We start from the raw sequence: 72089 nt of genomic DNA, 5'->3' as shown, positions 1-72089 counted from the left end.
GTTTTCTAAGTGAATTTTCAGTGTTATTTACAAACGCATGCATGATAACCTAAAGATAACTCTAAGAGAAATCATGAATGACATCAATCACAAGAAAGTGTGAAGGTTACTAACAAACAATCATGGCGTGGATGAGCACACTAAGACTGCATTATATGGTTCATTCGAACAATCCTTCAAGATGCTTCTCACCTATTTGGATCATCTAATGAATGCTAATCGATGATCGCTAGGATATATTAAGACCGATCAAAAAGAATTATTTAAGTACATGTTTTTATTCTTCCAACCAAACATTGATGCATTTTTTAAAGGACGCCCTCCAGTTCTTATAAAAGATGACACATTCTTAAAAGACAGATCTACATGTATATTGTTGTCAGCCCATAGTATTAATTCTTCTAGTGAGATATTTTCCGTAGCATTTGCCGTTGTTGATAAGGAATCTAAAGATTCATGGTCATGGTTTTTAAAAGTATTAAAGTACAAATTTATACACTTTGATAAATTTAAAGAGATAAAAATATTGACAGTTATCTCAAATAAGTATACAGGTTTAAAATATATTGTCTCCTACACACGGCCTACATGTCATATTGAATTTTATATGAAAAATTTGATGAAAAAAAAATGGTTAACCACTAAGTGCACTTTAGTGGAATGAAGTTTGAGCAGCCCCAAAACAACAATGCAATTATTTTCTTGACAAAGTTAAGAATCAAAGCACAAACACATACAATTATATTATCACTGACGTAGATCTTAAACATTGGGCTAACTGTCACTTTCAAGTGAAAATACATGATTGCTTAATATCTAATATAACGGATAACTTTAATTCATGGATTCTCGTCATGCATGACAAACTCTTAATTCTATTTATTGAAAAGCTTTATTTTATACTGATGAAACTTTTTAAGAAAAGAAAGATTGCAGGGCAGCATGTGACAAGCATTATGGTACTGAAGGTTAAAGAAAAGTTAGAGAATCTAAAGAAAAAGGCACAATAAATACGTGTTTTAGTAGTGCATTCCTTCAATAACAGTATGAAGCCCAGGATCGATCTCACGATTATAATGTTTATCTTAAGAGACACTTAATGACAGGTTAACAGGATTCTTTGCAAACATGTAATCACATGCATTTTCTATGAGGGCAACATACCAGAGGATTGTTGCGATAAGTGATTCAAAGTTGAATCCTATCAAGTTGCATATAATCAATATTCATTCTTAATGATGACGGATAATGTTCTACACATCGCTCTACCTACTCATATAGTTGTTTATCTATCAAAAGTGGTTTGCAAAGCAGGGTGACCTAAGGTTAATAAACGAAAAACAAAACACAGGGATGTTATGTGATACAAGTACAATGTATGTAAAGAGGTTGGCCACGACAGGCGGCACCACAAATAACAATACGCAAATATAACCAATGTTTTTTAATTAATTGCTTCTTTGTGTGCTTATCCGATATTTTTTTATTAATTGTTTTTTTGTGTACATATCTAGTATTTTTTAATTAAGTATTTTTTATGTGTATATTCAGTGTTTTTTAATTAATTATTTTCTATGTATATATCCAATGTTTTTTAATTAGTTACTTCCTTATGTGTATATCTAAATAGTTCGAGATGTATGATTGTACATGTTCTTACAAAAGAAAGATATTCAAAGAGCCTCAAGTTTCGAAGAGAAAAGAATAATCAGTCGTACATGAGGTATAAGCAATATCCTGAATCATGTGTGTATATTTGATATTAATCGTATATAATTTATTTTTTGTTAAAAATATGTTAATGAAAAAGAAAAAGCTATACAAGAGAACATTTCAGAGCCAAAAGAATACGCGTTTGGCAAAAAAACTCGCTTAGCAGGTGATGTAAGTCTTAGCTTTGCATGTTTATTTGTTTACTTTTTTGTTATATTTGCACAAAATTTTGTTTATTCTTTTGTTACTACACTTGATTTACTATGTAGCATCTAGCAAGATTCGTAAAAAGAATCCAAGTTGCTCATAACGAGGATAGATAAAAAGACATCTTGCCGAAGACCCTTTACCTTACCTCATATTTCTCTAAGTTATAAACGCAATGTTTATATTGTTTTACTATCGATTAACAAAAAATTAACTGGTAAACCTTATTTGTTCACAACAAATGGTTGTAACTAAAAGGCAGCGATATGGGGTAACTGACTGTTTAGAGAGTAAAGACTTACCATATCATTTTCTTGAGCTGACAAGGTATGTTTTTACACAACTTTGCATACTTACAAATAAATTTTCTTATGTACAATGACGTTACAATGAATTTATGTTGCAACTTTTAATTCTTTTCAATTGGGGCAATGAGCACTGGGTTCTTTGGAAAATGAACATGAAGAAAAATGACTTCAAGTTATACAATTTCATGTCAAACACATATTTAGTAGATAAAAACCTCAAACAAATAGTATAATAATATAACTTAATAATGTATTCAATTTTTTATATATATTTGTTATCTCTTTTTTTGTGTATCTATTATCTCCTTTTTGTGCATGTGTTGCAGGTTCATTTTTTAAGGTAATTTGGGTTATGTTATAAAGATTGGATAACACAGAGGAGGGAGGGTATTCCTCAACAAGAGAATGAATAATTACTTTACAGTTGTTTATTAATTCATTTCATACATGTATTTCTTCGTTTTACAAGTATGATTGTAGTATATTTTGTAATAAATTTACATGGGGGGAAGAGGATGAAATTATTACTAAAAGTCTAAAAGAGATTTTCCGTATACAAAGACACGCTGATAATTCTGTCACCTTTTTTAGTCTTAAGAATGTACTAAATGCCCCTTGCTGACAGTAGTAATACCCCAAAATAACTTCTTGTTGTCAGAACCTATCCTTATGGACAAGCAAAACTTCTAGTCTTATTACTAAATGGTTTTATTTTTGTTTTAAAATATGTATCCTTCCCTGGAAAATTTAATGTAGAGGACCAAGGTAGCACTAACAATTACCTACTTGGGCTCCCAAGAGATGGTTCCCAATTACGTGCATTCCTTTTATAAATAGAGAAATAAATACAAATACAAATATATATATATATATATATATATATATATATATATATATATATATATATATATATATATATATATATATATATAGAGAGAGAGAGAGAGAGAGAGAGAGAGAGAGAGAGAGATGTGTTGGTGCTTGATCCATTATGTCCTTGAAAAAACTTGATCACGGTGACTGTCATCGCGTGCATTATGGACAGTCAACATGCAAAAAACAGTAAAAAATATGCAAAATGTACAAAAAAAGACCTTTAACGAGTTTTGAAGCATCACTAAAGGTCCCATTTCTGTTGCGACATTTAGCGATGCTCAAAATTGCTGCTGAAGGTCATCCAGGGATGCACCCAGTATTTTTATTTTTACTGGTGGTTTTGAGAGCTGCTAAATATCATTTTTGCAAAAAAAGAAAAATGTCCAACAAGATCATGTTTGTTATCAATTTCAAGTGGATTAGGCATGTACCACTCACTATATATATATATATATATATATATATATGAGTGTTGCCACCCTTTTCTATTAGGACACTCTATAAACTATATCTACTTTTAGGTGTTTTATGCTAGATGGGAACTATTGGATGTTTTTATCATTGTTTATTTAATAGAAAACATATTTTTGATTAAACATTTTTAAGAGTAGATGTGTATTTTAAAGAGGTAAAAAAATGGTAGACACATCTAACATTTGAGATCTAGCATAAAATGCATAAAACTGTAGTTTTTGAACCCAACTATAGAAGGGGGTGGCACAATCCCCATTATATATATATATATATATATATATATATATATATATATATATATATATATATATATATATATATATATATATATATATATATATATATATATATAGATAGATAGAGAGAGAAAGAGAGAGAGAGTCCTACCCAGTTTTTTGCTAGGTTTATAACTCTCTAAAAATAATATTTTCAAGTATTTTTTGCTTTATCTGATCTGTTAGATGTATTTATCATTGTTTACTCAATAGAGAACATGTATTTGGTTAACACTTTTTATACTTAAACGTGCATTTTAAAGATAGAAAAAGATCAATGGTTGACATTATATTAAAATTTGATGATAAAATATTTATGTTTTTACATCAAATTATTTTGAAAGAAAGCTTGTACCTTAGTAAATAAGCTATGATAAAATGCTTCTAAGGTTCATATCGAGGAAAAATAATTAAAAGTACGATTTTTAGATGGTCCTAACTGGACCTAATGAAAAAAGAGGTAATACACTACAAGAAAAATGCTAATTTGTGACGAATATTTGCGATGGATTTTTTCCGTCGCAAAGTTACGACAGATTAGCGGGAGAAAAATATTTGTCGCTAACATTCGAAATATTTGCAAAAGTAGCGACGGAACTATTTCCCTCGCTAAATCCGTTGCTACTTAGCGATGAATTAACGACAAAATTTTTCCGTCGCCAAAACACTACAAAAAAATACTAATTAGCGATGGAATTAGCGAGGGAATTTTTCCGTCGCTATTTAGCGATGGATTAGCGACCGAAAAATTCCCTCGCTAATTCCGTCGCTAATTTTCGATTTAAACCATCCCGCCTGAGGCGCAAAATTTTTCCTCCCTCCGTTCCCCCCCCCCCATTTGTTAAACCGCCCTTCCTCTGACGACGCACAGCGGCCCTCTGAGTGTCCTCCTCCTCCCGCTACCTCTCCCCCGTGCCGTCCTCCTCCTCCCGGCAGTTCCCCTCTCCGGTCTCCTCCTCCTCACGCTACCTCTCCCTCGTCCGAGGCCCTCCGAGCGTGACTGGCGTCGCCCCTCAGACCGTCCTCCTCCTCCCGCTACCTCTCCCTTGCGTGCCATCCTCCTCCTCCTGGCGGTGCCCCTCGCCGGTCGCCACCGCCCGTCCTGCCTCTCCCTCGCCTGAGGCCTTCTGAACGTGATTGGCGTCGGCCCCCAGACCGTCCTCCTCCTCCCGCTACCTCTCCCCTGCGCCGTCCTCTTCCTCCCGGCGGTGCCCCTCGCCAGTCTCCTCCTCCTCACACTACCTCTCCCCCGCGCCATCCTCCTCCTCCCGGCGGTGTCCCTCGCCAGTCTCTACCGCCCGTCCTACCTCTTCCTTGCCTGAGGCCGTCTGCCGTGATTGGCTCGCTGCGGAAGAGCGTCCCGACGCCGGAACCTGCCTGTGCAAAAAAATTTGCTTCCTGCTGGAGAATGCGCCGGCAGAGAGCAATTTTTAATTTTTTTTTTTTTAAAAATTTAACGACGGATTAGCGACGAATATTATCCATCGCTAATTTAAAATAGCGAAGGAGTCGCGATGGATCATGTCCATCGCTAATCCGTCGCAAATTAGCGACAACAGTAGCGACAGATAAGTTCTGTCACTACTTAGCGTCGAAAAATTCGCGATGAAAGTTATTCATCGCTAATCCGACGTTAATCCATCGCTAAACCGTTTAGCGACGGATTAGCGTCGGATTTAGGTCGTCGCTAATCCACAGGTTTCTTGTAGTGATACCATCCCATTTCTCTACAGGGAAGAATGAACATCCAACCATAGGAAGGTCCAAAATCTTCAACCAATAATAATTGAACGATTCTCCATTTTTAATATTTGAATGTCCAGTTGATCAGGTCTTATATATTTGTTCTTTATAATTTATTAAGAAATATACTTTATTCGAAGACTTTATGATGTCTACACATGTTTTACAAAACATGAAAAATTAATGGCTCAAAATGCATTTCAAACTTTACAATACAAAGTATTATGGGCCATTGAATTTTAGAACTTTAAAAAATGCATCTAAATATAAAAAAAATTATAATATAAAACATGTCCTAGCTAAATAAATGTAAAAAAATTTAAATCGCCAAGAAAAAACAATCCAAATATTCATTCCTGGCAAATGGATCATGCTAAACACATTTAGAGGGTTAGATTTGCGAAAAAAACATTGGAAATTATCTATCCACACTACACATTTGTGAATGTCCTCCAACATGTGTCCCTTATGCGATTTTATTAAAAGAAGGCCCACACATTTCAAAGACATTTTGCAACCATGAATTGCGAAGGTCCCAAAAATGTACACACATTTTTTAAATAAATACCCTCCAAAAATTCTCACCTCGAGGGCTTATGCCCCCAAACCACCTTGCGGGGCATTGCCTCTGCAATTCATGGTTGTGAATGTCATTTTGTATTTGCAAATACCAGGCAAAGTGCCTTGTGCATAGTATTTATAAAAGTGCCACTAAAGTAAAAAAATCTTTAGCTGCACTTTAAAAGTATCACTAAAGATTTTAAGTGGAAATTCACGTATTAACATATTTGGAAGAAAATTTGCATATTTATGAGAAAATTTAGATGTGAAAGGAAGTTGGCATATCCTGAGGAAATTTGCTTGTGCAAAGGATAACAAGTTCTTTTACAACTAGAAATTTGTGAATTTCGTCATTGGGTAGATTTCAAAATTTGTAAGACATTTTAAAAAAACATGCCATTTTTGGCATACAATAAGATCATATTTTTGAAACTTTTATGTCGCATACAATGATGTAAAAAATTTCATTTGGGTTGTGGCTTGGAAAGAAGTATCCAGGTGCTTGATTCATGCTATTATCAACATGAAAAGAATGGTTTTCTTAAATGATTTCAGCGTATCTGACTTGGCTCCTCATGAGCTTAAGCTGGAATCTGGTCACCATAGGCTTGAGCTAAATTTCAGCTTCAAGGAGATGAGCTTCTGACCTTTGATGGTTAGGTGGAACCCACATTGACAATGTTTTTTTTTTGAAAGGCAAGCTGTGGTTAGGCAGACCCCTACCAGATTTCATTACATAATAAGAAAAATATTACAGTGGTTTATATATCTTCCCTCGAAGGGAACCGGTCAGGGGTGTTACCCTCTGGAAAATGATTGACTTTAGACACCAAATACGCCCTTCCACTCTCGAAAATGACTCTCAAGTTGGGTGCCACTAGTCTGAGAATGCTGGCCCATCCACACCATTCTTTGTTTCGAATGCTGCCTTCCAAAGAAAAACATCCAGCCTCAAAAGAAGAGACCTGTGATTACGGATGGTGTAGCCAAAGTGCCATGCCATGTGGAAAATACCGCAAGCCTTTACATGGATCTACCCTAGATTTGGAGGAACCTATAGGGATGGCAGTGGACCGGGGTGAGGGCTGGGGACAAGGTCTCCACCCTTGCCCCGTCTCAAAATTCTGCCCTCCATCCCCACCTTAATCTCCGCACAGGTTTTGATTTTAACCTCCATCCCCGCCTCCATTCTCGTTTCATGTCCTCCATCCTTGGTCCAAACGGGGTGGAACCCCGTTTCTCCTCGGTCCACTGCCATTCCTAAAGAAGGATCTGCGACAGGGCGGGGCAGGGCAAAGTAGGGATTGGAGACAAAGACGGAGCGGGGCGGGGAAAAGCCTAAGTTCATCCCCACACAGGTTTTGATTTTAACCTCCATCCCCACCTCCATCTCTGTTTCATGTCCTCCATCCCCGGTCGAAAGGGTGCAAGGCAGGCCCCGTTTTCCCCCGGTCCACTGCCATCCCTAGGAACCTAGCAGCATAGTTGCCTCCATCTCATTGGGATCCCCAAGGCATTCTTTTTGGATTTGATTAGGGGTCCTCTTAGCCTCTTCAAAAATCTGCTAATTTCTAAGTTTCCAGATTGCCCAAATGATGATCTGGAAGGTGGTCTCCCAGCTCCATTGAACGATTTTGCTAGTGGGTCTGATAGCCCATATTGACTATATTGGTGTGGGCCTTTTTCTGAGTGAGGATCAGACCCAACACACCATGGACGAAAAAGCGCGCAAGAACCCTGGATGCCATCCACCTCAAAGATTAACGACTCCCCAAAACCCATCAAACTGGAGGGTAACTCACAAATCTTTTCGACACTTCATTTTCTAGGAGAAGGGCATCAACCATTGCAAAATGGATGCCTGATATTCGTTCCAAATACCTTAGTTTGATGGGTTTTTGGATGTCGTTCATCTTGATGAGGAGTGACACTAATGCTCTTTGAATGATTTTCCGCCAAACCCGAACTGATCTCCCATGTACTGTACAAATTGCACAGCACTGATGTTAATAGATATTTAATGATTAATCTTTCCCTCCTCGACATTACATAATTTTCTATATATATAGAGTGAAGCTAACGTGTTAACTGAAACATACTAAATAAGCTTTTTGGCTTTTTTCCGTGTTTTTTTTTTGTGATTCTGACTCCGAGATGTGTTCAGCATGATCGATTTATTACTAATCAATACCGAGATCATGTATTTTTGATAAAAAAAATGATATTTGAAACCACAAAAATTTATAAGGATTTTGGATCGCTGATTTTTTGAACATTATAAAAATCCATCCACCTGTCAGACTCGAAATCTCCAAGAGCTGATCCTTAGAAAACGAAGTGTTTAATTGGCATGTCCAAAACCTTTTAAATTCTGACAATCCTGTCAGAATTTCAAAGGTTTCAGAATTTAAAAGTTCAAAAAATCAAACATTAAATCAAATCTGTTTTGGTCAGAATTTAGAAAACCCCCAAAACCCATTTAGCATGTTTGCATCTCTCCAGATTTTTTTTTCTTTAAAAGGCAAGCTGGGGTTAGACAGACCCATTTAGCTTGTTTTGAATCAAGTGATTATGACAAATAAACAGACTTATAAAATAATTTAAAAAATTTACAGTTCACAATCTACCAAAACTTCATAACTCGAAAATCATGTTTTTACGTGGGAAAAGCACAATCCAAGGCTTGATTACTCGATTACCGCGTATGGGCATGCTCTTGGAAGGCTTAAAAACTAATGTCCTACAATGTGCAATATTTTCATATCTAAAAGGTTTTTAAGTTAAAAAAGACATGATCCAAACCCCTGTTCATATCATTTGGGCCCTGCTGATATCCCATTGGGTTAAAACAACTTATATGTATATGATCTAGAGGTGTTTTGGCGTAATCAAACATTATAGGTGCCTTTCCCGTACTCTCTACTCCTCTCCCCTCCTAATCCCTCCACCACCATCATTTCACTGTTGGGATCAGACATTAAATGAAGTGGGAAGCAAGAGAAAAGACACCAATCCTTGTCTCACCAATTTGATTTCTTCTATTCAGTATCACAGACCTGCTAACCATGTGAGTGAAAAAAGAATGCTGCCTGAAAATTACTGCTGTTGACGATAACCCTTCTCACCTCTCTCTTCTTGATTTACGGGATCTTATCTTGTCTCATCCAAACAGTTACAGGAAATATCTCTGCGTATCAAGATGGTTATGGAAACTGTATATCGTACCGCTATGATCTTTCCAATTTAGTCATACGTTGTATATTATAAATATTGTATCCCTAGATGATTCAATACAAGAAAAAAAGAAAAGAGAGCGAGTGTTTGCCGTGGATGTAGGTCTAATATGACCGAACCACGTTAATTCCTTTTTGTGGCAAATCGTGTTTTGATCCATCTGGTACATTGTACAAATCGTTACACAGTGATACATGCAAATCACTTTCGGTCTTCAAATCGCTACATGGTGGTGTGAGTCGTCTCTCATAAATCGCTACAAGCTCACAAATCGCTACGTGGTGGTAGTTCATAAATGGCTACTCACTTCATGGTGGTAGTTCATAAATCGCTACAACTAACATTTTCATCTTTGGCCTTTTAACTTGTTCTTGTTCAAATTGGATTTTTTTGTTTGTGTCCCACTGCAGTACAGTGCACACACCCACACATGAGAGAGAGAGAGAGAGAGAGAGAGAGAGAGAGAGAGAGAGAGAGAGCTGGTTCCTGCTGCCTAGCTTTATGATGTATCTTTTCTTGTAAACTTTAATCATTTTTAATGCTTTCTTTTTCTCTGCAGAGAGAGAAAGAGCCACAATTATTCCATCACCCCAGTGGGTGTCTGAGAGGAGTCACAACTTTGTGAAACAGAAATATAGGTGGTCTACCTGAGTTTATGTCACTGTCATCAGTGTGTATCTGTGTGCTTGTGCAGAGGGGATTATGAGGCAACGATGCCAAACGTGAAGGGAAACAGATCAGGTCATGCTGAACATCAGCGTTTTTGCTCATGCCGACATCGTGACCGTCTGTTTGCATTCTGGATGAATGCCTGCTTCCCTAGATCAATGTTGTCAGTATCGTTGTGAATCATACGATTCGTATTGTATCGATTCACAACTGGCCCAATTCTGATTCTTCCAAATAAATAAAAAAATGCTAAAAAATAGTTTTAAATATTTTGTAATATTATTTTAATATTTTTATGGCACATGTAAACTGCTGGTTAAAAGTTGGCCGATTCAGATTGATTTCTCATGCCCGAGTCGGAATCGCCTGATTCACCTGAATCGTTAGCCTACCAATTCGATGGCCTATACGAATTTGACAAACATTGTGCTAGATGCATCTACCAAAGACATATAGTCTTGGTCTGATTTGTACTGCCTGACTACTACACCTAGTAGAAGTTCTATGAGGCTTTGCTTGGGAGCTTGCCTTGGGATGGTGGAAACGTTCAAACTCGTGAAATAGGCTCAACAAGCTGAATATGAGTGAGGTAATCTTTTCCAGTTATTGAAAACAAATTAAGCTCCAAAAAGATAGAAAGCATAGGTTAGGCTCAGACCAAAAGTATGTTCAATCTCAAATTAAGGAAAAAAGTTAACAGTGTTAGCACAGTCTATCCGAGCTCTATACAGACATTATGCATCACTAAGCCAAATTTATTGAAGTAGATTCAGAAAAACTAGGCCTAGGTTTGAGTCCCATGAAGATGGGGTGCAGCCTGCCTTGGTTCTGATTTTGCCTGGGCTCGGTCAGGCCGTTGGAGGATTAAACCAAACTTAGCCCAAGCCAACCTGTTCAAACCAAGGCAACCTATTTGATGGTTTTTGGATGAAAATGGGTTGTGCGATATGGTTTCATACCTTGAAATGGCTGGCTAAGGATCACGTTGGACCCATCGGAGCTCGATCAACGGGCTATGAAGCCCATAACAGCGCATATCCAGCTCGAGCACTTACCAGAAGCACCTTCAATATTTATGCGAGACCATTGGATAAATGTTTGCAACTATTGAAGGTACTGTACCATTGAGTTGAAAGTCATAGATGAAAGTTGTATCAATTTAATTTGACAAGTATGTGTTCGACGTAGTTTGTTTGCTACCTTGAATAATGTTCTTTCAAGGTACAAAGCCAATTTTTTGGGCCATGAAATTTTCGTACATTGTGGGTTTGTTGATTTTTGAAGTCATTGGGAAAACCTATTTATACATTTCAAACACATGATCCAGTCTTTTACCATGTAAACCATGTAAACCATGTAAACCATGTAGATTACATCTGCAGGGGCTGATTAAAAGAAATTAAAAGTTGTGATATCTACCCAATAGTGCGTCATATGTACTCCAAATGCTTTCCTATTACTTTTCATTCTTATTAAAAGAGCACAAGAGTCCTTAAATTGTTTAGGTGACAAAAGGTTCACATGAAAGAAAAAAATATTTGCTATCCTCTTGGACAAGGAATCTTCTATTTGGAACTCATAGAGAAAGATTGTTTTCACCAAATCTAACCCCATAAAAGTGTTCTGGTTAAAATAGTAGAAATTGACCCTTAGATTGTATTTTTTTCAACTTAAAAATATAATTTTTGGATGGTTGAAAATCCGGTATGTTATAGGCTGTTTATTTTTTCAATTCCCCAAAAAATTAACATAAAAATAAAACGAAAAGCTCCCAACACTGGTTTCTACTAAATCAAATATTAGTAATGATGTGGTGCTCTAGGATCACCTACTCCCACCTAATTGAAGCTTTAAAATTTTGAAATTTGAGTATTTTTTCCTTAATCATATAGATATAATCTACAATCATTGTTCAGTGAAAAACAAGTTTTGGATCATGTGATTATGGCATACATGTAGGTTTTTTAAGATCTTCAAAAATCAACATCTCACAATGTACCAAAATTCTATGACTTAAAAAACCTATTTTGATGTCCAAAAAATATGATCCAAAACATGATTCCTATCAAATAAACTGTGTTAAATACATCTATAAGGTCTGATTGAGAAGATGCAACATACATATATACATATATGATTTCTTGTGGGTGGGAGTAGGTGCTCTCGGAGCAATGTAGCATTGCTCATCACATAGATAGATCACATTTAGAGGGTCGGATGTGAAAAAAAAAAGTTAAGAGTTTTCCACTGCAAGGTTGGGTTCCCTACCTTAGTAGCAAATATTATCCCCACATGAAATGGTGACCTAGTTACTTGCATGATTAAAATGGCAAGCAGCTGGGGGGATACTTCTTTCAAAAAAAAAAAAAAGCTGGGGGGATACCTCCGTGCGCTTCGAACCCGAGACCCCTCGGTTATGATAGCATAACCTAACCAACCACTATCTCATTTGATCGTTGATTGGGATGTTTTGCTTCTCATTCTTTTTTTTTTTTGAAAGGCAAGCTGGGGTTAGGCAGACCATTATCAGTTATATACAACTATACCATTGGGTTTTGAACCTGCAACGTCCCAACACAAGGTGACGTGCACTAGCTGCTCCTACCAGACAAGCCCCCGGTTGGTAAGACCCATTTGTTTCATGGGTGGCGAGGGAAGTGCCTCAAGAATAACTGGAGTTTTTTATTCAGAAAATGTTTCCCAGGGGTCTTAGGGCATGGGTTTTCATATGAAAAACTTGCTTCGTGTGGGAGAACATGGGACTTAAGGCAATTGGCAAGCCATGTGGGCAGCCTATTTTTTCCTGCAGAGGCGTTTGTTTTCACTATGTGGAGAAATGATTCATTTTCACATGAAAATGGGTTATCTTTCCGTGAAACAATGGGCCCTCAGAAAGGTACTCCATGCACTACAAAATGATGACAAACAGTCAACTTAGTACTTACAAGATCCGCCATGATGTCTTGACTTAGATTGTATGAAAACAAGCCACAAGAGCATAATGTTGCCATGTGCTATGCAGTTTCACCAAGAAAACTAATAGTTGTTCTTAGATCATACTCTATTTATACTTAGGACTAAATTTTTGTTCAATCAGTTTCAAGTTCATACTTAAAACTAGTAAATGTTTCCTCAAAGAAGTGGGGAGGCTTAACCTTACTGCAGAATAGAGACCTCAGTTGGCTTAATCTCAGGTTAACCATGAATACAATTATTAAACTACCTAATGAAATAGGTTAAACATACTTTTTCGATCCAAAAGTTAAAAAACGATACTATATATGGATCTTAAGCATGAAATTAACCCCTTAATTGTAATACGGGGTTGAATTCTTTGTATTCGAGTGATTGAATAACTTGTGCCTAACCAGCTTGCCCATATTAAAGAAAGAAAAGAAAAGTGTGATGGCTGACCCAGCTTGCCAATAAAGGCATAGTGACAAACCTTAAAAACACGGCAAAATCTCATTTTTCAAAAAATCGTGAGAATTTAAAAGAATTTCATAAATCTTAAATTTTTTGGCAAAAATCTTGGTAATAAAAAATAAATTAAAAAATTTAAAAAATATTTTTATAAGAAAATATTAATAAAAATTATTTAAAAATAAAAACACACAGTTTTTTATGACAAACAGCTGTTTAAAATGTAAATATCGTGTTGATATCGTGGCATTTATGTTTTTCCATAAATCTCATGATATTTTGAAAGTCTTGTGAAAATTTACCATTTTAGGCAATTTCTTACGATATTATAGCTAGATTTTCATAAATATCGTGATATTTGTCACTATGGACACAGGTAGAGGTAGAATGAATGTAAGTTATATAGGAAATGACGTGAGCAGCCCTCTCATCAGTAGGGGTGGCAATCGGGTGGGGTTGGCGGGTCAGCATACCTCAACACGAACCCGACCCGTTTATTAAATGGGTCGGCTGTGGCAAACATGAACCCGGCCCATTTATTAAACAGGTAACCCGACACGACACGGTTAACCCGTTTAATAAACGGGTTGGTGGGTCGGGTTTGGGTAAATGGGTTGGCAGGCGGGTCGGGTTCGGGTAAATGGGTTGGCGGGCGGGTCGGGGTCGGGGTCGGGTAAACGGGTTGGGGGGCGGGTTGGTGGGTTGGGTTCGGGTAAATTGGTTGACCCACCCGCCTAACCCGTTTATTAAACAGGTCAAACGGGTTGGCGGGTTGGCATACCCCTAACACGAACCCAACCCGTTTAATAAACGGGTTAGGCGGGTCAACCCGTTTACGACACGAACCCATATAAGCCAAACCAGAACCCGGCTAAGAAGCGGGTTGGCGGGTCGTGTCAGATTTTGCCACAACTACTCATCAGTATCCTTGACAAGCTACCACCATCAGACTTTGGACCAAGTCATGTGAGGCTTCATTTGCAAACATTATTAATCCTTTCAGTGCACCAAAATTTCAATTTGGCGGGACCAATCAGCTCATCGAGACGGAAGGAAGGAACCTTTCAGAACCAATCATATGCTTCCTGTTTTAATTAAACGAATATCAGCCCTCCATTCCTCAGCCAATGATGTCAGTCCCTGTTTGGAACCCGCGTTGGAGGGGAGGAAGAACAACTATTAGATTTCAAAGAAAATGAATTTGAGAAGAGTTGTGGATTCTCTCTTTTGTTTGAAAGCTTAAACAACTACTTCAGGGATTCAGGCGTGCAACTCGAGAACCCATAGTATTTGAGTAGCAAATAATGTAGACAACTATGTTTTTAATATGAAAGTATATAGTATTGTGTCATCAAATTGATTGAGAGAGACATGTGTGGCATTAAAAAGTCAACCAATGTTATAAAGACACATACGCCATGAGATGATTGATGCGAATTCCACTGCCAAGTTGGATTTTTTTTTTAAATGGGACATGAGGGCATGGACTTTTTAATTTTTAATCAATAAAAATATGTTTTGGTATTTTAATATAAAAATGAATTTTTATTGAAATAATACTTAAAAAACATTAAAATTTAAAATAATAGTAAAATTTTAAAGTGGCTCTGGTTTTGGGCATTTGGTCCTCAAAACAAATCGTTGACTTTTCTCTTCAATTGTACGTTTCAATTATCATCGCTCGGTTATCTTGTTTATATCTATATCCTCCACATCTCCCCCAAGGAAGGGGAATACAGAATTCAGGAACAGTGAGGATGGTGATGACGATGAATAGATACGGCCTTCTCTTTCTCCTCTGCTATGCTGCCCTTCATTTTCTAGTAAGAGGACAACAAGGCAAGGACACGATCTCTATCCTTATTCACAGTCTTGACTTCCTGTTTGCGTTTTTATTTTCCCATTAAAACTCATTTTTGCATAACAAACATCAAGTCTACTAGGAAAAAAAAAATACAGATGTGGGGGGTGACAGGAAGTCGCTCCAAACGACAGTACGGCAGAATATATAAAGGCAACAAATAGGAAACAGAGAAGTTTGAAACAAAGAAGCCGTTCTTCTTGCGACTCCGGCGGAGATTGCTCATTCGGTGGTGGTGCTGGTGGTGGAGGACGAGCACGACGTCTGAATGTTGATCTGGTGGATGTAGCGCTTTACTCTGTGGTGGGCGAGTTTTGAATCATGTTTTTTTGGACAAAATATATTTTTTTATGAGCCGGAAAAAATGATGCCTTCTAACCATTGATTTTGGATCACCGGAAAAAACCTGTATACAAGTCAGATTCCTGTGATCCAAAAGCTGGTTCCCACTAAACAAAACCTATAGATCACATCTACGGTGTTAGATGTGAGAAAAAATGCAAAAACTATGATTTTTGAAAGGGCTAACGGGGCAAAACGAGAAAAGGGGATATATATATATATATATATATATATATATATATATATATATATATATATATATATATATATATATATATATATATATATATATGAGCTACAAATCATAGGTGCAAGTTGTATGAATTCAATCTAACCACATAGATGTTTTCAACTATTAAGGTGCAAGCCTTGGATCATGTTTTACTGATGTAAAAATGTGATCATTTGAGTTATAAAATTTTGAGATGTTGAGTTTTTGATCCTTTTAAAAACTTAATGATTTGTCATAATTACATTATTACTAAACAAAGCATGTACATCACATTCATGTGGTTAGATTGAGTGATACAACTTGCACCTAAGATTTCTAAATCATTAGTACAATACTATCATTAGTGGCCAATATATATATATATATATATATATATATATATATATATATATATAGAGAGAGAGAGAGAGAGAGAGAGAGAGAGAGAGAGGTCCGTGCTAAACCCATTTGTTGCTAAACCACGTGCTAAAAGCAGGTTTTCGAGTTTTTTTCATTTTATTTTTAAATTATGAAGATGCGATCTATGTACTTGATTTTATAGGGATCAATTCTTGAAGCGTTTGATTCCAACACGTGTGGGTTTTTATAAAGTTAAAAAAAAACAACCGCCTAAAATCTTTGTAAAATTTTGAGGCTCTAAACATCATTTTTTTCCATGAAAACACATAATCCAGGTGTGGATTCTTAGTAAATTGACCATACCCAACACATTTATGGGGCCAGGACCACATAAAAAGCATGGGAGAAGCCCTAAAAACCCATTTAGCGTGCACACATACACACACACATATATATATATATATATATATAAAATGCATTTTTGTTAATAAGCCCCCCCCCCAAAAAAAACAAAAAAAACAAAAACACTATTCCAGGCTGGTCAATTGTCCAAGGGCTGTGCTGAGCTGATAGGGGTGACTTGTAAATGTCACCAAGTTGACACCGACGGGTAGCATCCGTTGGTGTACTATCTGGTGGGTAGGGGGACCTCAAGGGTTTCACGAATCAGAGGCCAGCCAATGTGTGGTCAAAGATGGGTTTTTTCTCTTGCATTATCCAAAAAAAAAGTCTGTCCACGTGAAGGTACCCATGCAAATCGAGAAAAAGGAATGGGGAGGTGAATAGATGCTATCACAAAGTTGGCACAACCATAATTGCAAAATTTCAAATTAATGGTAATTTATTGTGCATGGATTAATTATGCTATTTGAAATTATTGGTTTTTTAAAATCTTTATAGAAACAATTTTTTTTAAAGTCAGACAAAAATTTTCCATATAAATAAGGTTAAAAACAACAATAGATTAGAGATGACCTCTCTTTATGAAGGGAAAATGTCGGCAACCTTAATGGGTTCTAAACTCTCTATTCGAAACCTACAGGGGTAGGTAAATCTGACCCCATGGATGTGTTTGTGATGGTCAAAATGATATGAACAGACCGCTGGATTGGATTTTTTCAAAGTAAAAATATGAAATTTTGAGGGTTTAAAATTCAATACATTTTAAGCTATTGATTTTTCAACCCTATTCTCAAAAAAACGAATCAACCCTAGGAAAATCAGACATACATGTCACAAAAATATAGGAAAATCTGACATGTGAAAAAAACATGATCCCAAGGCCATTTTCTATCAAAACAAACATGTAGATCACATTTGGAGAGCAGATGTGCAAAAAATAATCAAAACTTAAAAAAGAATATCTCACTAGAGGGTTTGGAACCCACGATGGTAGAAAACATTTTCCCTTTTATGTTTTTCATGGTTCAAAGAATACAAAATAAGGGAGAAAAGAGATTCATGAAAACAGGGTAGGACTCTTTTTAAAAGGTAAACTTTAAAAAACGTAACGCTGACTTGACATCCTGAATTCTAATTTGTCTGTGCTGGCTTTTCTGCATACTTGTGATTGTCATACCCCATATGTTCAATTTGGTTTTTGCTAGTATGTGTGTATGGGATGTGATGCTTGCAAGGATAAAAAATCATATTTCTTGATCCGATTACGATTCAATAGTCGATCCTAAGCAAATGGACCAGCCAAATGCATCTATAGGATTAGATTTGAAAAAAAAAACTATGAAAATCTTGGTTCATACTGGTTTACATATTTTGCTAGTTTACATATTTCAGTTTTCCTATATATGTATGAGAATGAGATTATGCTGCCGCTTTTTTCGTTAGTTCACCATTAGGATCCTCAAAAAATCATAGCTTTAGGTGTTTTATGTTTGATATAGACCGTTAAATGTGTTTATTATTTTTTATTTATTAAGAAACAAGCTTTGTTTTGAGTAGATGTGATGTAAAATGTAAATATGTTATCATCAAATTTTAGTATAATATTGAACATGGACTTTTTTACCTCTTTAAAATACACATACGAGTATAAAGATGCTTAATCAAAAACATATTTTCTATTAAATAAGCAATGAAAATTACATCTAATGGTTGATCAGATCTACCACAAAACACCAAATTTGTGATTTTTGTAAGGTTCTAATAGAGACATAATGAAAAAATTGCAGCATAATCCCCATTCTCTCTCTCTATATATGGGTTAATATTGGCTATTAATGAAGGTACAATACTAATGAGCTAGAAATTATAGGGGCAAGTTGTATCGACTCAATCTAACCATATATATATGCGATCTACATAATTTGTTTGCTAAGGATCAAGCCTTGGATCTTGTTTTCTGATGTAAAAATGTGATCTTTTGAATTATGAAATTTTGGGCCGTTGAATTTTTGGCCCCTTTAAAAACTTAATTAGTTGTCATAATTATATGATTCAAAAACAAGTTTTTTACTAAACAAACCATGTAAATCACATCTATGTGTCTAGATTGAATCAATACAACTTGCGCCTATTATTTCTAACTCATTAAACAAACCATGTAGATCACATCTATGTGGTTAGATTGAATTGATACAACTTGCACCTATGATTTCTAACTCATTCCGTAGATTCATTAGTAACCAATATTAACCCTATATAGGTTAATATGGTCTACATGATTTGTTTGTTAAGGATCAAGCCTTGGATCATGCTTTTCTAATATAAAAATTTGATCTTTTGTTTTTATGAAATTATCGGTCATTGATTTTTTGACCCCTTCAAAAACTTAAGTACTTGTCATAATTACATGATTAAAAAACAAATTTTTTTACCAAATAAATCATGTGGATCTCATTTATGTGGTTAGATTGAGTCAATATAACTTGCACCTATGATTTTCAGTTCATTAGTATCGTACCTTCATTAGTGGCCATAATGAAGGTACAGTACTAATGAGCTAAAAATCAGTGCAAGTTTTATCCACTCAATCTAATCACATAGATGTGATCTAAATGATTTGTTTGCTAAAGATCAAGCCTTGATCATGATGTAAAAATTTGATCTTTTGAGTTATGAAATTCTGGGTTATTGATCCCTTAAAAAACTTAATATATACAAGGGAAAAAGTCCACGCTATGGAATGTCCAAACCGTGCAAACTACTTTTAAAAATCAATACAAGATGTCTAAGTGCATGAATGTGATATGCATGGTTAAAAACCTAAGGGCCATCACTTAGATCAAATTTTTTGACGTGTAATAGGATTTTATAATTTGCTAAAAATCAAGGGTTGAAATTTTTTAAATTATTTTGGACTATTAAAATCCCAATTTTGCAATTAAAAAACTTGGGAAGATCAAATTCTACTTTCTCCCTCACGTTAAGAGTGTGGACGGTAAAGTCGTGCAGTGTTTGGTCATGTTTTTAACGTTTCCATCAAGTGTCTCCTCCATGGATTATGATGGTCTTCTGCTCATTAGCACCTCCTAAGTTAGGAGAGAAAATCCAGTCATTGTACAAGGTACTAGTGCAATGAAAAGTTTCCATGCATCCCTTTTCTAAGGAGGCATGCTTGTTCGAGTACACTCTCTCTCTCTCTCATGCAGTATAATTCTTTGCAGATAATCAGGTAAAACCACCCCACTCACTTAGAAACTCATTGGTGGATGAACCCCATGTTGGAACATTTACAATTATATTGGATTATTTATCCAACATTGGACTTATATGTATAATAATTATGTGTTATATACTGTCAATTTATAAGCTTTCTCAAAAGTGATTAATTTGTGTTTAAGTTATTTAAGCTTAAATGTATCCATAGGATGTGGTGCTCTAATGTGTAGAGACTAAGGTGTAATTACACTTTAATGATGGGCTAAAGTGTAATTACCCCAAAGGTGATTATCATCTTTGATAAAGGGGTCATGGTCCCTAGATCACATACTTGAACATTCCTCTACATCCCATTAAGAGAGAGAAGAAGCTACAGGAAAGAAGAGCACAGAACATCAAGTATATTGATCTAGAAGATCATACCTTCAGAGATTGTTGCTATGGATTCAGGTACGCTTCCGTTTACAGAATTCTATCTAAGTTTCTATGTGATTCATCATGTTGATCTAAGGATTGAATATATATGTACCTACAAGTGGTATCAGAGCCATACATGAACGGATCATTTAGAAACATTAAAAAGGTTATACATTTTGAGGTTAAGCATAGTTTTTTTTTTTTTTGATTCTGCAACTTCGTACAATATATATATATTTTTTTGGGAAAATAGCAATCGTAGAAGGATTCAGATTTAGGCATCAATTTTTTTTGTTTTCTATGCCCTTTCTGTCGCAATTAAACTAAAAAAAAAAAAAAAAATTGACAAAGAAGTCGATGACAGAAGGAAATAATTTTTGATTTCCTGAAACCCTTTCTATTGAAACCCTATTCATTCAATTGCAGACGACGAAAGATTCAATAAAAAAAAAAATTTTACCTTTCATCGACAAAAATTTTTTTTTATAACGTCGGCCAGATTCAGAAAGGGTTTTCGGCGGCCTCCACGGGGATGATGGAGCCCTTCTTGGACTTGCAGAGGACGGCAGAAGGGGAGGTAATAGCCTTCGACACCTCCAAGACCGACACGCTCCACGACCTCACCTGGGAATCAATGGGCTCCATCGGTTTTCCGGTGGCTCTGGGCCATCGACGTCGAGCTCTCAGGCGTGCGGTGACCGGCGACCGGCGGCGTCGCCTCACAGACGAGCATTGACCTACCGTTTCCGCCTCACGGTGACCGGCAACCGGCTACCGGTGCTGCTGTTTTTTCGCTGGAGAGGAGACGTGCACAGCCGAAAAATCGGGAATCGGTTTAAACCCCCTTTCCGCATTCTTCTGAAATTACATTTTACAAAATTACCCCCTATATATTTTTTTATTTCCAGAACAGGGGTTAATTTTGGAAAAATTATAAACAGGGTATATATATATATTAATTTTTAAGTCAATTTTTTTTAATCTTAAGGCTAATTTTTTTTTTCGGATCTGTTAAATTTTATTATGCCAAATAATTTTGAATTCAAATATTGGAAAAGTTATATGTATTTTGAGATTAACTGATTGAAACATCATGTCACCAAAGTGACCTCTCTTGTGAAAATCAGTTAATTTCAAAATATAAAAGGATTTTATGCAAGTGTAATAATGTAAATAATGATTGACCCAAAGGAAGATCAATATTTAACAGAATTACACGAGCACCTGTGGTAATAAACATGTGATAGTTATTCGGATTACATGTGGGTAATAGATCAGCCCAAAGGAAGGTCATTGTTCGACATGTTCTTACTGTTAATGTTTGATTACTACACCAAGATGTCAATTACAAGTTAATATCCTATCCAAAGATGAGATATTAATGGAGTGTCGATATCTTGAAATGCAATTTACCGTTATTTGAATTCATTATTATTACTATGTTAATTATGTGAGCATGACTAGTTTATTTTATTTGGATTCAGCTATTTTCGCTCCTGCTAATATTACTGCCAGTATAAATTCTATTCCCATGCTTAATGGCACAAACTTCAAGTCATGGCAAGAGAATCTCTTGATAGTTCTCGGAGTCATGGATCTAGACCTTGCAATAAGGATCGATTCTCCCTCACCTATTACAGACAATAGTACCTCTGATGAAAAGAGGGAAATGGACAGGTGGGATAGATCAAATCGCATGTGTATGATGATCATGAAGAAGGCCATTCCAGAATCATTCAGGGGCACTACGTCTGAAAATATTACTACAGCCAAAGATTTCCTAGCTGACATTGAGAAAAGATTTGCCAAGAACGAAAAGTCTGAAATTGGTACGCTCTTGACAACTCTAATCTCAATGAGGTATAAGGGTAGAGGCAATATCAGGGAGTACATTATGGAAATGTCTCATCTTGCTTCAAAATTAAGGGCACTTAAGCTTGAACTCTCCGAGGAATTGCTGGTGCATTTAGTTCTTATTTCCCTTCCAACACAATTCAGTCAATTTAAGGTGAGCTATAATTGCCAGAAAGAGACTTGGTCTCTGAATGAGCTCATCTCCCATTGTGTTCAGGAAGAGGAAAGACTGAAGCAAGATAAGACTGAAAGTGCTCACTTTGCCTCTACATCTAAGTACTCAAAGGGTAAAGGCAAGGGAATTAAAAGGAAAAAGGAAGCTGCAGATACAACACCCAACAAGAAACAAGAAAAGAAACCGGGTAACCCGGGAGGTACTGGATGTTTCTTTTGTGGTGCTGAAGGACATGTAAAGAAGCAGTGTACCAACTATCATTCTTGGGGTGCTAAGAAAGGTACATTACTTAATTTGGTTTGTTCTGAGGTTAATTTAACTTCGGTGTCTAGACACACTTGGTGGATAGATTCTGGTGCAACCACTCATATCAGTGTGTCTATGCAGGGTTGCCTCCATTGCCGAAAGCCAAGTGATGCTGAAAGATACATCTATTTGGGCGATGGCAAGAAAATTGAAGTTGAAGCAATAGGAAAATTTAGATTATTGTTAAAAACTGGATTTTATTTGAATCTTGATGAAACATTTATTGTTCCGTTTTTTAGACGTAACCTTATTTCTATTTCTGCTTTGGACAAATTAGGCTTTACTTGTTCATTTGGAAATAGAAAATTCAGTTTGTTTCATGATTCAAAATCAGTTGGATCTGGTCTTTTGTCTTTGCATGATAATCTTTATTCTATTGATATTATTGCTTCATTTAATAAATCCCTGCATTTAAGTTATAACATCAAAGGAAAATTAGCCAATGAGAATTCAGCTGCATTATGGCACAAGAGATTAGGACATATTTCAAAACAAAGAATTGAAAGGCTTGTGTCTAATGAAATTCTAGATCCCTTAGATTTTACAGATTATAATATTTGTGTTCATTGCATCAAGGGAAAACAAACCAACAAAAGGAAATTTGAAGCCAATAGGACATTAGGCGTCCTTGAACTTATTCATACAGACATTTGTGGGCCATTCCCTACGGCTGCTTGGAATGGTCAACAATACTTTATAACGTTCATTGACGATTATTCTAGATATGGCTACATTTTTCTTATTAATGAAAAGTCACAATCCTTGGATGTGTTCAAATCCTTTAAGGCAGAAGTTGAGAATCAACTCAACAAAAGGATTAAAAGAGTCAGATCTGATCGTGGTGGTGAATACTACGGTAGATATGACGGTTCAGGTGAACAACGTCCAAGACCTTTTGCTAGATACCTAGAGGAATGCGGTATCGTCCCACAGTACACCATGCCAGGTTCACCCACGATGAATGGTGTTGCTGAAAGACGAAATAGAATGCTTAAGGATATGGTAAGAAGTATGATTAGTCACTCTATCTTACCAGAATCACTCTGGGGAGAAGCACTTAAAACTGCAACATATATCCTCAACAGAGTTCCAACTAAAGCAACTACTAAAACCCCTTATGAACTTTGGACAGGCAGGAAGCCTAGTCTAAAGCATTTGCACATTTGGGGATGTCCAACTGAGGCAAGGCCATATAAGCCTAATGAAAAGAAACTGGACACAAAAACCATTAGTTGCTATTTTATTGTATACTCTGAAAGATCTAGAGGATACAAGTTTTATGATCCCACAACCAAAGCAATTTTTGAATCCGAAAATGCCCGATTCTTTGAGGATGTCGAGTTTGCGGGGGGTGATAAAGTAAAGGACTTTGTCTTTGAAGAAGAATATGTTGATATTCCATTAGGTGTTGTTGGTATTGATCAGAATTACTCTGACCCTGTCCAAAACACAACTCAAGACAATGTTGGAGAATCCCTCATTCCAGAAACTATTCCAGATGAACAAACTCCACAACCTCAAGAACCTATACCATTAAGAAGATCCACTAGAGAAAGAAGAAGTGCAATACCAGATGATTATATTGTGTTTCTCCAAGAAAATGATGGTGACATTGGAATGGTGGAAGATGATCCTATCACCTTCCATCAGGCCATGGAAAGTTCCAATTCTCAAAAGTGGATAGATGCCATGAATGAGGAGATTAAGTCCATGAGTGACAATGACGTATGGGAACTTGTCCCATTGCCTGAAGGTGTGAAACCTGTTGGTTGCAAATGGATTTTTAAGACCAAGAGGGATTCAAAAGGCAATGTGGAGAAGTATAAAGCTCGTCTTGTTGCAAAGGGCTTTACACAGAAAGAAGGCATCGACTATAAAGAGACTTTCGCTCCAGTTTCTTCGAAAGACTCTTTCAAGATTATAATGGCATTAGTGGCACATTTTGATCTTGAGTTACATCAGATGGATGTAAAGACAACGTTTCTCAATGGTGACATTGATGAAACAATTTACATGGTACAACCAGAAAACTTTGTGTCAAATGATTCAAAGAATATGGTCTGCAAACTTAAGAAATCCATCTATGGACTCAAACAAGCATCTAGACAATGGTATTTCAAGTTTCATCTCATTCGATTTTGAGGTGAACTTGGTTGATGACTGTGTATACCATAAGTTCTGTGGGAGTACACATATATTTCTGGTTTTATATGTTGATGATATTTTGCTTGCCAGTAACGATATAAGCTTATTGCATGACACCAAGAAATTTCTAGCTAAGCATTTTGAAATGAAAGATCTTGGTGATGCATCTTTTGTGTTAGGAATACAAATACATCGAGATCGCTCTCGAGGTACTCTAGGACTATCACAAAAGCGATATATCGAAAGGATTCTGAAAAGATTTGGCATGCAAAATTGTAAACCAGGAGATACCCCTGTAGCTAAAGGAGACAAGTTCAGTCTCAATCAATGCCCTAAAAATGATTATGAGCAAAAGAAAATGCAGAACATCCCTTATGCTTCGGCAGTAGAGAGTCTCATGTATGCTCAAGTATGTACGCGTCCAGATATCGCGTTCATTGTGGGAATGTTGGGCAGATATTTAAGTAATCCAGGAATGGACCATTGGAGAGCAGTCAAACGAGTATTACGATACTTACAGAGGACGAAGGATTACGTGCTCACATATCAGAGATCGGATCAGCTAGAGATCATTGGGTATACCGATTCTGATTTTGCTGGATGCCAAGATAGCAAGAAGTCTACGTCGGGCTACATTTTTTTTCTTGCAGGAGGTGCCATTTCATGGAGGAGTGCTAAACAGACTCTTATAGCATCCTCTACCATGACAGCTGAGTTTGTAGCATGTTTTGAAGCATCCAACCAAGGAATCTGACTGCGTAATTTTGTCACGGGAGTGCGTATAGTGGATAATATTACAAAACCACTAAAGTTATTTTGTGACAATAAATCAGCAGTTATGTATTCCAATAACAACAAAAGTTCGATGAAGTCAAAGCATATAGACATCAAATTTCTGGTTGTTAAAGAAAGAATTCAAAGTGGACAAGTGTCTATTGAACATATTGGGACAAACTCCATGATTGCGGATTCGCTTACTAAGGGATTGCCACCCAAACTGTTTGTTGAGCATGTTGCTCGTATGGGTGTCAAGTCTCTTGAAGATATTCAGATTTAGTGGGAGTTTGCATTTGATTTTTTTTTTATATAGACACAATTATGTTATGTTGTAAAGATGTTTTAATGTTAATTTTCTGCAGAAATTAAAGTCATTCAGTTTATTCACACTTTGAATATGGTATATGATTGATCTCAATAAGGTTTAAAGTGGACCAGTTGGAAATAGACATGTTGTAATCACATTGCATGAAATTTCCATGCTACACATCCACATCATGATCTTTGTCATTCAATTGTGTTGACACAAGTGACCATTGAAGGTCGAGTTACGACAAATGTAACAAAGGCCGCCTTGATTCTGTGTTAATATAATTGATGGACATGATTGTTTTTTGGGTACATTCAGGTATGACAGTAAAGTTGAGCTCATATGGTATTTTAATAACATATAATTATAAGGTTACACATATAGTCCAAGTGGGAGATTGTTGGAACATTTACAATTATATTGGATTATTTATCTAACATTGGACTTATATGTATAATAATTATGTGTTATATACTGTCAATTTATAAGCTTTCTCAAAAGTGATTAATTTGTGTTTAAGTTATTTAAGCTTAAATGTATCCATAGGATGTGGTGCTCTAATGTGTAGAGACTAAGGTGTAATTACACTTTAATGATGGGCTAAAGTGTAATTACCCAAAAGGTGATTATCATCTTTGATAAAGAGGTCATGGTCCCTAGATCACATACTTGAACATTCCTCTACATCCCATTAAGAGAGAGAAGAAGCTACAGGAAAGAAGAGCACAAAACATCAAGTATATTGATCTAGAAGATCATACCTTCAGAGATTGTTGCTATGGATTCAGGTACGCTTCCGTTTACAGAATTCTATCTAAGTTTCTATGTGATTCATCATGTTGATCTAAGGATTGAATATATATGTACCTACACCCCAGGCCCCTTTGTCTACAAGGGATTATACTCAACTTCGGCCTTATGGAAGGGATACACATTGATGTTTTTTGAACTCGTGGCAGCCTTTCAGCTTTACATCAAGACTTTATGGAGTGTGTTGCGTGTTCTCTCCTGAGCATGCACTGTAGCTACAGTGCATGCGCTTAGTCGAGTGTATGGGTGCGCCGTACACCGCCTTACACTCGCCTGCAGGATATACGGTGCACCCGTACACCCGACTGAGCACCACGTGACTCTCAATTAGGACCCGGAACACGCACTGTGCGTATTTCTTGGGTAATATATAACCTGCCCCCGACTTTATGACATCTAAACATGTTTTTTTAAACGTTAAAATTCAATGTCTCATGATGCATTTAAAATTTTAATGATACAAGGTCTTGTGGCCGTTAATTTTTAGCTCTTAAAAACATCCAAATATCAAAATATCACAATCTAGAACGTGGTGCTTACTAAATAAATGCTAAAAATCTAACATATATATAGAATCCAATCGATGAAAAACTCGACTGTAAGAGAAGGAACATTGTCCTATCATCATATATATATATAGAGAGAGATGAATTAATTTGCATACCTTTAAACTAGTCTTCTTCCTTTAAAAAGAGATATATAGGATTGGCTCTCTTCTGCAGGATTTATTAGCATCGACTGTGGGCTGCAAAGTGACAGCAGCTATTGGAGTGAAATAGGTCTGGACTACGTTTCCGATGACGAGTACATAAGCACTGGAGAGAAGAAACCGATTGATTCTAGTATTGCGAGCAACATCCCAAGGATCTACAGGACAGTAAGAACCTTTCCACAGAGCAAGAGGAACTGCTATAACCTGTCACCTTTGGTCGTGGGGCAAAAGTACCTTATCCGAGCTTTATTCATGTATGGCAACTACGACGGACAAAACCAAGTGCCCAGTTTTGACATCTATTTGGGCATCGACTTTTGGCTTACAGTCAAGTTGGACAACACAACTCATGCCCTTTGGAAGGAGATCATGAGCAACACCAGTGCCCCATCCATAAGTGTTTGCCTGTTAAATACTGGCAAAGGTACACCCTTCATCTCTGGTTTGGAACTTCGACCGGTATCATGGACGTTTTACCCTGCCAACCAGACAGCTTCTCTTGCAACAGTCATGCGTGTTGATGTTGGTGCAACCAAAGAGACAAGGTGAGTCGTTGATTCATTTGTTTTTGAGATCTGAGTGTTGCGGGTGCATGGATCCACTAATAGAAGTGATCACCTTTGGAGGCGACCGCGGCCTTGGAGATCATATATATGCAACGCGATTACACAAAAAAATGTGTCCATTTTCCTGAATGATACATGTCTGTTGGGAAACAGGTCATGATCAAATCAAGATGCAAGACTTAGACCTGGGAGTAGGCCTTGGAATGAACTGGCTTGGTTGGCTTAGGTTGGACAGATGATGGGCTTTTTGGGCTCAATAAGAAATCATGCCCCGGTCGAGGCCAGTAGAAAACCTGGTCCAAACCAGGCTTGCCAACTACCAAGTTCAATCCTGGCCCATGCTGTTGGGCCCATTCAAAAGAATATAAAACCAAATTAAGCATGGGCCTTGTCCTCGCCCCCAAAGGTTTGGATGAAGCAGGTTTGGGTGCAAACCAGTTCAGGTCCAAAAGATTGGGGTCGGTCCTCGCCCCAATAGTTTGGGTGAAGCCTAGGTATGGGTTAACAGGTATGGGAGCAAACAATGTCAAATCCAAACGAGTGGGGTCTTAAACGGACTTGTTTTCCTAGTAGGGATTAAAAGATAGACCTGAACCCAACCCAATTTGATTTTGGTCTGGTGTTCGGTCTGGGTATGGTTAAAATTTGTAGACCTATTTGGGTTAATGGGTTCGGATGCAAACCAAGTATAGTTTCAAATGGGACGGGTCTTAAGTAGGCCTATTATAACCTTGCCCAATGTAAATTGGGCCATCAGCAGATCCATGCATGTTTGGAGTCCTCGAGTCATACAGATTGGAAGACATATAATTACAAGACATGCCCAAATAAGGTAGAGTCTATTTTGGCCATTACGTATTAACTCAGTGCAAGTTAAGCAGAAAACTGGACTTGTAGTACAGACCTTAGGATCTACTCACACTTTGCCTAGGAGTTCATACCGTCCATTTGGCTATACAAATTGAATCAATACGCTGGATTCTAAATACAGTCTAAACTTAGTGATTAAGACAAAATAGTAATTTATGTTAAGCAAGAAACATATTGTACACAACTATTTGGGTTGGATATGAAAAGGTCAGGCATGATACACAGTGTAAAACAGTCTGCATTGGGTATGAAATGGGTTCAGGTGCATATCGAGTTTGGTTGGAGATGCTTCAGCAATAGATTGCATAGAACCATTTGGATCAGGTATAAAAAGGGTTAGATCCAATTTAGTTTGAGACCATTATTTTCCATACCCAAGAACCAACCCGTAGTTGCAACAGGTCTGAATTCTATACTGGACCTGGACCAATGGATCCATCAGGCCCGGTCAGGTTGGATCTAATCAAATCGGGGCATCGGTTTTCCCTGATATATCTGACACAATTATACCCCTACTTAGAGGTCGAGGCTTTTTGAGGCATCGCGGTTGGGCTATTGCACACCCATTCAAACATACCAAAGATTCAGAAGTGGTTTCTTGAATCCAACAAACGAGTTAATTCTTTCCACAGGTATTCAGATGATCCTTTTGATCGCATATGGACACCAAACTATGACACATACGGTACTCCTTATAACACAACTGACAAAGTTAAGGAAGAGAGGAACATTCGGCTTGGATTACCTTCCACTGTAATGCAGACCGCCGTCTATGCACCCAACCCAAGCAACATAACCATCACTTGGGCTACGGAGGCCACTGCCAAATACCACATCTTTATGGACTTTGCAGAGCTATTGCAGCTTCGAGCCAATGAAACAAGATCCATCATGATACAAAAGAATGGAAATCCATGGGGCGGTCCATATCTTCTTGACTACCTGAACGGCTTTGTAGTGTACTCAACGGTGCCTATGACTGAAAGCCAATTTTCATTCACAATATCTGCAGCTCCCAATTCCACCTATGTTCCAATGATAAATGCGTTTGAGATATACAAAGTTATTCCGGTCTCTCCGTCTGCTACATACAGCCAAGACGGTGCGTTAATTGGAACTTCTAATCTTTCTTTTCAATCATCTGCCAGTTATTCTCACCAACACCACATATTTTTTTTTATCGTTTGGTTTGTAGCGGCCGCAATCAAGGGGATCAAAGATTATTACTATCTGAAGAAAAACTGGATAGGTGACCCTTGCCTTCCTCAGGATTCCTTTTGGGATGGCTTGACATGTAGCTACAATAATGCTTCAGCACCAAGAATAATTACTCTGTGGGTGGCATTCCTCACTCTTCTTTATTTTTTCCGACACAGAATTGTTTCCTGTTGTATTCTTTTTTTTCTTGGTTTATTCCCATAATATAATGGAACTTTCCCATAATCATCTCTGCCTTATGAACAATGACAATAACCTAAAACATTCCTAACCTATTTAAGGGCCCCACTTTTTAGGTGAGGGCCACGCACTAATCAAACACAACATAAGTTCTCCTCACGCGACTCCCCCTCCCCCCAAGATCAGGTTGTTCATGCTGACATCGTGGCCATCCGATTTGCATTTTAAAAATCTCAAAAGTCAACAAAACCACGTGGCATTCATCCAAAATGCAAACAGACGGCCACGACATCCGCATGAGCAAAAACGCTCATGTTCAGCATGACCTGATCTGCTTCCCCCCCCCCCCCCCCCCGGTCAAAAGTACTGCCTCCATCTCTCTCTCTTACAATCTCTGTTTTCTTAACAATCAAACAGGATAAAAAATTTTCCAGGAAGTTTTTTTTATCATGAAAAGGTTCATCCAGGGAAAGTTCCCCGGGAATTTTTTAAAATGTTTGGACAAATGCATTCCAAAATCATCTGTCATGTGAAGTCTAATTACCTTAGGGATGATTTTGAAAAAAGAGATGAAGGAAGCATGGCTTTGTGTTTGCCTTATTAGGGAAGAACTATTATGGGAAAAAATTCTAATATAATCATCCACATCCGCCAAAAGCTCATTAGCTTGACCTTTGCACTCATTCTGTAGGAATCTTTCTAGCTGGGGACTGAATGACATCATAACAGATTATATAGCTCATTTGGATTCGATCACAACGCTGTAAGTACGCCGGGAACATCCAAAGGTTGTTATTCTAAGGCTTTGTTTACTTGTATTTCTCATGCCACCCTCATGTTCAAACAGGGATTTATCAGACAATAACCTGGAGGGTCCCATCCCTGATTTTTTGGCGAATCTACAGCACCTATCAACACTGTAAGTCTAATTCTGGTTACGAAGTAGAACTTATGATGGAAGCAAATAAGGACTTGGAAAATCATGATATGGATGCAGGGACTTGTCGGGCAACTATTTGACTGGATCAACTCCACAAGCCTTGCTTGAAAAAGCAAACAAAGGTCAGCTACAATTAAGGTCTGGTTTGAACTCCCACAGCCATATACTGTATGCATTTTTGCGATGTTTTCAAAAAAAATTAATATACTTTGGGCAATAATAAAAAACATACCTAAGTTTTTTATTTGTTTAAAAATACACCTAAACTTTTTCATGGTTAATTAGAAAACTAAGGTTTACTTCTGTCAGAGTTGCCTTAAATGTAACACTGAGGTGTATTTTTTATTATCACCAAAATTTTGGGTGTGTTGTTTAAATCCTTTAATAAAAATCCTTGTTTTGAGGGTTAATCATTAAGTTTTATCCTATTAAGTCAACTTGGGTTAAAGATAACCCAAGTTATTTTAATCAAAATGTGTTTTAAATTAATAGAGCACAGATTTTGCTGTGTTTTTTATTATTGCCAAGACTGTAGGTGTGTTTTTGAGAATTTCTTTTTCTTTTTCTTTTTCTTCTTGGCACAATACAATCTAAAAGATGAGATTACCGTATTTGGCCAAAAGAAACTGGGCACATGCACTACCCGACCGATAAACCATCCAACACTGTTTGGTCACTAATGGAATACTTCTCTTTCGAAGCACATACATTCCTAGTCCAGCCATGCGCTTTGGCAACAGAATAGTCTCCCAACCTACCAAGTGACGCTTAGTCGACCCCTTACACCCACTCCACAAGCAATCAGCCAGTAATCTTGAAATCTGCTTCTTCACCTTTATTGGCATCACAAATATGGCCATGAAAAATTCTGGTATTGTCTATAAAACATAACTGATAAGTGTGATCCTTCCTGCCATGGACAATAGCATGTCCACCATGTTTGTAACTTCCATTGCATTTTTTGGATTACAATTTCCCATGAACTCACATTCATATTTTTAACCTGTAATGGCAAACCCAAGTACTTGATTGGCAAGTCCATAACCCTGCAATTAAAGATCTTTTCTCCTGCCACGGCTGTCAATGGATCCACAATGAACATGGTTAAAGAGCATTTACTTTCATTAAGAGATAAGCAGGATAAAGCGGCGAAAAATTGAAAAATCAATTTAAGTCTAAGCATCTGTTGGATCGTAGTCCTTCTAAAAACCATCATATCATCAACATATTGAAGAATGTGGCCTGAAAATCCTTGAATGCCTTTGGCATCCAAAAAAACCCTCGAGATGACTCACTTGAGTATCACCACCAAGCCTTCTGCGACAACATTAAACAAGAATGGAGACGCGCCCCAAACCAAAATAATTCCCCTTGTTCTCCATTGATAGAAACCATGGCCTCCGCCTTAGTAACAAGCTCCCTTATTCAATTAGAAAAATGACGGCCGAACCCAAGATTGGATAATGTTTGAGATAAAATTGACCAATATACCGAATCATAAGCTTTATAAAAATAAAGCTTTAAAGAAAAATACAGTTGACCACTAACCTCTAGAGAATGAATGACTTTTGAAGTGATAATAAAAGACTGAACTCGCCTATTAGGGATGAACACAAACTAAGCCTCCAAAAAAATCTGGTCTAACCACTGCTTTTGTTCTAGAGGCCAAAACTTTAGCAACCATCCGATAAATAGCTCCCATTACTGATATCCATCCAAAATGAGAGATATCTACATCCTCATCATCTTTGGAAATGAGAGAAATAAGAGCCACATGAACTGGTCTGGGCAACCGATAATTACGATAAAACTCGTCAAACATTTGGACCACGTAGAGAGAGAACGAGAGAGATGTCCCTATAAAAAAGTTGGACAAACCATTTTTTTCTTGGGGGGGATAAAACACTTGAATCTTCAATTTTCTTTTAGAAAATAATAAACCTTCATTGATTCAGACATTAATGTGCATTATCTAAAAGTACCAACAAAGAACCAACATAATGGCAGACACCAACAATAGAGAACGAGACAAATAGGTAAAATTCCAACAAGTAATGATTTCTAACTTCTAATGAGGCTATTACAAAGTTAGTTTCAGCAACACCATAAAAACAATGTCAAAGAAAGAAGCAAAAGGGAGATACAAGTGAAATGGGAAAATTCAAATAATCCATTGCAGTTTCAATGATAAAAGAATGTTCTCAATCTTTCTAATTTGACCGTGCAAAGATGGAGATCAAAACCAACAATCCAATAGGCACCAACAATAAAAAACTGAATAAACCAAAAAAATTCCCCCAAAAAAGATTATTTCTGGCTGGTTGAGTGGGCTTAGACCCATGTAACTTATGCATATCTATATATATTTTAAATTCATGGGGTAGGGGATCCAGGGCTCCTGCCTGCCACCACTTGGTTCTGCCCTGGTTGCGACAAATGCCCTTGATCTGGAAAAATGGAATAAGGGAAGGACGGTTTTGGATTTTGCATGATAAAAAGCTCATGGTTTTGATAAGCTTTTAAGATGCGACAACACACTGAATTTAGTTGCACTCAAAATAATACAATGCTCTGCCTTGCCCCATTTTTCATGGAGAGCAGATCGGGTCATATTGAATATGGAAAATGAGTCATTGCAAGATGGCACACTTTTAGAAATGTCTACCAATTTGTTGAAATCTCTTTCATATTCAAAATTTTGATTTTCTACTTTTTTTAGAACATTTTGCCATTTCTTAAATATAACACCAATGCCTCCAAAATATGTGAACCTCCTTTTACTAAAAAAAACAGAGGGTACAGACAGGAGGACCTCCACAAATATAGCACAACGATTACAACTCATTGTTGCGAATGTCTCCAAAATGTGTGAAACTCTTTTTCACTAAAAAAAAAATGCATAAGAAGCACAGGCAAGAGGACATTCGCAAGTATGACGTTCACAATTCATAGTTGTGAAAGTCCCCAAAATGTGCAAACCTCTTTGTTACTAAACCACATAAGGATCACATGCATGAGGATGTTCGCAAATGTGTGGGAACATTCACATGCTAAGGTCAGGCTTGATCTTGCTTGTACCAAGCATGACAAAATGCGTGTGAGGTCAGGGGTAGATGTTGTGCTCACCTCCTTGATGGGTCCCATAAACTTTTTTCAATCCTGTTGATGCTCTACATGAACGGCATCTTGAGAAGGCAGACTGAAAATAAAGCTAAATGGTGGTGTTTGGGATGCCGTTAATCACAAGGATCAATGGCATCAAAGTGACCCTTTATGGCAATCCATCAGGAGTACCCCTGACCTGATCTCGAATTTTAAGGATGTAAGCTATTTGGTTTATATTTCGAAGGGAGCAAAAGTTTTTAATTAACTGGACTGATGATTAGACAGCGAACAAGAAAACAATATACTCAATAAAAACCCAGTTGTGGCCAAATTCAAGAACAGTCCTAAGATTGATTAGGTCGTTCTGCCTGCACTTGAGCCATATAAGGACAAGGAGGTAAACGGATCTGGGTGTGTTATGAGTCTCAATCTTGTGCTTGGGTCGGATCTGGTTCTAGTTACGACAGATCCAATAACTCAGAAATATTTCAATCATTTTTAAATGACATTGGATTCACTTACATATGTCCCTATTCATGCCTAGCATGTCCTCCTACCGGAACCACAAGATACGGAAAAGGTGGGAATTTCACTTAATCGGAAGTGGTGGAAATGACCAAAGATTTTGAGAAAGTTATCGGTAAAGGCGGGTCTAGCACTGTCTACTATGGATGCCTCAAAGATGGACGTGAAGTTGCAGTTAAGAAAGTGGCTGGACCTCCAGAACAAGGATTTGCTAGTGAGGTTCGTATTGCTATGAAAATGCATTTATTAAATAATGAACATCGACAAAACACTCATGGATGGTGGGCAAATAATGAAGCCTTACATGTCAATGCAGGTTCAGTTGTTGATGCAAGTTCATCATAAATACGTAGCCCCTCTTGTTGGGGTATGTGATGATGAAAAACAGCTGATCCTCATTTCTGAGTACATGCCTAAAGGAAATCTTCGGCAGCTATTAGGTATGTTTGCAAATGCCAACTCTGGTTCTCAATCTTGCAATTGCAAATGAGCAAAGATAAACACACAATGGGTTTGCAGGATATTGACTTATAACAGTGGTTTGCACATACATCTCTTTTTTGTTTGATGAGTAACTGAACAATTAATGTGGTAAATTGTATCGGCATGTTTTTTCCTGAACGAGATCCAAGGCTTGCTTGAGTGTCCATATCTATGGGACAGACTAAACACATGACAGTATGTCATAGGCCCCACAGGAACAAAATGCAGGCCCCACTCTCAGAATGCTGTGATGTGATTGGCCTGTGTCATATAAGCTAGCACTTAAGCCATCCTCGTATCCCTGCTTGGTTTTTCGTTCATGGAGGACAAGGATACCCCCAGACGGCAGACCCTGTAGTGGGTACACGGATACTACACCTCACCCTCCCCACCCCTCTCGCAAGGGTTGTGTGGTATGAAGTGGTTGGATTGAGTACTTTTACAAAGGTACCCCATCCAAGCGTGAAAAGATCAGGTGCAATATGATTGCACAAATATTTGTGCATTAAGCACCCATCACCCTCCATCTTAGGGACAGGGCCTGACCCAATACCTGATGGAGGGTGATGGGGTGCTTAATGTACAGTTTTTTTGTGCAATCATATTGCACCCGATCTGGACTCTGTCCAATCGCTAGGTCTACCTCAGGTGCCATCACATGGCACACTTTGAGTGTGGTTATGCACCTGGCTGCCCTCCATCTGCTTTTAGGTCCCACGACCGTCAGCCATAGATGGAGGGCATCAGGTGCAGAGGCACACGGCATCCCAAATATCATGGATGGATTTTACACATTCTAGATGGGTTCTACAAATTTTTTTCAGGGCCACTGATGCTCAGATGAACGGTATCGAAAGTTTTCAAAATGAGCGGCTGAAAAAATAGTTCCTCCATGGTATTTGAGATGAAGTTCATCGCATGAATGCGATGAACAGCATGTGAGCAAGCTTGCTCTGACCTGATACGCACTGTGTTTTATCTGGTTGGCTTATTGGAAAGTTTAAATTCCACATTACTTTAGCACCAAACAATTCTTAGGGAGAACTCGTTTGTTGGTATCAAATTATGTGGTCCTCCATCGAAAAATTGATGGTAAATCTACTCATTAATATTCTCAGTTACCTTAGTAGAGAAGTTCGAAAAGAACAAGCATATGGCCAGGACTTCATAGAAAGGTTATCTAATATTCAAGCCACTGGCTTGAACTTAAAGCTAGCATAGGCAACATGAGGAATACTCTCCAACAAGTTGATTACTGAGAACTGTCCTACCGAAGTATCAAACTAAAACTCAAAAAAAAAAGAAAAAGGGGAAAATGGCATCCTAAATTCATTTGCCTATGCAATAACCAACCTAGAATAAAAATCTGGCTTTTGCTTGGGAGACAGTTCGAGTATCATAGCCTAGCTGACTCATATCAAAAGGATATATATATATATATATATGCTTTTAACAATTTGGCCGTTTAACTTGTTTGCATGATGCTTGACATAATGTGAGTGTCAAGAAATCCAATTTCAAGCTTTCAAAAATGTTGAGTACAGTACATTTTACAGATCATGAAACAGAAAGGTCCGCTCTGTTGAATTGGCAACAACGATTGCACATTGCTTTGGGTGCAGCAAAGGGTCAGCATATGATTACCTTAACGATTTTATCTTTGTCTTCCACTTTATTTAATCTTCATTTTCCTTCTCTTACTATGACATGTTAATGGGTACTAATTTGGAATGCAGGGTTAGATTATTTGCATTCAGGATGCAAACCAGCAATCATTCATAGGGACGTCAAGTCTAGCAACATTCTCTTGAGTGAGAATTTTGATGCAAAGATAGCAGATTTTGGGATATCCAAGACAGTTATCTCCGAAGAAATGACACATATTACAACTGATCATATTGCCGGCACTCGTGGATACTTGGATCCTGAGTATGTCACTTTTCTCCCACAAACAAGATTAATTTGTTATGAATACTCTCTTAGATATGGGCAAAAACACCCATGTTAGCTCTCAAAGAAGGTTTAGACAAATATATCATGAGTGATGTATCTGATGATAGATCCTAGAACACACTAGGCTCGATACAATATTTTCGATAAGCAGTTCAGATGAATAGTTGCATAGTCTTTGCTTAACTCGTATAGCAAACTAAATGCTAGAGGCATGAAACAGTAAGCTCTTTAGATGTAGACAGTAGGACTTGTGATGTCATTGCTGACATGGGAGTCGGGTGACCCGAACCAGCTTGCAAGCTAGTTCACCTATAAAAGACCAATGAATGGCTATCTGAGCAGCTTGTTTAGCTGCAGTTTTTATTGACAAAACAAAAGGCCAATTAGTGGCCACGTCAAGCAGCCCGATAAGCTGCTTAGTCTTGGTGTTAGTGAAGTGCTGGCCAAAGCAACTTGGTGAGCTACTTGAGTCTTCATGGTAGTGAAGGTTACTACATGGTCAAGTTCTTTTTTCTCCTCTTTTTTTTTTTATTTGTTCAGCAGCATTATAAGCTGCTTGTGTTCTTATGTAGTTTGGATTAAAATGAATATGGTGGTTATAAGAAGTTAAGGTTCACAACGAGTCATACACCAGCTTAGCGTAGGGTAGCTTATAACAAGACAAGCTGGCGTTAGGTGGACTCCTACTAGTTCATTTCTGATACAAGCAAGGTCAAGCCAAAGTCAACTATACTAAGCCGGTTAGCATATTTAGAGGAATCGGCTAAGGGGGAAGCAGCCTTAGTGAGCTCATGAGCTGGGTGGCTCTGAGTCAATGTAACTACAAGGGTAAAATGAGGATTGCACTTGGGCTGAGGTGGCAAGGGTAGTTAGAAGGGTTGAGGTGGCCATGGGTCTATAAAGTCTCTCTACTTGTAATTCATTCATGTGTGTAATCTCTTTTGAATTCTCAATGAAAATTGAGCTCCAAGCCACATTGCCTAGAGATTTGGCTCTAACTGAATTGGTTAGAGATTCTCCTCTCCCTAACCACCCTTCATAACCGCTTAACCTCCCCCAACTTCCTCTCTCTCTCTCTCTCTCTCTCTCTCTCTCTCAAAGTTGCCCCCCACTTCCTCCCCAAGCAAACCGCCACCTTGTCTTCCATTGCTTCCATTCAATACCAATCCTACCTTGGGTAGGTATCATTCAGTTCTACGAGGGCGCCATTTGGAGATTAACACATTGGTGCAATAATTGTTCTTTCAAAAAAAAAAAACACATTGGCACAATTGCATCATTCAAGCAAACCGCCAACCTCCAAGGAAAATTTCAGTAACTTAGCACGAATTCTAGCCTTTACAACCTTCAATTGCTGTGAAAAGCATCTCATACCATCCATCTTGAAGAAGGATCCCAACCTAAAGCTCTTGAGTGGTGGTGTTGGTGAATTGAAGCATTAAGAAGCCGATTTTGCAAGAAGTGATCAAGAAGCTTTGTGGGTGCAAGAACCCAGTAAGATCACTCTTAAAATCATGTCTGGGTCATGAATTTGTGGTATTTCACATTTAGAGGAGTGTGAATTTTGACTGAGCTCGAACACATTCTTGTTGAGATTCATGATGAGCCTACCAATCTCACGTGAAACTCCAAGATCTCTCTAAAGTGGCGATAAATTTGAAGTGGGTGTAGAAAGATTATATTTTGGGTAAAACATATGTTGCCAATTCGAGTGATTTACATGTTTGAGAAGTGTTAGAAGGGTTGACTTGTGATTTGAAACTTCTTGAGTGTGATCCTTGTGGAGATTCGCGTGAAAGAATTTCATTCCTACGTGATACTCCAAGAACCCCATGCAAAGGTGGAAATAGAATTGGAGTTTGAACCAAACGGGGGGGGGGGGGTGCTCCACTTGTCTGGTAGGAGCAGTTGGTGCACGTCACCTTGTGTTGGGACGTTGAAAGGTCAAAACCCAATGGTACGGTTGATTAATAACTGGTGGGGTTCTGCCTTAACCCCAGCTTGCCTTTCAAAAATAAAATAAAATTGGAGTTTGAAGTGATTACAATTTATGTTGAGTTTCTTGGTATGAAGTATGTTTGGTTGTTGATCAAAGTGTTGGAATAAGTGAGGAACAATCTTGAGTGCTCTTTCTTGTTGAATTCACATGAACCAATCTTTGTTCACATTGGAGTTGCAAGAAATTGACTAGTTTAGAAAATTATAGAATTCTGTTTTGCTAGTGTGGATTGTTTTGGTCACTACAGACTCATTCGGTGTCGTATTGAGATTATTCTTATTTTTTTGGAGTATCTGCAAAACTCTAGAATCAAGAATAATGGTAATTGAGTCAGTATTGAGGGAGATATATTAGATTCTTGCTTGGGGTGCAGAGGACAATTTTTGACAGAACATAACAGTTCAATTCTGATTTTTTGTGCCTGTTAGAAAAATCATTTCTTCCAAACAAGAGACTCTAGAATCAAGAATAATGGTAATTGAGTCAATATTGAGGGAGATGTATTAGACTCTTGGGGTGCAGAGGACAATTTTTGACAGAACATAACAGTTCAATTCTGATTGTTTGCGCATGTTAGAAAAATCATTTCTTCCGAACCATCACTAATTTCTTCCAAACAAGAGACTCTAGAATCAAGAATAATGGTAATTGAGTCAGTATTGAGGGAGATATATTAGACTCTTGGGGTGCAGAGGACAATTTTTGACAGAACATAACAGTTCAATTCTGATTGTTTGTGCATGTTAGAAAAATCATTTCTTCCGAACCATCACTAATTTCTTCCAAACAAGAGACTCTAGAATCAAGAATAATGGTAATTGAGTCAGTATTGAGGGAGATATATTAGACTCTTTCTTGGGGTGCTGAGGACAAATTTTGACAGAACATAACAGTTCAATTCTGATTGTTTGCGCATGTCAGAAAAATCATTTCTTCCGAACCATCACGAATTTGAACCTGAATTTTTTACCATAGATACCCCTACGTGTTACCTTCAAAATTTCACTAGCAGCCGTGAGAAATTAATGTTTTAGTAGAACTTATTTTTAGCCTACTGTGATTTTCTGCATTCTGTAATTTTAGATAGACCTGACTTCCTTAAGCAGTTTGACCTACCCAAACCCATCCTCTTGACCTGATTTTTTGACTGAACCCAACCAGGACAACTTAATTTGAAACCATATTAAGCCCAAGATTAAACCCATACCTACAGAATTCATTTCATCCTCAACAAAAACTTCAGTACAGTTTGACTATACACAGTTTTTTCCTGCACATGGCTGTTAAAATGTAAAACCGTACATATATATATATATAATAATATCATATTATTATATATATATAAATACATTTTTCATTTCTTTCTTTTCTGTAATTTTTTCCCTTTATTTTTATTTTTTGTCTTTATGTCATCTAGTTCAGTTTGAACTAGAATGACTCTTGCTAGTCAAGTCCTGTCCAGACTTGACTAGCAATAGAGTTGTTGGACTGACACAGTCCAACTGCTCGGACTGACACATTCCAACAGCTCTAAATAGAGCTGTTGGACTGTTCCTCTATTGAGTCCTCTTTCAGCTTGTATATAAAGGGGTGCAGCCCTTTTTGTATTTTATTCCAATGCTTCTTAAGCAATTGGTTTTTCATATCAATAAAGAATACATTTTTATTTTTTTTTGTTTTCAGTTATACCCTTTTTAAGGGTTGTGCTTTAGTGTCATTCTTGACACTTGCCCTTGTGAATCTAAGCTCGTGTTTCGAAGATCCCCATTTCATTTCATGGTATCAGAGCCGCGGAAGTACTAAATCTTGAAAAAAAGCTGCATTGGTTTCTGTGCCCGTTTGCAAAAGTGTTCGCCACTTGAAGAAAAGTGTTTTATAACTTCATTGGGGAAGATTTCACATCTTGTTGTATTGTTTTTTTCTTCTTTCTTTTTCAATTTCCTTCTTGTTTCTCTTTTATCCCTATTCTTTCTCTCCTATAATCGATGGATGACAATGATAAAGTCACCATCATGCCTATGAAACTAAGCGATACGAACTATAAAACATGGGCTTCAATCATGAAGCACCATATATGGAGAAAAGGCTTATGGGGGATTGTGGATGGTTCCGATTCGAAACCTAAGCTATCTCTTACTAAAAAGGAGAGAGATAAAAAGGTCCATCTATCAGAAGAAGAGAAAATCAAGGCTATTGCCTCATACGAGAAGAAATGAAAAGAATGGAGAATATCTCATGCGAAGATAATGTCATGGCTTATCAATAGCGTTGACATTAAAAAATGCTCAAGTCTTGCCAAATTTGATCATATCGATAAGGCATGGGAATACCTTAAGAATATGTATTCCCTTAAAGATATGACACAAGGAGACAAAACTATTCATGAATATTACAATGGGTTGTCCGAACTTTGGGAAGAACTTTCCCTTTTAGAACCAAAGTGGCATTGTGCCGAAGACATCGAGCTTCGTCAGAAACAACTCGATGCTGAACATTTTTACCAGTTTATCACTGGATTAAGGCCGGAATTTGAAACCACTAAATCGGCCCTACTTCACCGGGGGAAAATTCATTCTATTGTTGAAACTATTGAAGAGTTAACAATGGAAGAAAATCGTCTCCGGAAAGGTTCTTTAAAAATTGAAGATGATTCCATTTTAGCCGTGTCTAGACCAGAGAATCATGTTCGATCATATAGGCCTCCTCACTTTAACCGACAAAATTGTAACTATGATAAGAAGAAAGTTATTAGTCATCATTGTCATGAACCGGGACACTACAGGCCACAATGTCCCAAACTTAAGGAGCTGAGAAAAAAAAGAGCTGCAATTGTTAGATCGGAACCTAAAGATCAGGATGCACCAGTTTTCCTGGCCCAACTAATGGAGATTCTTCAGCCTCTCATCAAAGGTGCCTCTTCCTCAACTGAAGCTTTAACCGGCGAAGCAACCTCATCTTTTTCTGATCTAGGTAAAATTTCTTGGCTCCTTGACTCTGGTGCATCTTTTCATATAACCCCAAATAATCAAAGTTTATCCAAATGTGTTAAAAATAAAACAAGTGTGTCAAAGGTCTTTACTGCTGATGGGACTTCTCTTGAAATAGAAGGAATAGAAAATTTTGAAAAAAATTATAAAACAAAGAAATTTTCTATTCCAGAAATTAGACATGTTCCCAAATTAAATTTAAATCTTTTATCTGTATCTCAAATTTCTGATTATGGGTGTAATATTTCTTTTTTTTCTCATGGTTGTTGGGTACAGGATCGCCAATCAGGCAAGCTGATTAGGGAAGGCCATAGAGAAGGAGGACTCTATTACATGGATTTTTTGGAAATGCCGAAGAAAGCTTTTTGTTATAATATTCAAAAAATAGAGTTGGAACTGTGGCATAAGAGACTTGGTCACCCATATATAGCCAAAATCCAACATTTTCCAAATCTAGGAAAATTTTGTAACTCTGAATCATTTGATTGTAAAGATTGTATTCTCGGCAAAATGAAAAGATTACCATTTCAGAACAAAACATTTTTTTCTTCAAGACCACTTGAATTAATACACTCGGATGTTTGGGGTCCTACACCAGTAATTTCTAAAAGAGGATTTGTTTACTATGTTATTTTTGTCGATGATTTCTCCCGACATACGTGGATGTACTTTCTCAAACACAAGTCTGAAGTATTTTCATACTTTCAAACTTTTCATAACATGGTTAAAAACAAGTTTCAAAATGATATTACTATTTCTCGCATAGATTCAGGGGGAGAGTTTTTATCCACAGATTTTCAAAATTATCTTAAATTGCATGGCATCACACATCAAAGATCTTGTCCTTATACACCTCAACAAAATAGACTGGCAGAACAAAAACATCGCCATATTATAGAAACCACTAGGACTTTATTAATAGCAAATCAAGTCCCGAAAGACTTTTGGGCAGAAGTTGCCTTAACTGTCACCTATCTCATTAATAGGATGTCATCTTCTTCTTTACAAAATATCACTCCCATTGAAAAACTTATGAACATTTCTCCAGACTACTCTAGACTAAGAATATTTGAGTGCAAATGTTTCATATTTACTGACAAAAATGATAAACTTTCCCCGCGTGCGATTCCCTGTGCCTTTTTAGGATATGCTGAAAACCAAAAAGGTTATAGATGTTTTGACTTCAAAAATAATAAACTATATGTGTCTAGAAATGTTTCCTTTCTTGAAAAGGAGAGCTTCTTTGATTTTAGAAAATTAAAAGACGTCACTGAGTACTCATTTTTGCTAGATCTAACATCAACATCTGATGAATATGACCTTGACTGTAACTTTGATGATGATCAAAGAATTATTGATCTTAATCATAATGTTGAAAATGAAGAAGTTCATAGAGATACTAGTATTCAATATTCTAGGCGACAAAAGTCTAATCCTCCATGTGCACTTGAAAAATATTCTAACATTCTAACTAAACAATCATCCCGAGTCTTGAGGCCTCCAGGAAATTTTGTATCATACGAGTCTTTCTCACGCACATATAGGGCAGTTATTGCATTAATTCACTCATATGAAGAACCATCCACATATTTTCAAGCAAAAAATGATATCAAATGGATAAAAGCCATGAAAGCTGAATTAGATGCACTTGAAAAGGCTTCTACATGGAATATTCAAGATCTTCCTCCAGGGAAGAAAACTATAGGATGTCGATGGGTTTATAAAATTAAAACCAAGAGTGATGGTACTCTTGAAAGATATAAAGCCCGTTTAGTAGCCAAAGGTTATGCCCAAGAATATGAGATTGATTATGAAGAAACCTTTGCTCCGGTGGCTCGTATGACAACTGTCCGAACCTTAATTGCCTTAGCATCTATCAAAAAATGGTCTATTTTTCAAATGGATGTAAAAAATGTTTTTTTAAATGAAAAGCTAGTTGAAGAAGTATACATAGAACCCCCTCCTAGTCTAAGTATTCCTAAGAGTAAAGTCCTTCACTTAGAAAAAGCTTTTTATGGACTTAAACAAGCACCAAAAGATTGGTATGATAGGTTTAGTCGTGTTATGATTGATATTGGTTTTCAATTCTGTTTAACTGACACTGCTTTGTTTATTAAGAATTCTGATGCAGGGATCATTGTGCTTCTTCTCTATGTAAATGATAAACAATCAAAACACTTCTTAAATCTCATTTTGAAATGACTGATTTGGGCTTGTTGAGATATTTTTAATACAACTTTGTAGGACTTGTAATGTCCAAGAAATAAAATTACAACCTCAATAAGTGGTAACTTCAGATTCTATTGAAAGCCCTAAATTTGTTAAGTTTAATGAAACTCTAATATCAAAGCACAATTTTGTGTTTCACCCAAACAAGTGAAACAAGGCCCTAGTGACAAATCTTGAGAATTCTCCCCTAGAATATCCAAATGCATCCTGAATAGGAAAAGTTAAGTGCATTAAAAATGTTCAAAATATGCCAAAACATAGGAACATGTCACATTTTGCTGCTTTAGGAAGATGAGGAGTATATCATAATGTACAATCTTCAACCTTTGTTTAGGTAATTAGCAAATTAGTGTTATGTTCATAATTAAATAGATCATGAACACACCTGTATTGTGCTATCACATGCTATGTCACAGTGATAATCTTACTTAGGGTCTGTCTCTTGGGAGGCATGAATCAAACACCTTGACACATATAAACATTATTTTAATATTTTAATTCAATTTTTTGTCATATTTCAATAAAAATTGTATAAAGAAAAGATCCAAGTGTTTAATAAGACACCCTTAAACATACTACATAGGCACATAAAAACTCATATCACGTGTTGGGTCATACCCATGGTTGCCAGTTGAAGAAGCGGGAGCGGGAAGCGATACGGGAAGCGGGAGCGGGAAGCGAGGCACTTTCAAAATTTTAGGAAGCGGGGAAGCGTGGGACCACTTAGGAGAGACTCGGGAAGTGTCTCGGAAGCAACCTAGGAAGCGTCTCGGAAGCGACATAGGAAGCGTCTCGGAAGCGAAAAAAATAAAAATAAAAAATACAAAAAAAATGAACAAAACAGGAGAAGCGTGGGGGAAGCGAGGGGGAAGCGTGGGGGAAGCGAGGGGGAAGCGCGCTTCCCATTAAAGGGAAGCGTATCCCCCATTAAAGGGAAACACGTCCTCCATTAAAGGGAAGCGCACTTCCCAAAAAAGGGGGACACACTTCCCAAAAAAGGGGGACGCTTCCCCCCACGCTTCGGAAGCGCGACGTTCGGCGCTTCCGAAGCGCGCTTCCCCTTTTAGCTAGGTGCTTCCGGTAACCCTGGTCATACCCACATCTTTGTGACAGTTACATGTACAAATTAAGTTTTTTTTTTGAAAGAGTACATGTACAAATTAAGTTGTATTGTATAAAGAGAAGATCCAAGTGTTTAATTTTAATATCTCATATATATTAGCTTTATTTTCATAACAATTTTTTTGGATAATCATGCTGGGGTTAGGTAAACTCCGCCTGTGTAGTTATACACTGCCGGTCCCAAGCCCGGATAAAGGAGGAGGGTTGCGGTAGGCCTGTGACAGCCAGCATAAAAACTTTGTCATATCCTATGAAAATGAACCAATATGAGAATTTCGTTGGGGCGTTCCCTACTGAGCGACGCGCTGTACTCTCTAGGCCCGGAGGCAGTGATAAATGTGCAAGGGTTGCTAGGTCGTCGCCCAGAAGCGACGCGTCACACCGGCGCCCGGGTGTGGTGTCAAATAGGCAAGGGTTCCCTCACTTTGTTGGACGGGTGGGGGTAAAGAAGTTAGTCCAAGACCATAAAATTAGGTTAGCCACTTGGAACATAGGGTCTTTAACTGGTAAGTTGGTAGAGTTAGTAGACGTTATGTGTAGGAGAAAGATTGATATTTTATGTCTTCAAGAGACCAAATGGGTAGGTGAGAAAGCTAAAGTGATAGAACCTTGGGGATATAAGATTTGGTATACAGGAATAAATAGGAATAGGAATGGAGTAGGGATTGTTATGAGTCGTCAGTTTATAGATAATGTAGTTGAGGTCCGTAGGAAGGGTGATAGAATTTTACTTATTAAATTAGTATTAGGTACGGATATTATTAATATTATTAGTGTTTATGCACCTCTAGTAGGCTTAGATGATTCCATTAAGCATCAATTTTGGGAAGATTTAGATGGAGTAGTACAAGAGACATCTTATGGAGAAAAGCTTTTCATCGGCGGTGACCTTAATGGACATGTAGGCATTAGTAGGGATGGATTTGAGAATATCCATGGAGGCTATGGTATAGGAGAAAGAAATGAAAGTGGAGAAAGGATTTTAGATTTTTGTTTGTCCTATGATATGATCTTAGCAAACACTTGGTTTAGGAAGAGGGAGTCTCACCTAGTAACATTTAAAAGTGGGGTTAATACGAGTCAGATAGATTTTTTCCTACTTAGAAAGAGAGATAGGGGTTGTTGCATCGATTGTAAGGTTATACCAGGAGAAAGTGTAGCTACACAACATAGAATCTTAATTTTAGATCTTAGAATTAGACAATGCCGCAAAAGGGATAGACATAGGATAGATCCTAGAATTAAGTGGTGGGCACTGAAAGGAGCTAAACAAGGAATGTTTGTAGAGCAGGTAGTTAAGGAAGTTGATTGGTGTCTCGAGGAGGATTCAGAATCAATGTGGAATAAGATAGCGGGTGGTATGAGAAAAGTAGCTAAGGAGGTATTGGGTGAGTCTAAAGGCGGTGCACCACTAGGTAAGGATACATCATGGTGGAACGAGGATGTCAAATTAGCTATTAAGGTTAAAAGAGAGTGTTATAGAAATCTAAGTAAGAGTCGTGATAGTGAGAATTTGGAGAAGTATATGATAGCAAAGAAGGAAGCTAAAAAAGTTGTTCGAAACGCGAGGGCTAAGGTATATAAGGAGGTTTATGACAAGTTGGATACCAAAGAAGGCGAGAAGGATATTTATAGGCTTGCAAAGATGAGAGATAGGAAATCGAAGGATTTGGGTATGGTTAGATGTATCAAAGATGAAACGCAAAGGGTTTTAGTCAAAGATGAGGAGATTAAGGAGAGATGGAAAGATTATTTTGATAAGCTATTTAATGATAGTCATGCTCAAGATCTTGGAGACTTCTCCATTCCTTTTCATGAGATAAATCGTGACTTCATGCGCAAGATTCAAAAGAAAGAAATTGCAGAGGCTTTGAAGAAAATGAAATCAAGAAGGGCAGTTGGCCCAGATGGTATACCTATCGAGGCTTGGAAATGCTTGGGAGAGAAAGGTTTAGAATGGTTGACAAATCTTTTTAACTTGATTTGGCGAACAAATAAGATGCCTAATGAGTGGAGGAAGAGTACTTTGGTGCCTTTATATAAGAATAAGGGTGATATACAAGATTGCACAAACTATCGTGGTATAAAACTCATGAGTCATACTATGAAACTTTGGGAGAGGGTGATTGAGTCTAGGTTGAGAAAGGTTGTCATGATATCGGAGAATCAATTTGGTTTTATGCCTGGAAGATCAACTATGGAAGCTATACATCTTCTTAGACAACTTATTGAAAGATATAGAGAGAGGAACAAAGATTTGCATATGGTTTTTATTGATTTAGAGAAGGCATACGATAGAGTACCTAGGGACGTTCTCTGGTGGACAATGATGAAGAAAGGTGTTTCTCTCAAGTACATTAGTATAATTAAAGATATGTATGAAGGAGTAGTAACCAATGTCCGCACTTGTGGAGGGGTGACAACCAATTTTCCGATAACGGTTGGGTTACATCAAGGATCTGCTTTAAGCCCTTTCCTATTTGCGATAGTGATGGATGAGCTTACGAGATCAATTCAAGAAAATGTACCGTGGTGTATGTTGTTTGCTGATGATATTGTTTTGATTGATGAGTCTAGAGCTGGGGTTAATGCTAAGTTAGAATTATGGAGACAGACATTGGAAGCTAGAGGTTTTAAGTTGAGTAAGAGTAAGACTGAATATATGGAATGTCGGTTTAGTAAGCAACGAAGTAGTGATGGGAGTGTAGTGAAGCTTGGTGAGCAAGATATACCGGTGAATGATTATTTCAAATATTTGGGATCCATCATTCAAAAGTATGGAGAAATTGATGGAGATATAAATCATAGGATAAAGGTTGGGTGGATGAAATGGAAAAGTGCTACTGGAGTGCTGTGCGATCGTAGAATGCCATTGCGGTTGAAGGGAAAGTTTTATAGGACGACTATTAGACCCGCTTTACTATATGGTACGGAATGTTGGGCTGCCAAGAGACATCATATTCAAAAAATGAGTGTAGCTGAGATGCGGATGCTTAGATGGATGTGTGGAAATACAATAAAAGATAAGATTCAGAACGAAGAGATACGTAAGAAGGTAGGTGTTGCACCCATTGAAAATAAGATGCGAGAGAATCGTTTACGGTGGTTTGGACATATTCGGCGAAGGCCTAATGATGCTCCAGTTAGAAGGTTGGAGAAATGGGAAAATATATTAGTTAAAAGAGGTCGGGGTAGGCCTAGGAAGACTTGGATGGAGATGATAGGAAAGGATATGAATGCTTTGAACCTCACCAAGGACATGGCGTTGGATAGAAATGATTGGAGGAAAAGGATTCATGTGGAAGACCCAAAATGAATTTCTTTTTTGGTTCATATCGCTGACCCCAATTGTTTTGGGATGAAGGCGTAGTTGTTGTTGTTGTTGTTGTATGCTGGGGTTAGGTAGATGACAACCAGTACAAAATTAAAAGCAAGAAATAAAACAAAGAAAACAACAAAGACTCTATACTAGTATGCCATTCTGGTTTTTATCCTTCCAGATGCTGCCAGTGACAACCCTTCCAAGTTAAGCTAGACTTCCAGCCATGTTATTCTTTGAAACAGGACTCCACAAAAAGTTTATATATGAGAACTTGAATAACTTATTTGTTAGCTTGTCACCGATTCCACCTCCTCCTTCAATGCCTTAGCAACTGCAATTGCCACGATCTTCTCAGAAGATTCTATTATCACTGCTTGGTCTTCATTTAGAAATTTTGGACACATTTCCATTCTTTCAAACCTAGGAGTTATGGCCTCAGAAATCAACCAGCTAATAGACATACACCATTTTGGTTCCTTATCATGATGCTAATCAACCGATGGATTCATAATATGCTATATATAGAGATTTTGATCCAACCAACTAGTGGACTGCCTTGTCGTTCTGCATATAACCAGTTTAAAAAGATTGAATGAGTTGACCATTTCAAGATATGATGCTGATTGTTGCTTTTTGTATTCCCAAGATTCTTCACTGAAAATAGCCTGATTCCTAAATTCCCATGTACCTCTCACTACCAATTGGAATGAGAGAATCAAAGTTTTTTGTACAGCTAGGAAATTAGGTGGGTATGGCAATTGAGCTTGAACCATGTAGGCACGAAGGCATGTGTTGAACACACCATCATTTTAGTTTCTCCACTTAGGAACAAGTCCTTGGTACAATGGGTATTTATGTGCATCTTCGCTCTCAGGATACAATAAAGCCTTTTCTTACTCATGAAGACCGACCTATGTCATGCACTGGGAAAGAGAGAGCTCACTAGAATGAGACCAAGAGAGAGGAAGAGGGCGAGAGTTAGAGAGCTCATGGAAGAGTGAAGGGGAGAGAACTCGAGTTGATAGAAATGAGGAGGGCCTTGGGTATATATAGGCCCAAGCACCAATGGCTAGGTAATTAAATGCCAACAGCCAAGAATCAATGCACCTAGGTGACAAAAACAACCCCTTGACAACGGCTAAGGGGCTAGGCGTGGTCAACGAAACAGACAAAAAGGATAAGACTAGGATCTAAAATAACCATGTTGAGATCAAGAATGTCCAAAAACTAAGGTGTTGGTCAATAGTCAATGAGTCAAAATTAAAAGGGGTTAGTACAAAATATTTGACCAGGACATTGGACCAGGTCAAGGCTTGCTCCAACTTAGACTGGGTCAAGGTAAAAAATGGCCAGCCAAAAGCTTAAAGAGGGTCAATCAAAGGCTTGGGGATAAAAAGGTCCAAAGAGCTAGAACGAACAGTCAAAGGTCGAATGTGATCATAACCAAACCAAACCAAACCAAACCAAACCAAACCAAAACGTACTTATTTAAACTAAGTCAAGATAGACTAGACCAAATCCAAAGCTAAACCTAACCCCAAAGCCAAACTCAAATCCAATTCCAAATCCAAGTCCAAAGAAAGCTAAAGCTAAATCTAACTCCAAAGTCTAAGGCCCAAAGTCCAAAGTCTAAAGTTGAAAGTTTTATTGTCATGGCCATATATAAACCCATGTGAAGGTCTTGCTCATAAAATTAACTCTACCTTATATAAACCCATGTGAAGGTCCTTCCCCTCTTTAATCTAGGACTAAACATTTTGAAAGTAGTGAAGTTTCCTGCAAAAGCTAACTTAGAAAAAAGATGGGTAATAGGTGGACAACTTAGGTGGAAACCAACATAATTTTTAGATATAAACCTAACATTCTCTTATGTGAATCAAAATTGTCGAAAGACTCAAGAGGGTATTCGTGAAAATCCAGTGCATAAATGTAGGTATTGTTTAGGTTTGAACCTCCACATTAGTGTTACTTAGTCCTAGTCAATGTGAGACCCCAATAGCATTAGCTTTGAATTGAGAATCCTAATTGACTTTCCAGAGACAGTAACACACGCTTTCACTTCACGTGATCATAGTATGTCTACTAGTATATAAAAGCTGCATATTATCGGTCTTGTGTTGTATCCCGGTTTTATGAATGTTCTAAAGATAAAGCCTAAATCCCATAGAAGGTGACCCCCACCTTCACACTCACATAGGTGAATCCATCGAGGATGTAAACTTGTTTCAAACACCCCAACCATAAGGCTTATAGATCTCATTAAGAGTTCTTTTTGAACTCAACCTCCAACTCCTAGGTTTCAGGCACTTGACATCAAAAATGAAAAAATTTATAAGTCCTCAATTTAGTCATTCCAGTGACTTATCATTCTCATTGAATTACTAGGCTTTTTTTACCCATGTCATGTGGTTGGGTTCCCATTATGGGTGATTGTTTTTATAGGTTTTAACCTCATTCCCCTTTATGTCTTATAGACAATTTCTCAAAAAAGTCTCTTTGTCAATATATCCATTAGGTTTTGATAAGATTTCACACTCTATTGAGATTACTCTCTGCTTGAGTAAACTATTTACACAATCGTGATTTAGCGTGCTATGTCTAGATTTTCCAACATAAATATTATTTTTCATTTTATAAATAGTTGTTTGACTATTACAATGCATAGCTATCGAGGGTAAAAACTTATCGCCTAATGGTATCTCCATTAAGAGATTTGTTTCAACCATTCGACTTCTATATTAACTGAATCTAATGCCATTAAACTTGTCTCCATTATTGAATGGGTTATTACAATTTTCTTCTTAGACTACTATGCAATTGTTCTAACTCCAAGGATAAATGTGCACCTGCTTGTGGATAATAATTCATTGAAATCTGAATTCCAGTTTACGTCATTGTAAACTTTTAAGCATAGTTGGTTCGCTCATAAAATATCTCATAGTTTAGAGTTCCTATCAAGTACTTTAGGTATTGATGGACATTCCAATACTCCAGCCCTAGCTTGCTAGTTTATAAACTCAATTTACTCATGTAAAAGGCTATGTTTGGCCTAGTTCCATTTCATAGCATACATGAGGCTTCCAATGATACTTGCATACTCTAGTTGGGATATGCTTCTTCTATTGTTAATTGACAATTCATCAGTATGGTCAAACAAAATTACAACATTGTAATTATAATAATTATATTTTCTCAATATGGTGGGATTGTGTTATTGCATAACTATTTTCATGTTTAATCAATTTAATACCAAGTATAACATCAAGTAAGCCTATATTTTTTATGTCAGAATTAGATGAAAGAATACTTTTGATATGATTTATGTATTCTACACTATTGCTTATGATTAACATATCATCCACATATAAGCAGATAATTACATTGCTATTTTCTACTTTGCTGTATATGCATTTATCAAAGTCATGAATCTTAAATTCGTCTGATATGATCACATTATCAAATTTTTTATGTCACTATTTAGGTAATTATTTTAAACCATATAAAGACCTTTACAATTTGCGAACTTTTTCTTGGCCTGATGCTACATAACCTTTAAGTTATTCCATATATATCTCATCCTCTAGCGAAAAAAAAATAGTTTTAACATTCATTTAGTAAATCTCAAGTTTGAAAATTGAGGCCAAAGAAGTCGTGGTTCTAATAAATGCAATCTTACTTACAAGAGCATGTGTGGTAAAATAAATAAGTCATGGCTTTTGTTTAAAACCTTTAACAACAAGTCTAGCTTTGGATTTCTCAATAGAACCATTAGGACTAAGTTTTCTTTTGAAAATCCATTTGCATCACAAAGGTTTAAAACCGGAGGGTATGTTTACTAAGATCCTAGTTTTGTTTTAAAAGATATAGTCTCTTTCCAAGAAAGGGCATTAGGAGAGGTCATAACTTCAGAAGAAACTCTATCTATCATAGGTCTCTATCTATTATGTATGAATGAAAATCAAGACCAAAATCTTTTGGTTTTTTTCATTTTTTTTTTTTATTTCAGGATTTTTAGGCTCACAAACTCTTTTCCTTGAAATTTGCTCATTTTCAATGTCTTTTAAATTTTTAAGAGATTTTAAAGTTAAATCTTCTCTAAATTTAGCTTAAATAAATTCTATAATAACCTATGTAACAGGGACTCGGCAAACCGGGTGCCGCACCCGCGTCAACGAGATGCGACGCGGGTGCGCATGCGGGTGCAGCACCCGGTGCGGTCAACCTGACCCTGGGTGTGTTGACTGCACCCAGGGTCAGTGGGACCCGCGCCAGGGGAGAGCCCCCAGACCCCCCTTTTTGCAAGGGCAAAAACTCTGAATCAGGCTCCATAGCTCATCAGCTCAACCCCTCCCCTGCACAAATTATATATATATATATATATGTTTTGTTTTTTGCCGCACCCCCGCACCCAAGTTTTTTGAAAGTGCCGCATCCCCGTACCCACACCCATGTGACATAGATAATAACTTTGATTTCAACATCCATAAATCTATAAGTTTTGCTATTTTGAGAATATCCAATGAAAATATGTATAGGTTTTTGGACCAAGTTTGGTTAATTTTGGTTTAATTAGCATTATATAAGTAATACAACCCCAAACTTTCAAATAACTTAAATTTAGTTTTCTATATTTTCAAAGATATGACAAGCACTAAGCAATGCATCAATCCATAGATTTTATTCCATTCCAAAACTTATAAGAACGACATTAGTCATAGTCTTATTCTTTTGTTCAAGTACACTATTATGTTGAGGAGTATATGGAGCAATATTTTGTCTATGTATCTCATGAATTTCATAAAATTTGATGAAATCACATAAAAGATATTTACCATCTCTATCAGATCTAATAAATGTTATTTTGCAACTCTGAAAAATTTCAACCTCAGATTTGAAAATCTTAAGCTTTTCAAAAGATTCATCTTTACTTTTTATCAAATAAAACATAGGCATATTTCAAAAAATTATCAATAAAAATTGTAAAATAATTGCTACTCCATGAGTTGGAGTATTTTTTAAATCACATACATCACTGTATATTAAACTATGCAATTTTGAATTTTTTTCAACCACTGAAAAAAGGTCTTTCTACAAATTAGGCTTGAATGCAAACATCATATTTTCCTACATGCTCAAATTTATATTTAGAAAGAAGTCCCAAGTTACCAATGCTTTTTAGATATTTATAATTAACATGTCTATCTTAGAAAAAAAAATTCACCCATTTTGTTGATCAATTAAAGAAAATCAACTTTCAAAATAAGGTTCATAAATAAAGGGCAATACAATACATCAACTATTAGCTCTTCTCAAAAAATACATCAAGTATTAGCTTATCCCAGGAAATCTCATTGTGCTTCTAGGTAGAGAATTTGAAAGGGATTAAAAGTCTCTGTCAACACATGTCATGTAGGCAATTCAAGAAAACTTGTTGATGGCCACAACAAATACAGTTGTATTTACATAAATAAGTTTTAGAAATATAACATTATAACAACATGCCCACAAAATAGTAACCTAAGTTCATGCACTTCAAATCAATGCTTGATGTTGTTTTCTTCTTTCCATGTGCATGTATGCACATGTGTGCATGTCTTTGTGATATGATGATGATGCATAGCTTTTAATTGAAAATATCGTATAGAAACTATAGTTGTTGTTATGGAGCAGTATTAATACTGATAGTAAAGTAGTAGTAACAGTAGTAGTAGATGGGCATTTAGAATAGAAGAGCAAATACTGTCCAGAAAAGCAACTAATTCCATTGCAAAGAGCAGTTCAAATCAATGCATTAGTTTCTTTTCACAATCATTTTGACTAAAATAAGAATTTTAATACTATTAGTATGTGTTTTTGGCAAACATACTGCACAAGCACTTATAGGTTGCAGCATATTTTAACACATGAAACTAGATTCATCATAGTGAATGACTAAATAGATATGTAAATTCAAATCAAACTAATTTGGCACAGATCTTAATGCATATCAAGCAGAATAAACGCTACAACTAAACCTACAATTATTGCAGCTAGAATAATCTGAGCACCTATTATATATATATATACAATTACGCAGCAATAGGGAAAGAATTTCTTGTAGTTTACTTTGTGTGTGTGTGTGTGTGTGTGTATAAACTCTGCTCAATTAAGGAACAACAGAAAAGGTTATATTCGATAAACAGAGAAAAAACAAAAAAAATTGAACTAAAATATGAAAAAGAATACCAAAAGACTCAAACCCCAAACTTTAAAGGAAAAAACGTGAAGAAAATCAAACTATTGGTGGGAATAGAACAAGCCATTCTTATAAAAAGAATGAAAGAAAAGCAATCTAGATAAACCCTAGGCAAGCATAATTTTTAGCACTCAGAATATCAGCCTGTATTGTCAGCTATGCATTTTCTTCAGATTCTATGATGAAAAGGAGAAAAAGGCAAAATATGAAAAAAGCGCACCTTACCTCTAGTGAGATAAAAAGAAGTAGTAGATGTGCAGTACTTGACATCCTTCATCCTTAATAACACTTTTAATCACGATTTCGGCTTCTCTCTCAGAAAAACTGATGGAGATTTCTTCTTTTGATTAGAAGGAAAATCCTAGAAAAATGATCTGGTTAAAAAGGAAAGTTTAGAGAAAGAGAATTGAGTCAATCAACAGATAGAGAAGGCAAATATAACCAATTTACGTCTATGAATGCCTTCCAAAAATGGAATAAATGTCATCTTCTTGTTCTGCAATAAGAAGAAATCAGAGAGAGAGAGATTACGGTTCGTTCCTACCTGAAATATACGAAAGAGGCAAAGGAATTCTTCCAGACTTCAAATCTGAGGTAGAGGAAGAAGAAAAGGTGAGGAAGAAAGAAGGGAGAGGAAGAAGAAAGGGGGATGATGATGAGACGTCAGCAATAGGAAGAAGAAGGGAAGAGGGTACCAGGGGTTCATGGGAGAAGAAACGAGAGTTAGACCACGAAGAACTAGGTTCATTTATTCTCTCTTGTCCCGTCTCGCCCTTCACGAGGGCGTTTTAGGATTCAGATTTTTTTACTTTATTTTAATGAATAGCGTCGATAGCGATGGAGAGATCCGTCGGTAGAGTGCAAAGACCAATAGCGACGAACTTCTCCCATCGCTATTTTCCACTTCCCCTTCAGTGATGGAAACCACTTTCCTTCGGTGATATATATATATATATATATATATATATATATATATATATATATATATATATATATATATATATATATATATATATATGATTGTTAGCTGCTCAATCTATAGGTGCTCAACCCGAGCTCAAGCGCTAACTGTCTATCGCACGCATGAGATGGACGGTCAGCCCACAAAAAAAAAATCACACTAAAGAGACCAAAAATACCCTTTAAATAAGTTTTCAAAGCGTCGCTAGAAAACAAACAAAAAAAGATGGGTGCATCTCCTGCTGGTGATTTAGCGAAGCTTTAAAGTGTCGCTAAAGACTTTTTTACATTTTTGACATCTTTTTTTGCTGATTTGCGTGCCGACCATCAATCACGCATGCGCGATGGACGGGCATGTGCAGCTACTAATTTTCACCTGAGAGGACGGACTTTCCCTATTTTTGGGAGAGTGGAATGATATTTGACTGATTTATGAGGTGCCTAAAAGTAGCTTGGCTAATTTTGACCAAGTGAATGAGGTCTCTATCTATTAGATTTAGCCTAAGCCAGAAAATTGTTTATCTAGAAATAACTTTAGTCCAAGTAGGCTTATCTATTTTTAGCCTCGGTACAGTAGGTTGTATTTCTAATTAGATTCATATTTAATTTTAACTGTGTATCTTATGTTTAGGTTTTAATGACCCTTAAGCCTGTATACAGGGTATGTAATACCATTTTGAGAATCATGAATTGAATTGAATTGAATCTTAACTCTTTCCTCTCAAAATAGTCTCTCTCTCTCTCTCTCTCTCTCTATATATATATATATATATATATATATATATATATATATATCCTTTAAGATCACTTCTCTCTTTCTCTTCTTCTCCTAAGGTTCTCTAAGTCATTAGAGAGCAGACCTGTAGTAGGTCGTGGCACTCAGTAGGACATTGGCTGCACCCCATGACCCAAGTACATGTGGCTAAATCAAGGAACTGATGGCCTAGCCTTCTCAAACTCAGCCTTAGTGGTACTGACCTCAACCTGGCCCTTTAACCTACTATAGAAGTCCTTGACTAAGCCTAGCCAACCTGAGTAAGTCCACTTGCTAATTAGCCCTAAACCAATGTTTGAACCCACTTAACCCGTGTACACCCACCCAAAGACTGGCCAAATTCTGTTGTTGTTAACATGATTTAGTCTGACTTGTGTCAGTCATAACTTCCGAACCACTTGTAATCTAGAGCTGAGATTTTAACCTTAGACCCTCCCATGTGTCTCCTGACTATCCTCTAAATTTCTCGATTTATAGTCATCCCAATAGCGAGAACAGATATTTCTATTAAAACCCAAGTCAAATCCCAGTCTAGAACCAGTAAAACCCTAGACCCTGCTGCCACTTCCCGAACCTGTATCTTCCTAACCCCGTGGAGTTTGGACCTAAATTTTTTTCAGGAACTAAACCAGCGTGTCTAGAAACTTCTCCCAAAATTTGGCATTTTTCTGTGTAGCCATTTGAGATATCTGATTTTTTTTTCCAGACCTTGTCAGAACCGAAAATAACCTGTTTTCCTATTTACCCTAGTTGACCCACTTGAACCTACTCCCAACTCGTGGGCCCAAGCACGCATCAATAGGTGATAGGTGTAGCTGAGGACTTCAATGCTGTGCACAAACAGGAAATGGGAAACCGTTTATGTCTGCTGCATTCCACTTTGTTTTTCCTTATTTCTTTGTTATTTGTATTCTATTTCTTTCAGTAAAAAAAACAAAAACAAAGAAAAGAATCACAACGTTTGAATTGGCATGGTGCATTAAACTGAAATCCGTTTACCACTAATCCTTTTCCTCTGTTCAGGTATTGTTTCACCAACAAACTTACTCAGAAGAGTGACGTTTATGGCTTTGGAGTAGTCCTCCTTGAGCTGATAACAGGCCAACATGCCCTAAAAATTATTGAAGGACAAGCCACCCTCCTCGTTAAACTGGTGGAACCTAAAATTATGAGGGAGGACATCCACAGCATTTTGGACCCCATGTTGCAAGGGCAATATGATATCCACTCTATACGGAGAGTTGCAGAGCTAGCGATGACATGCACTGCAGAGAAATCTTTCATGAGGCCCACTATGTCACAGGTTGTGAATGAATTGACAGAGGCCATGCGATTCAACACATCTGAAGACAGAAGTGAAAGTCTCAGCATCGAGGGAAGCTCCACATCCATATCACAGCTGGCATGACATCAATGTCAGCAGGTGATCCCTGCTCAATTGGACACAGATCCAATGATTCATCCATCAACAAGGTAAAGGCAGGCCTTTACATGTCATCATGTATCTTATGACAACATTGGTTCTCTAGCAAGGAGCATAACCCAAAGTACTTTTCCATGTGGTAAATGGTGTGGTTTCTTATTCATACTATTAACACTTGCTCAAGCATTTTCGCATGAATTGGTAGATTAGGGTTGATCTATTGTATTTGTTAAACTGGTTTGATACTCAATGTAGAGTATCAAAATATTGGTTGGCTCCTATTCTTCATACTGAAGAGGTTTTGCTTTCATCCACTTCAAGTCTAAAATTTTAAGGCACTTCACCCATTTTGTGATAACAGCTCTCACATCATGATGAATGCTTCTATCCAACCAAATATCCATTTCTGAAGCTGCTAAAGGTAGCTAAGAACTATTTCAACAAACACGAGACTATAATAAGAATGAAAATGGTGAAGAAGATATTAGATGTGTGGATTGTTGGATTTTTGGGTCAGATTGGATCCAACCTTGATGTGATTCATATTGACCCGGGTACATCAAGGGTCCAAATGGTTGTTGGCTTTTCAGTTTTGGGAGTTACAGGACAGTTATGAGATCTCATAATTGTCCATGTGTCATAACCATCCATCATGAGCCTCCCACCATATCCCACTAAGTGAGTTACTATCTAATTTTCAGTAAATTCTTAGGTATTATTACTAAAAAATAAAGTCCAAAATTTTAAAATAATTTTTGGATACCATGATCTAAAATACTCAAGTACCTCGTTATTATGGCCTTGTGAAATAGGATATGTTTAGGCTATCATGTCTTGGGTCAAATATGAACCCATCCCCTTCCATGGTGGATTAGGGGACAATGAACTCTGATACTCAAGGCGGAGGTAGAGCTGCAGTCTTATGCCTAGTGGTACACTATGTTGACTATAGGGGTAGAGACAAAATGTCCCAAGTTGCGGCCATATGCTTACAGGGATGTCTTGACAAAAAATTCTGGACTCTGGTGCAAGTATCTTAGTGTTCTTTCAGAGATTTAAAATATAAAATGAAATGTTTGAATGAATACCCCTGGGAGGCCTAAGAACCTAAAGTGGCCCGAGAAGTGGTGTCTTGGAAATTGAATCTGGTTGATTATTTAAATTGTGATGATTATAAACATATCATATAATTTCAAAAGTATTTTAAATGAAAAGATAAATTATTTCATGTGATACAAGTCATGTTATATATATAATTATTATGCCTTAATTACATGTTATAATATAATGTTGATTAAAATATTTTATTTTCTTTATGTACATTACATACTAGAGACCTGGTAAAGGTCTACTAATATCTACTTTGATATTAAGTTGTTTCACTTATTTTTATTAAAAAAATTTAGGTTCACAAAAATGAACAGATGGGTCTTCATTCAATAGAATGAAATGTTTTTGAAATGATTCGTTTACTTTTTAACTTGTGATAAGTCTGAAGATCAGACCAGGTTTCTGTTTTAAAAATAACTTTCACTGTGTTTAAAAAAAATTAAGCAACATTTTGAAATCTGAATTTTTGGGGTGTTATAGAATTGGTATCAGATATGGTCAGATTCAGTTCAAATTTTGTTCAAAAAGTAGAATAATCCAAGTTGTCATATTTATGTAGGCATGCCATATATATTTATGATATTAAGTTCATACAGAATCTAAGAACTTTTAATGTTATATACAAATGTAGTATATGTAATATAGATTTAACCTAAGAAGCTTATTTATGTATTTATAAATGACTGATCATGAGAATGATTTACATCTTGACTCAGACAAGATATTTTTGAATTACCTTTATTTCTAGATACAAATCAGTTTGCTATTTCTATTATATTAACAATACAAATTATGATTGTTTTCATGCTTAGATTTACGTTATAGCATGCAATAGATGGATTCAGGCTTGATATTTTGGTTTTTAACGTGATCTTGCATTTATAAAACTTATATGTGATTTGGAGAAATTGGTGTAGATCAATTTGAGGTATCCCTAGCTATACTTCTTTTGAACAATATACAGTTCGATTGGGCTCTCAGATGGGTGGGTTGACTCCTCTTTGATTTGGATTGATGGTTCAATATTGAGGGTCGACACCTGTGTGTGAGGGTCAACTCCTCCTATTGTTGTTGAATGATTTTACTTTGTTGAGGGTTGATCCTTGGCTGTATAGGGTCGACTTCTTCCTAATGTTTCTATTTGTGGGATCAATCCTTGCTAAGATATATGATTTCTGAGCTAAATAGAATTGATTTGAGATATATTAGAACAAGATAGAATTAGAGTATTATTTGCATATGATGCATGAAGGATTATTGGTATTGATAAGCATGAGCTCGTGTTATTGTGTGTTAACCTGTATGTATATGATCTGTGTTGGATTTTGATTTGTGCTACCAAGTAGGTAATTTGAGTTGGCCTTTGTGTTGATTGTTGTTGTGTGTACCACATTTTGGCACAGACCCAAGTATCAATGTGATACTTAGTTGTCTATACCTGAGTATACATGGATGTGTTATTCTTGTGACTCTTACCGAAAGGGTATTATGAGCTTTGGCCTTAGGTGCCAAAATACCTAGTGGGTACATTGTTCTATTGGTTATATATCATTTGCTTGACGGTAGTTGTGTCTTGGTCAAGATACTGGTATCGTGATGATGCAATATGTGAAGTGGTGAGTTAATTTATCTTAACCACGAGAATATGATTCATGATTGCATATTACATATGGCTATGATATATTTTTGGATTAAGTTGGAGCTTTGGTACAAAGAACCAGACTGATGTCTTAATATTTATGAGGTATGGCATGTGAATCTTGTTGATTCTGCAAAGCATATAGGTACTTGTTGTAGCTCTAGAATGAGCTTGGGTCATTCATAACTTATGTGGCATAAATAATATACTAGGTTTTTTGATAAACATTCACACCTAATGCTTGATCTACCTTTATTGGCAAGATGCTCAAATGGTTCAAGGAACTAATAGAGTGCAATAGATGCATGCTTGGCAAGTATGATAATGGGTTATAATGCTTGATCCATGGACAAAATAGTGCATCTTCGGGCGTTGGCTCATGAGTGGTTTTACGAGCATTGACTCATTTGTGGTTGGGTCTTGACCCAATGTACCTGAGAGACAATATTATGTTATGGCACCATGAGTGTGTGTGTGATGACTTTTATATTCATGAATCATGCATCCCAAACCATAGTATGTATAGGTACATAATGTATTTCATATATCTATGCTCAGAAAGTATATAAAAGACCCCTCTCATGTCATTCAACATGAGGACTTAGAGGTGCACGAAGACCTAGTCATACGGGACATTGAGGGCATGTTTGCTCATTATGGGAAGTACCTTCCCGCAGTTCGAGTGGTCATCGAGGGACATGAGTTGTTTGTTGACCTAGTCATACTAAACATGACTATCTATGATGTCGTTCTGGGTATGTACTGGTTGTTAAGGCATAATGCAACTCTTCAGTGTCAGGAGAAGAAGGTTGTTTTAAAGCGCCTCGACTTGTCTACGCTAGTGTTTTAGGTGACTCGACCTACTAGTGAGGTGAAGATCATCTTGGCAATGAAGATTTTTAAGTACCACAAGCAAAGTTGTATGGTGTTCTTGGCCAGTGTGTCTGATATGAACAGTCAGGCAATGCCTCTGAAACAGTTGGACGCGGTTCATGAGTTTTCAGATGTCTTACTAGAGAACTTGTCGAATTTTCCACCTCACAGAGAGATTGAGTTTTTGATCAAGCTAGTGCCTAACACAACATCAGTATTGCGTGCATCATATCGCATGATACTTGCAGAACTGGTTAAGCTGAAGAAACAACTGCAGGAACTTCTTGACAAGGGTTTCATTATATTGAGTGTGTCATATTGGGGTGTATCCGTTCTTTTTGTCAAGAAGAATGATAGGTCCATACGACCCTGCATAGACTATCATATACTAAACCATGTTACAGTGAAGAATAAGTACTCTTTACCTAGGATTGATGACTTGTTCGACCAATTACATATGACAAAGGTGTTCTCCAAGATCGATATTCGTTCTGGATACCATCAATTGCGGATTAGGGCAAAGGATGTTCTGAAGACTGCGTTCAGGTCCAGATATGGGCACTATGAGTTCTTGGTGATGTCTTTCGGATTCACCAATGCCCCTGCAATGTTCATGAACTTGATGAATTGGGTCTTTAGTTTGTAGCTGTATTTGTTTGTCATTGTATTTATTAATGACATTCTGATCTATTTTGAGAGACTGGAGGAGCACCGAGAGCACCTGTGGATCGTATTTCAGACACTGAGAGAACATAAGTTGTATTCTAAGTTCTCAAAGTGTGAGTTTTGGCTTAATAGAGTGATGTTCCTCGTCCACGTGATCTCAGAGAAGGGCGTTGAGGTGGATCTAGCCAAGGTGAAGGTAATGATGTCTTAAGAGTAGTCAAAGACAGTTTCAGAGATTATGAGCTTCTTAGGATTGGAGGGCTACTATTGTTGATTCATACATGACTTCTTATGTATAGCTGCTCTGATGACTCAACGTTTGCAAAATAAGGTGAAGTTTGTTTGGTACCTCGGTACGAGAAAAGCTTTCAGGAGTTGAAGAGGAGGTTGACCTCAGGCTCAATGTTTTCTTTGCCTCCTAGGACAGGAGGGTTCGTAGTATACAACAATGCTTTAACAACCAGATTAGACAGTGTCTTGATGCAGTACGAGAAAATCATTGCATATGTTTCTCGACGGCTGAAGGTGCATAAGAAGAACTGGCCTACACATGACTTGGAGTTAAGGGTTGTTGTCTTCACACTGAAGATCTGGCACCACTACTTATATGAAGAGTAGTTCGAGGTTCTGTCTGACCACCAGAGCCTCAAGTATATTTTCACGCAGTAAGATTTGAATTTGAGGCAGCGTAGGTAGTTGGAGTTCCTCAAGGACTATGAGTTCAACCATCGCCTACTACCCTGGTAAGGCGAATGTAGTGACAGATGTGCTCAATAGGAAGACAACAATCATGGTAGTTAGCTTGATTGGTCACAGTTGAGATTTGATTGAGAAGTTCATCACGTGGCTGTTGTTTGCAGATGATTCTGGACACATCCTTTGTATAGGGATGAAGGCGAGACCTGAGATTATAGTGTATTGAGGAGCTTCAATCGGTTGATTCATATTTTAATAGGTTGTGTGTGTGAGTGCTCAAAAGCTTGATGCATAGTTTCGTCATGAGAGGGATGAGGCCATTATGTTTGAGGTCAGATGGTGGGTTCTTAAGGCACTATGAGAAGAGCTGATGAGTAAGGCTCATCAGGTCAAAATATTTTAAATACCCTCTTTGGCCAACTTGGCCAAAAAACCTGCAACCTTATAAGACTTATATTAGCCTTTTTAATATAAAAACTATTGAAACTATACAAAACTATGGACAACTCCAAAGGAAATGAGGAATGTAAAATTTACCTTCTAGAAAATGATCGACTTTAGACACCAAATCTGCCTTTCCACTCTCGAAAATGACTCTCGACTTGGGTGAGAATGCTATCCCATCCACACCATTCTTTGTTTGGAATGCTGTCTTCCAAAGAAAAGCATCTCGCCTCAAAGAAGAGACCTGTGTGATTACGGATGGAGTAGCCAAAGTGCCATGCCATGTGAAAAATACCACAAACCGCTACTTAGAAAGCAAACTCCACACTCCTCCCATTCCTTTGGAGATGTCCACAGTTCCGTATAGTTTCAATAGTTTTTGTTTTAAAAAGGCTAAATATAGGTCTTATCAGGTCGCAAGGTTTTTGGCCAAGCTGGCCAAAGGGCAAATTAAAAATCATGGAAAAAACACCCCTAAGTGGTTCCAGGGAAGATATACAAACCACTGTAATGTTTTTCTTATTATGTAATGAAATATGGTAGGGGTTGCGCTTGCCTTTTAAAAAAAATTTGTCAATGTGGGTTCCACCTAACCATCAAAGGTCAGAAACTCATCTCCTTGAAGCTGAAATTTTGCTCTAGCCTATGGTGAGCAGATTCCAGCTTAAGCTCATGAGGCGCCAAGTTAGATATGCTGAACTCATTTAAGAAAACCATTCTTTTCATGTTGATAGTAGCAAGAATCAAGCACCTGGATACATATTTCCAAGCCACAACCCAAATGAAATTTTTTACTATCATTGTATATGACATAAAAGTTTTGAAAAAATGATCGTATTGTATGCCAAAAATGACATGTTTTCTGAAATGTCCTATAAATTTTGAAATCTACCCGATGTCCAAATTCATAAATTTCTAATTGTAAAAGAACTTTTTATCCTTTGCACAAACAAATTTCTTCCAGATATGCAAACTTCCTTTCACAGGTGAATTTTCTTATAAATATGCAATTTTTCTTTCAAATATGCAAATTTTCTTTCAAATATGTTAGTATGTGAATTTTCACTTAAAAGCTTTAGTGATACTTTTGAAGTGCCGCTAAAGGTTTTTTTACTTTAGTGGATCTTTTACAAATACTATGCACAAGGCCCTTTGCATGGCATGTCCGGGCATTCACAAATATAGTATAACATTCACAACCATGAATTGCAGAGGCAATGCCCCACAAGGTGAGTTTGAGGGCATGAGCCCTTAAGGTGAGAATTTTTGAAGGGTATTTATTTAAAAAATGTGTGCACATTTTTTGAGACTTTCACAACTCATGGTTGCAAAATGTCTCTAAAATGTGCGAGCCTTCTTTTAATAAAATTTCATAAGGGACACATGTTGGAGGACATTCACAAATGTGTAGTGTGGATAGAGAATTTCCAATTTTTTTTGTTGCAAATCTAACCCTCTAAGTGTGTTTAGCATGGTCCATTTGCAAGGAATGAATATTTGGATTGTTTTTTCTTGGCAATTTAGATTTTTTACATTTAATTAGGTAGGACATGTTGTATATTATGATTTTTTTATATTTAGATGCATTTTTTAAAATTCTAAAATTCAACAGCCCACAATACTTTGTATTGTAAAGTTTGAAATGCATTTTGAGCCATCAATTTTTCATGTTTTGGAAAACATGTCTAGACGTCACAAAGTCTTTGCATAAAGTATATTTCTTAATAAATTATAAAGAACAAATATATAAGGCCCGGTCAATTGAACATTCAAATATTAGAAACAGAGAGTCGTCCGATCATTATTAGTTGTAGATTTTGGACCTTCTTTTGGTTGAATGTTCACTTCTTCATATAGAGAAATGGGATGGTATTACCTCTTTTTTCTTTAGGTCCGGTTAGAACCATCTAAAAATCATACTTTCAATTATTTTTTGCTTGATTTGAACCTTAGAAGCATTTTATCATTGCTTCTTTACTAAGGTACAAGTTTTCTTTCAAAATAATTTGATATAAAAATATAAATAGTTTATCATCAAATTTTAATATAATGTCAACCATTGATCTTTTTCTCTCTTTAAAATACATGGTTAAGTATAAAAAGTGTTAATCAAATACATGTTTTCGATTGGGTAAACAATGATAAATACATCTAATAGTTCGGATAAAGCAAAAAATACTTAAAAATATTATTTTTAGAGAGTTTTATCAGAAACCTAGCGAAAAATGGGTAGGACTCTCTCTCTCTCTCAATATATATATATATATATATATATATATATATATATATATATATATATATATAATGAGGATTGTGCTACCCCTTTCTATAGTTGGGTCACAATAGGCCCCTTCAAAAGCTATAGTTTTAGGCATTTTATGCTAGATTTGAAATGTTAAATGTGTCTATCACTTTTTACCACTTTAAAATGCACATCTAAGCATAAAAATGTTTAATCAAAAATATGTTTTCCATTGAATAAACAATATTAAAACATCCAACAGTTCAGATCTAGCATAAAACACCTAAAATATATATAGTTTTTAGAGTGTCTTAATAAAAAGGTAGCAACACTATATATATATATAGTGAGTAGTACATGCTTGATCCATTTGTACTTGATAACAAACTTGATCTTGTTGAATGCTCAGCATTTTTTTTTTGCAAAAATGATATTTAGCAGCTCTCAAAACCACCAGTAAAAACAAAAATAAAAATACCGGTGCATCCCCGGATGACCTTTAGCAGCGGCAGTTTTGAGCATTGCTAAATGTCCCAGCAGAAACGGGGCCTTTAGCGACGCTTCAAAACTCACTAAAGGTCTTTTTTTGTACTTTTTGCATATTTTTTACTGTTTTTTTGCACGCTGACAGTTCATAATACACGCGATGGACAGTCACCGTGATCAAGTTTTATCAAGGACATAATGGATCAAGTACCTACACATTTCTCTCTCTCTATATATATTTTGTATTTATTTCTCTAAAAAGAATGCATGTAATTGGGAACCATCTCTTAGGAGCCCGAGCAGGTAATTGTTAGCGCTACCTTGGTCCTCTACATTAAATTTCCCAGGGAAGGATACATATTTTAAAACAAAAATAAAATCATTTAGCGATAAGACTAGAAGTTTTGCTTGTCCATAAGGTCAGGTTCTGACAACTTCAAGTTATTTTCGGGTATTACTACTGTCAGCAAGGGGCATTTTGTCCCTACTCCTCAATATTGGAATATTTTGTCCCTATCTTTTATTCTTTGCGTTATATAAACTATAGACTAACCAATAGAACGGGCGCTATTCCCCTTCTCATCAATATTGGATCCTGTGTGTATTTGTGTAACTCACCCATACCAATAAATATATACTTATTCATTAATTTTCATAATATTTTATTATATATTTATTTATAATAATTTTCTAAATGATATTTTTGTTATTTTTTATATAAAAACAAGGATTTTGAAAATCTCTTCACATATTTCACTACCGAGAAATTACCTAAAACAATATTTGTAACTGATTTGTGTGCTCAGATTAAAAAATAATAGCATGGAAAAACCCTTCAAAAGCCTGGTAAGCTAGTAGTAGGACACAAAAGTGGTAGGCAGCTATACACACACACACAGAGAGAGAGAGTGATTGTTTCATCTTACTAAGGGTATGAGAGTGTGGACAATCTTAATTTTTATTTATTTTTCATTTTTCAAATCTTTTTGTAGAATTAATCTGACCTTACAGGTATGATCTACATGGTTTTGTTTAGTAGGACTTAACTTTTAGATCATTCACTTATGACATGTGAGTATGTTCTTATAAAGCTTTAAAAATCAACAGCCCCGAATTTTCATAAATTTCAAAGCTCATAAAATCATATTCTTTCATTGAAATAACATGATCCTGCAGCCAATTCATAGCAAATAAATCATGTTGAACATATCTGTGAGGTCTGATTTGGAAAGTATAGCTCAGAATATTGAAAATCAGCACTATCCAGACGGTCTGGATGGTAGCAAGAACCAATTCCTCTATATATGTTTATATAACACCACGGTTCAAAAATCCTGGCAAGTGCTTTAAGGGCTATACAAATGCTGCGTTCTGATCATAGATGATGTAATTGGGGATAGAGTAGAACCCATTGCAACTTTAGCCTCGGTAGGGATGAGAATGGATCGGATCAAGATGAGCTAAATACAAAGGAAAGTCGGATCTGGATCAGGTGGGAACAGCCAAAAATCATAAAATGTCCATACTGGATCTTGTCTGTTTGCACCCCTAAGCCTTGGTACGGCGTTTCACCTTAGATCTAGATCCAACATGATAAACAAGGTTGAACATCATTTACATGCTTGCAAATAAGGAGAAAAAAGATCCACCCAATTAGTTTGGACCCCCTGGTCATGAATGTCCAAAACCCTGGATTTGGATCTTGTGACACTGTATCCAGGTAAGGTTTATCTAAGGCATGAACTGGACATCAATTATAGCCCAGCCCACGTGAAAGGAGTTTCACAGATCCAGAAGAAAGATTGTTTTCCTGATAAATACAATATTAGTACACCACAGGCAATGATTCATATTAGTTTCTGGTTGAATTTTTGAAGTCAATGCATTTGGTATTTAGTGCATCTAGGGTTTGTTGCTACACTACCCTGATTTTGCTTCTTGTTTTTATTAGGCAGCAAGAATCTTTTTTCCCTAAAGGAAGACTTACAAGTCAAGCATAAATTCTAAGCTCACCTGCCAGGACAGTGATCTTAAGTACGCCAGGCAGAGCCAGTGCGGCTAGGTCTCTAATCTTGAGGGCGGTTTCTGTGTAAATATCAAAAAATCTCTCGCTCATGCACACACAATTTGAATAACAATAATATCCTTCAATCTAGTGATGGGATATCTGGGAGCCTGTCCGAGTCAATTTTGATATTTGACAGTGCTCACATTCTTGGGTGGTGGAAGTTTGAATCAAGACTTATAGACCAAGAGACAATTTAGGTTATTGGACAAGTCTAATGGATAAGTAGTTACTTGAGCTAAGATCCCTGGCCATGTCACTGGAGCTAAAACCCCTGGCCAAACCAAAAGCAGGACTCAGCCGGGCTCAGTTTTGGACAAGCAAGACATGGGCTCATGACAGCGGCAACCCGGCCTGGCCCAATTTGGCCCATGTGCCTAAAAGATGGACAAGTGGGTTGTGCATCCTTTCCCAGACAGGACTGAACTAGGCCTACACCCACTCCAGCCAACAGCCCGTCCAAAACACAGGTGGTCTGATGCCCAGCCCTGCCTAAGAGTTGAGTGTCTTTGGTCTAGCTAGTTGCTTTCTGCATAAGGGTCGCTCCTGGTTATTTCCTCACCCGGGCTCAGTTTTGGACATCCATGTAAATTTATTACAAAATTGCTTACATACATAAAGCTGGTAAGAAAACCATTTATAAAAATCATTGAAACGGCTCCGCGATTGTGAAAAATGTATAGCATCAATATTCTCTTTTAAGAGACAAAAAGAGTTTGGTGAACTTGTAAACATTCACTCAACTTACTAACTAACGCCCTAAGGTGGTAGACAGATTTTTTTTTCCTACAGAGCAGTGGCGGAGCCAGAAGTTTTTCCTTGGGTGGGCAGACTTCGGGTCTCGGGGACAATGCTACGGTCTTGAAGGACGATCCATTTATTCGGACCAGTGGCGGAGCCAAAAAAAATTCGCTAGAGGAACAGTCATTCGTGGAGAGATAAAACTTAAATAAGCCTTTGAATTAAAATAACAATTGTTACAAACACAAACAACTAAATTTAAACATAATAAGATAAAACCTTAAATTGTACTTTTAAACTAAAATAAAAATTGTTCACTTAAGAAATACAAACAACTAAATTCATGAAAATTTTACAATTGGCATCTTCTATTTTTCATATTTTGAAAACAATTCATAATTGCATCATCACTGATGGTATCAAATGTCTCCTTCTCTATGTAAGTAACCAAAGCATCATTGATCCATTCATCTCCCATTCTATTACGTAGACGACTTTTGATATTGTTCATAGCTGAAAATGCTTTTTCAACACTTGTTGTTGCAACTGGCAAAGTTAATGCCAACTTAATCAATAGATACACATGAGAAAATACAATGTGCTTTTGAGTTGCTACCATCATCTCTGCAAGCTCTGCTAAAGATTTTAAACTTGAAAACTGATCATTGTTTCGCATGTCTGCAATATATATATCAAATTGATTTTCCAGTCTAATTATGTTTACTTTAGAAAAGTCCTTAGGGTAAAGCTCAGCAAGACGAATCAACTTATCTTTATCAAAAGCAGAAAAAGAATTCTTTGGACTCAAGCATGCCATTGAAAGGAGGAGCTCTGTATTTGCTTCAGTGAAACGATCATTCAACTCTTGAAGTTGCAAATCAATAATAACATAAAACACATCAATACGATAATGATGCAATGTGGTGATCTTTTCAACCTTACGTCTTGGTCGTCCTTGAGGTATATATGAGTCCCCTAGATCAGGAATCAGAATATCAAATCTCTTACAAAATATGAACACTTTGTTTATGAGAGAGTCCCATCCATTGTCTCTCAGACCTTGAAGGCACTGTTTTGATATAGTGACTAAACTCATAGCATTCACAATGTCTTGATCTTTTCGCTGAAGTGCTTGTGAAAGATCATCAGTTATTCCCAAAACTTTACACATCAAATGTAAGCAAAACACAAATTCAAAATCTTGCAACTGATGATATAAAATAATTGCATCTGAACTTTTTCCTGAATATGTATCTTCTGCAATGAAATCTAACACTTGAATAACAGAAGAATACATACTGAGTAAATTAACCAAAGCATCGTAATGAGAACCCCACCGAGTATCACCAGGTCGTTTGGAACTTATTTCTTGATTTAATCCTCGTCCTGTTTCAAGTTCACCCAATGCAAGTGCTTCGGCAATTCGCATAAATTCTGCTTCTCGAATAAGCTCAGATCTCTTGCATGAAGTGGAGAAAAAAAGTTGACAACCTGCCTAATATATTGAAAAACACATCAAACAATGAATTTTTTTTAGCAACACCAACTAATGCCAATTGAAGTTGATGTGCAAAACAATGAATATAATATGCAGATGCATTTTCATGTAATATAAGACTTTTCAATCCATTAAACTCCCCTCTCATATTACTTGCTCCATCATAACCCTGTCCACGCAAACTTGATATGCTTAATTTATTCTTACAGAATGCTTCTTCAACTGCTTGTTTGAGTGACAGAGAACTTGTTTCAAGAACATGCACAAGAGTAAGAAATCGCTCAACCACTCGACCTTTTTCATTAACAAACCGTAAAACAATAGCCATTTGTTCTTTAGTTGATACATCACGAGAATCATCAAGTAAAATAGAAAAAAAGGTATCTCCAAGTTCCATGATAATAGCATTTGTGGTTTGTATAGAAGCAGCCTTGACAATATCCTTTTGTATATCAGGAGATATCAATTTGTTATTTTCTGGAGCACTTTTCAATACAACTTTATTTATGTCATCATTGATCTTTGCAAATATCTTCAACAACTCAATAAAATTTCCTCTATTAAGAGATTCTTCAGCTTCATCATGCCCTCGAAATGCCAATCCTTGACTTAACAAGTATCTGATTGCATTAACAGTTGCCCAAAGGCGAAGTCTATATTCATCTTTCTGTCGAACACTTTGTTGATAAAGTATAGAATCAATATGTTGTTTTTGTTGCATCAAATTTTGACACTTCATTCATGCTGAATTGTGAAAACTGCCAGAGCTTCCAACATGTTTATCAAACCTCTTCTTGTCTTTCCAGTTATCAAATCCTTCAGATACGAATGCCTCTACACTAATCTTCTCTGTGCTTTTTGGCCTGAAAAGATAACACTGCAAACAATATGCTTTATGCTTACTTGTACTATACTCCAACCAATCCTTATACTCATCATACCAAGCTGGAATGAACCTTCGTTTTTGGTGGTTTAGTTGAAACATACAATCTCGAGGTTGACAAGGACCTCAGATCATATATGCTCTACGAACATTATCTTGGATATTAGGGTGATAACTAGAAATAGAAGGACGAAGTGCAGGGTCTGCAGGTAACTCTGATTCATCATTTTCTGTTTTGCATATTTTCTGACTTGGTTCTCCTTCTCGAGTTACAGAAGATTTATCAAAGATTGACCTTTTCGTTATAAACTTATCCATTCCTACGCAACGAAAAAAAAATATGACAATGTTATATAAGCCAAATCTCATTGCAAAAAAGGATCGAGTAAAATGAAATGACAACAAGAACAAGGCAGGGGGCAAAGCCCCCTGTTGGCAATCAAAGGAGGCAGTGGAAGCAAAGTCGAGTGTCA

At 36.8% G+C, this 72089-nt stretch overlaps 1 protein-coding gene across 1 annotated transcript; it reads left to right on the top strand.

Annotated features, from left to right (window-relative positions):
- Positions 1-35105: 35105 nt before the first annotated feature.
- On the top strand, positions 35106-58587 carry LOC149831110 (putative LRR receptor-like serine/threonine-protein kinase At1g51820). Its single transcript, XM_090013667.1, has 4 exons — positions 35106-35225; positions 36825-36896; positions 37005-37197; positions 57874-58587. Exons 1-4 carry the CDS (start codon positions 35114-35116, stop codon positions 58256-58258), a joined length of 762 nt encoding a protein of 253 aa, XP_089869793.1. The 5' UTR covers positions 35106-35113; the 3' UTR covers positions 58259-58587.
- Positions 58588-72089: the final 13502 nt, after the last annotated feature.

Source organism: Nuphar pumila, chromosome 7 (genome assembly GCF_984573655.1).
Source record: "Nuphar pumila chromosome 7, dmNupPumi1.hap1.1, whole genome shotgun sequence".
NCBI classification, from domain to species: domain Eukaryota; kingdom Viridiplantae; phylum Streptophyta; class Magnoliopsida; order Nymphaeales; family Nymphaeaceae; genus Nuphar; species Nuphar pumila.
The sequence above is the reverse complement of the archived record's forward strand: the minus strand, read 5'-3'. Positions and strand labels throughout refer to the sequence as shown.

Bases quoted from the DNA above. Each gene is read 5' to 3' on its own strand.
- LOC149831110 (XM_090013667.1), top strand. From the start codon at position 35,114: ATGCAAGTTCATCATAAATACGTAGCCCCTCTTGTTGGGGTATGTGAT. The intron at 35,226-36,824 runs GTATGTTTGCAA...TACATTTTACAG, and splicing joins AAATCTTCGGCAGCTATTAG to ATCATGAAACAGAAAGGTCC. The intron at 36,897-37,004 runs GTCAGCATATGA...TTTGGAATGCAG, and splicing joins TGCTTTGGGTGCAGCAAAGG to GGTTAGATTATTTGCATTCA.